General features: G+C 43.3%; 1 protein-coding gene across 3 annotated transcripts; it reads left to right on the top strand.

Annotated features, from left to right (window-relative positions):
* The first annotated feature begins 4,192 nt into the window (after positions 1-4,192).
* Insig2 (insulin induced gene 2) lies at positions 4,193-30,019 on the top strand. Of its 3 annotated transcripts, none has more exons than XM_057770801.1 (6): positions 4,193-4,350; positions 15,050-15,431; positions 22,747-22,871; positions 26,754-26,920; positions 27,097-27,196; positions 28,406-30,019. In XM_057770801.1, exons 2-6 carry the CDS (start codon positions 15,188-15,190, stop codon positions 28,445-28,447), a joined length of 678 nt encoding a protein of 225 aa, XP_057626784.1. In that variant the 5' UTR covers positions 4,193-4,350; positions 15,050-15,187; the 3' UTR covers positions 28,448-30,019. The 3 variants fall into 3 exon arrangements, with proteins under 3 accessions (XP_057626784.1, XP_057626785.1, XP_057626786.1); XM_057770802.1 differs by lacking the exon at positions 4,193-4,350 and adding an exon at positions 7,346-7,482; XM_057770803.1 differs by lacking the exon at positions 4,193-4,350 and adding an exon at positions 7,507-7,607.
* The last annotated feature ends 42,070 nt before the right edge of the window (positions 30,020-72,089 follow it).

Here is a 72,089-nt window from a genome sequence, read left to right on the forward strand (position 1 = left end):
CTATGGTGATATACTTCTCAAAGTGCTGTGGTGGTTTGAATGAGAATGGCCTGATAGGCTTACACAGTTTAACACTTCATCCTTAGGAACTGTTTGGGAAGGATAGAAGGTATAACCTTGATGAAGAAAGCTTTCCACTGCAGGTAGGATTTGAGGTTTCAAAAGACTTATGCCATTCTTTGCTCTGCCATATGGACTCTAACCCTATGAAACCATAAGCCAAATTAAACATTTCCTTTTAAAAACTGTCTTAACCGTGGTGTTTTGTCATAGCAATAGAAAAGTAACTAAGGAGTCATGACCCAGCCTCAGAGGAGGCAAGATGTGACTGCCTTGCAGAGAAAGGTACCAAGCCACATGGTTAACTCAGACAAGAATTATGGGCGAATGTAAGTTGTAAGAATTAGTTAATAAGAAGTCTGAGCTAATGGGCCAATCAGTTTATAATTAATGGAAATCTCTGTGTGGTTCTTTGGAACTTAACAGCTGCAGGACCGGGTGGGACAGAAAACTTCGGTCAACAAATGGTGCCCACATGGACAACTGTATCCACATAAAGCCTGAGAGAGCTTGAGAAGTAATTTTAGACAGAAAAGAATAGAGTTAAGCATGGCTTCTTGATAGCGGCACTTTCTCGGGTAGGCTCTGCTTGCTAGAGGCAAGTGTTCTCATTTAAGAGAGGCTTCCTGACTCTGCTTTAGCTGCAAAACCATGCAGCTCTTTTAAGAGGTTCTGCCATGAAACATTTAAATGGTGTTGATGAAAAGCTGACTGTATGCTTTTTGGTGGTGGCAAGGACCTTGAAATGTCATAGAGTTGTGGCAATAAACATGGCTCCAGCCAGCATCTCTGCCATGAGGCTAGAATCTCAGAAAGCTAAGGAATGGGCTGGATCCAGCTGTCAAAGCCACAGCCTTAATCCTAGCCATATTGCTTAGCAAATTAAAGACTCAGGTGATCAGAAAAAGAGAAATACAGTAAAGATAGTTTCAGACAACAAAAAGCCTATAAAACATTTACAGTGTGTTTAAAAATATATGTAGGCTTGAAAAAAAAAAGAAAAAAAGGTTAAAGTACTTAAAATGAAAAAGAAAGAAAGAGAGTAGTTGGGTGTGGTGGCACACACTTTTAATCCCAGCACTTGGGAGGCAGATCTCTGTGAGTTCAAGGACAGCCTGGTCTACAGAGTGAATTCCAAAACAGCCAAAGATACACAGAGAAACCTAATCTTGAGAAACCAAAAATTAAAAATAAAAATAAAAGAAATAGATTTAAAATAAAGCCACATAAAGATGGAAAATACACAGAAAGTTTGGATACTGTATGTTATTATGTTGTCTTTGAATTGTTTGATGACGGAGGAATGAGCAACAGCTGCTAAAAGACATTTGTTTATAAATGCTGCTGAATTGATCCAAGATACATATTTTGGAAATACCTTGACTTCAAAATTGAAGTCAAAAGATATGTTACTTTGGAGAAGAGGTTTTGTTTTTGTTTCCACAGGAAATGAGAGGCTGTGGATTCATTCATCATTTTCTTAAGAAAAATAAGGTTTGATGGAGGAAGACCACCTGAGAAATCTCTGATAGGAGCGGATGGCTCAGATGTCTGAGTTCTGCATCCAGAACAGATTCAAGATGCTGCCTGAGATGATCAAGCCTCACAGGATCCTCCAGTCAGGACTTGATCATAATTCCAAATTTTCTCTGGGTCCTCATAAGATTCTCAGTGCCCCCAATCAAAAACTACTCCTACATTCCCTAAAATTGGATTATGGATGTTTGCCTTTGTTTAGAATGTTGGTTACAAGATGTTAAGAATAATGAATGTCTGGACAAAAAGCTAAACAAAGAAGATTCTATTCAGAGTTATTGTTTTAAAAAAAGCGGGGGGGGGGGTGGGAGTGCTGTGGGACAATGGTCTTTTATCCTGTCACCTGTATTATTTTTAATAAAATGCTGATTGGCCAGTAGACAGGCAGAAAGTATAGGCGGGGCAACGAGAATTCTGGAAAGAGAGAAGTTTAAGTCTGCAGTTGTGACCCAGCCTCAGAGGAAGCAAGATGTGACTGCCTCACAGAAAAAGGTACCAAGCCATGTGGCTAACTCAGACAAGAATTTGGGCTAATGTAAGTTATAAGAATTAGTTAATAAGAAGCTTAAGCTAATGGGCCAATCAGTTTATAATTTTTAAAAAAAAAAACGTACTGGCTTTGTGGGAGCCTAGGCTGTTTGGATGCTCACCTTACTAGACCTGGAAGGAGGTGGGAGATCCTTGGACTTCCCACAGGGCAGGGAACCCTGACTGCTCTTCAGGCTGCTGAGGGAGGGGGAGTTGATTGGGGGAGGGGGAGGGAAATGGGAGGCGGTGGCGGGGAGAAGGCAGAAATCTTTAATAAATAAATAAATAATAAATTAATAAATAAAAAAACCAAAAAAAAAAATGAAAAAGAAAAGTAACCTTTGTAGCTTTTTGGTGAGCAGGACTATTTTCTCTATGTTCCACAATTTCTCAAGCCAATCTTGAAATGATGTGATTTGAACAGCACAATAACCTTCAAATATTTGCTGCTCTAGATTACATAGAACCAATTGGAACAAGATATTGCCACACAGTTTCTCTTGACATCTATACAGACCTGGTGGCATTTGCCAGTATTTCCAGCGCTCAGAGGCAGGGAGGTTGCATGTTTAAGGCCAGCCTGAGTAACATAACAAGGCCCTCTTCTCAAATGAACAAATGAACCAAAAGAAGGGAAAGAACTACAGCTGTCATATTTTATTTTAAGGGAATTTAAATTGTCACGTGTTTTAAACTAAGATCAAATAATGGTTGGGTGGAGTGTGTAAACAAGGGTCTAATAGAGGGATTGGTGAGAGATCAAGTCACTACAGGGCACTTAAAAGCACCCTTTATTTCCAAAGAATCTAGAAATACCTTTTACTTCAATATTTATGCTGTACAACATCATGAAAATGTCTTGTATGTTACTTTGATTTTAAGTTTCTATGCTCTTTGTTTAAGTGCTCTGAAAGAGTGTCTATGTGTTTATGAGTTTAAGCCTAAGATTTTTCTATCTAAACTTAAATTTATAACATTGTAACTACAGCAGTTTTAAAAAAATACTATAATCCAAATAGTTTAAATCAAATCTATAAAAGCCATTCTTGTGGAAACACTAGAGGACAGTGGCAGGACATTTCCATTATATTTCTCAACACATCGCACAGCATCCTTAAATATTAAGCTAATTTTAAACCGGCTTGTATTTGTATTCTATGGCTATGCATCACCCACTAAATGTGCAGTGTTCCCAGGGTCAGTGTGGGAAGTATTAAAGTCACTACAGATAGATAATAACCTTATTGAAATATTCTAGTATAGCAACTTCAGAAGATTTTTCTTCTCTATTTCTAATATCTTTTTTTTTTTTAAATCATATGTAGCATGCATATGGTGCAAGGTGTGGCTTCAACCACCTACTAGGCCAGTGATTCCACAGCTTGATCTCTCTCTCTCTCTCTCTCTCTCTCTCTCTCTCTCTCTCTCTCTCTCTGTGTGTGTGTGTGTGTGTGTGTGTGTGTGTCTCATGTGTGTGGTGTATGAAGAGGCTAGAAGATATCCTAAAATGTCAATCATTCTCAGGTGCTTTCCACATTGCTGCTTTTGAGGCAGAGAATTTCATTGGTGTGGATCTCTGTAGTTTAGCTAGGCTGCCTGGCCAGTAAGCCCTAGGCATCCACCTGCCTCCACCTACTCAGTGTTGGGACTGTAGGCATGTGCCACCACACCTGGCTTTTTATGTGGGTTCTGGGGATGGAACTCAGGTCCTCATGCTTTAAGTCTAATGCTTTACCAAAGGAACCATCTTAGGGTCTTAATTTCTAAACATATTTGGTCACTTGAGTTACAGATTCACATTTCCAGCACTCTAAGGGCATTTCTAGTTAAACATTCAACACCCTTTGAACTTGTTCAACCCCAAACTCAAACTCTCAACTCTTGATCTAAATCAACAGTGCTGTTCCTCTGAAAGTCTCTGGCTCAGAACTTGGAAGCCGCTTCCACTTAGCTCTCTCTGTCACTCTTCACATCAGTGGCCAGTTAGTACTGCCAATTCTGTGACCTCTGCCATTGCCTCAGTGAATGCTTGCACCATCTCCCAGCTGACATCTGCAATCCTGCCTTCCTCCATGCCTTGCTATTGGTCACCTTCCACACCAATCTAGATTAAAGCAGGCCATGTCTGAGCTCCAGAGGAGTTCTCAGTCAGCCTCTGTCTGTTTATGTGAGCTGAACTGGCTTCCTTTACTGACACCTCGGCTTCCCTAAACGAATTTATTGAAGGTAAGCGCTCTGTCTCGTTTACTTTGGTGCCTCAGTGAGTTTCCAACCGCTTACTGTATGCAGTTGACAGGGCTGTGCAGAGGGGCTAAGAACACAGGAACTGGAACTGAACAGATGCCTGTTGAATTGCTGCCTCCTTTGCTACTTATTCTATTGCCAAATGATGCCAGACAAACTTAGATGGAGCCAGTGCTTCTGAATTTTGGTTGCACTAGCATTTCTTTAGGAATATACTAGGATTATACAAGGTCTTTATTGGAAGGGTCCAGGTCTGTCCTTCAGCCCAATTAAATTGGAATATGTACAGGGTATAGCCCCGGTCCTTGAAAGATGTCATATACAGTACACACATTACTTCAATCAATTACAGCTGGTCCTAATATACAGTCAGGGTTAAGAACTACTCTGGTAGCCAATTTAAAAGGGATTTGAACTAATGACGTAAGAGTGGATTTAAAGGCTGTGGAGATGGTTCGGTAGTACAGTGCTTGCCATGCAAGTGTGAGGATGACTTTTATCTGAAGAGAAGTTAGTTACTGAATAGAAAAATGAACATATTCTTTGTTTTTAAAGTTTGGGTGCTTTTAATTTGGGTAAGGTTCCCAAGGTCAGGTTTTCAGAGTCTGAGACTCTGGCTTGGTGAAGCTTCAGCCAGAAACAATGTTTCACATGAGGTCTAAGGTATCTCCTCCAATGACCTCTGCTGATGTTTGCTTGTATTTAGCTACAAAGTTTTTATTCTTTCTAGCTTGTCTAATTGTCTGTTCAACTGAAAGAACAAAGAATATGCAACATTAGTGGGTCAGGGGAGCTACCGAATTATCAATCACTGATATTTCTGACAGTTAAGAGGAATTTAAAATCTAGGCATGGTGGTGCACACCTTTAATCCCAGCACTTCAGAGACAGAGGCAGGTGGATCTCTGTGAGTTTAAGACCAACTTGGTTTACAAAGCAACTTCCAGGACAGTCAGGGCTCTTACACAGAGAAATCCTGCCTCAAAACCAACTGACCAAACAAACGAACAAACAAACATCAAAACAAAGGAAAAAAGGGACTTTCAAAACCACCGGGATCACTATTTCACTATTGCTATAAAAAGAAAAACCTAGAAAATGAAATTACTGGACATGACTACATACATGCAGTGCCAAGATGCAGCTGAGGTTTGAAAAGAACCACCAGCAACCCAGAGGCACAGAACTAACTTCAGTCTTCCAAAGTAAGTGTGATTCTACCGCCCTCTAAATTCATATCCTGACATCAGTTCATTTTGGATTTAGACTTGGCAAAAGAATTTTCGGGAAGATGCGTCTATCTTGGCTCACACTTTGAGAGGACATAGGCCAGCACCAGAGGAAAGGCCTGGTGGTGAGTGTGAGGACATACTGAATGTAGGGCAAGGAAACAGATGAGTGCGCATGCTCAGAACCTTTCTCCTTTCCATTCAACTCAGGATCCCACTTCTAGGAATGGTGCTGCCTACATGCTGTGTGTTTCTCCCTTCTTTCTTTAAACTTCTCTGGAAACTCCTGCTTCGACGCACACTCAGAGATGTTCCCATGATTATTCTAAATCCTGTCAAGTTGACAAAGATGATTAGCCATCACATGTGCGCGTTTATTTTTCCTTATAACATTCTTCATCTATACAGCATAGCTAGCCTGGACCTTCACTTACTATGCATTTAAAAACCTGTAGGAATTAAATGTAAGAGCTAGGGAAAAACAGAAATACAAGAAAGGTTATATTAATACACGCTGAGACTGCTGGTCCAAGTTTAATATTTCTTCCAATTTTCAGAAACAAATGTGTTGATAAAAGGGTCAGAAACAGGTTTTTTTTAAAGTGCATCTGATTGCTTGCCAGTTCAAAGAAAAACAACAACAAAAACAAAAAACAAAGGCATCTAACCAATAGCAGTTACCCACATTTCCTACAAAGTTCTCCTTAAGACCAATGTAATCAGACTGCATCCATAATATATTTTTGGCTGGGACCCCAAAAGAGGTGATTCATGGAACAGCCCAGTGAGGAGAGGTAATCAAGCCAGATTTTGGTGTTGGCTTTCAAAAACTCTCTAGGGAGGAATGGAATGGGGAGTAGGGAGTATGATCAAAATACATTGCATACGGGCTTGAAAACTTTCTTTTTAAAATGTGATTTTCTTTTTTGAGGACTTCATACAATATATTTTGGTCATATTTACTCCCCACATCTCCCAGATCCACCCTCCACTTTCCCACTCGAACTTCAAGCCCTCGAAATTCTCAAGGAATAAAACAGAACAGAATTTTCCTGTATAATTTTTCATCCAAAACTAGTTTATTTGCAGTCTCCAAAGATTGGCTCCTGTTCTGAAAGAAGGAAGATTTGCTGGGTGCGGTGGGTCACACCTTTAATCCCAGCACTGGGGAAGCAGAGGCAGGAAGCTCTCAGTGAGGCCAGCCTGGTCTACTTAGGTGGTTTTAGACCAGCTAAGGCTACATAGTGCGACTCTGTCTCAAAAGGAAGGAGGATGTTCTTTAATCAAAGGAGATGATGACTTTGACAGTAGAGAGGTGATAAGGCTTCATTTCCTTGTCCTTTGGTGCAAATTTCTATAGAGCCTGGGCGATGAGAACAGCTGCCTTTAACCGGTGTTCAGAAAGGATATTAAGACAGATTCCAGGGCCCGAGGAAGTTGAAGGCGACGGCTGCTGAGCCCTCCACCTTGTTTGCGGGTGAGGCCCACGCAGAGGGCGGAGTCTTGGGCAGAGCGTGAGTGCGTGCGTCCGGGCACGACTTCCTCACTCCGCCCCCAGAACCGAGGCTCCCGTCAGAACCCTTGTCTGCGGAGTCCGCCAACAACAGCCGATTCCGCAGCCTCACAGCCCAGACAAGGGCCCCGCCTCCTTCCAGCCCCGAGTGGCCCGCAGACCGGAAGTCCTTATGCCCCGTCTCCGTGGAGCACTGGGAGTTGGCGGCACAGCAACCGGAAGCTCCTTTGCCCCTAGATTCCCCGCGAGGCTCCCGGGCCGCGCAGGCGCAGTGCGGCTCAGGCGGAGCTGTGGGAGGGGAGTAGGTCCGGGGGCCGGTCCCTGAAGATGGCGGAGGCGGGGGTGACTTGGGGGTCTCCCTGTGGAGCGCAGGTGAGCGTATTTGGAAGGGGACGGCTCGAGAAATGCGGTGGCTTTCGGGAAGAGGAGCTACTTATGCCTTAACGTTGCGGGCCGGGTGTCCTGGTGGCAGGTGTTGGGGGATCCAGGACCCGCAGGTGGGGCCTGCAGGGCGAGAGGACCCGGGTTACCTGGAGAGAGGTCGGCGGGCTCTTGAAGGGGACAGCGGGCCTGGGGGGCAGGCTTAGGGGGTGCCGAGGTCTCCGGACAGTTTGAGACTGTCAGAGGGGAGGAAGGCTGGAGGACGGCGGGAAGGGCGACCCTGGAGGTCTGTTTGGGGACAGAGATGGGCCAGCTGTCTAACGTACACCTGACAGGACTGGGGTGTCTTGTAGCCAGGGAGAAAGACTCAGGCTTGTATAAGAAATGGATCGAAATTAGGTTCATAATCATAGTAAGTTTAGAATCTACCGAAGTAAGAGAACACTAAGTTAAAGAGTAGGGATTTGGGATCGGAAGTGAAAACCGTTTAGGTATATCAGTGGGTGCAGCCAAAGAGAGCTCTTGCCAGGGCCTAGAAGTCGGTTGGTGACAGTAACTGGGATTTGGGGGTCGCACAGTGGGGATGAGCTGTTTGGGAAAGGTTTAACAGTGCTTTGCTGAGGACGAGGCTAGAGACGTGAAATGGTGTTAAACTTAAGTGAAAATAACTCGAGTCCAGTGTTGGGAAAAGTTGTTCATGGGTGATGTTAGCTATGTAGTAGGGGGAAATTTACACCGAAGAGCTTGCTGTTTTATTGGATTGATGAGGAAAGACAGTTGGGCCACGGAAGCTGGCTAGCGTCGGTATCACAGGGAAACTGACCATAGCAATGAAAGCCAGACACCAGTTCTGGGTGCAGATACGTGAAGGCTGCCATGCTGTGTTTTCTGCCCTCACCCCCACCTTTGGGATTTGGCCCTGATGGTGAACCACAGACTGAATAAAGGGGTGTTCCTGCTCATCCTGTCGGGTCCTGTAGGGAAAAACAATGAGCTGGTGTTCTCTTTCTGTTTTCGTCCTCCATGCTTTTTCTGGGTTTGTAACCGTAGTGGTTTTATTTGTTTTCGTGGTACTCAGCTCACATCCGTTATGAAATGAACACTATGTGAATCATTTGTATTTGGGGGAAAGGTTGATGCTTTTTAAACTGACATTTGTGTTTTTAGATGATGACACTGAAAAGGGAAAGATAATGTGCAGTTCAGTAAAAAGTGTTTTCATTGTTGCTGGAAAATTGTCACCGAACAGTAGAGTGACATTTCTTAAGGGCTAAGCCATATGTTTAAAGCGGTAAGCTATGTGACTGTTGCTTGCTTAATCTTTTCTGCGTTTGTGGAGAGAAAAGAGCTTCAATGTATTCAGGGGATATATTTTTTTCTTTCTAGAGTTCTAATGCACCCAGTCTGAGATTCACATCTATGTGCTTTTATTTCAGGAGGGTTAAACCATGTTGTTGTATTGTGTTTTCATAATGCTGCTGCTATTCTGTTTGTGAATGCCGTCCTAATGAGCACAGCATGTGCTGAAAAATGTGGGCGGTAGTAATTGAACTTTATTATTTGGTGATGTATCTGACCCAGCCCCTGAAGAGAGAGACAGTCATCAGAGAAAGCAAAAAACTTATCTGTGTGACCACCAATCACTGAAAAAATGAAGAATCTTGTTTGCCTACAAACCAAATGGTTCTTAAGTTCCTAGATTTTAACCAGGTGTGGTGGTGCATGCTTGGAATCCCAGTTCTTGGGAAGAGGAAATAGGAGAATCCAGTTCAAGATCATTCTTGGCTACCTGTTGCCTGTGAGGTCAGTCTGGGCTGATGAGACCCTGCTTCAAAGACAAAAACAAACAAACAAACAACAAAAAACAAAGCATAGATTCCAACTGGTTATTACTATGCTTTGTCTTTATATTTTTTTTTCAAAAGCTTATTACCTGTAAGATGTTTTGGTGGGAAACATAAACTTTGTATTTACTTGTAGAATGCCTAGCATTACTTATGCCTCTCTTTTGTCTGAAAGAAATGGTATCAATCCATTAACATGAAATCATATGGGAAAGTATTTTTCCAGCTTTGATGATTTGTCACCAATCTTGTCAAACTATATGAACTGTTTTTCCGTGTTCATTTATATAGTTTATGGAAATCGTAGCTCAGGGCTCAAAGCAGAATAGTGCACGTCCTCTAGTAAGGTTTTTCTCTGAAACTGTACAAAGCATTGCTGTGGAGCTAACAGTAGCCTGTGAATGGGACCGTACAAGCAGTCTCCTTTGTGGCACCGAAGCTCTTTGTGTGGCATTTGGGAGAAGAGGCAGAGTGGTCGACTCAAATATGGCTACCTGCTAACAACTTGGCCTTCTTGCAAAGTTCCATAGCCTATTTGAAGCCTGGGTTGGTGACCCAAGTCTCTAATCCCCACGCTCTGGAGGACAAGAAAGGAGAATCAAGAGATTTAAGGCCAGCCTTGGCTACATGGTGAAATCTTGTTTTAAGCAACAAAAGAAAACTACGTATTAGCCTGTCTGATTTTTGTACAGTGGGAATTAAAAACACTTATTTTATTATTTATTTATTAACACTGACTCATTAAGAGCCATTGCAGTATTATGCTTTAAATTTATAATCTAAGTTTTTGGTAAAATTTAAAAATTTGAAGAACCAAATTTCGATTTGCTATAAGTATAATATATAAAATATGACTACTTCTGTTTTAAGAAAATGTGAATAGCTAAAGGGATTTTAAAATAAATTATGCTACATTTGTTCCCAGAGCCTTTAAAATATCCCACCCTCCTAGTATACTGTTGTCATCCGTGTGTATGTGGGGGAGGGGTTGCTTGGGACAGCACGTATGTGGACGTCAGAACAACTTCTGAGGAGCTGATTCTTTGTTTCCACCGTGGGATTCTGGATCTGACTCACATTGTCAGGTTTGCACAGCAAGCTCCTTACCCACTGGGCCGCCTCACCAACCTATTTACGTGGTTTTCTTTGCATAGAAACTTCACTATTGTCTAGGAAATAGTGAATTCTTTTCTGGGTTTTTCTCTGTTTGACCAATCTGGTTATTTATTGTACGTGCTTATCTGTAATTGGAGTAAAAAGATTCAGAAATGACCACCCCTCCCAAATTCAGTATTGCATTGCCTTTTGTTTTGAGTATCCACGTCTAGCTTTGAACTTAGTGTAGCTGAAAACAGCCTTGAATTTCAGCTCCTCCTGCCTCCACCTCTCAAGTGCTGGGATTATATCCCTGCTCCAGTATGCCCACCTCCATTGATTCTTTCCTGATCTTGTTAGTTCACCTGAAGGCTTGGTGACAGTATTAAAGTAAGTGAGAGAACTCTTAGGTTGGTTTGCTTCCCTCCCTCGTTCCCCCAACAGGTCTGGGCCACCTCACCAGCCTGCCTGCCTAGCTTGATAGCCCATTGTTGACTTTGGATACTGGAGATTTTTGAGTATGTGTGTGAACTCTGAAAAAATGCATACATACACATTTTTTTTTTTTTACTTTGCATGACTCTCAAATATATCCTAGAATAGATGGTCTCCTGGCCCCCTTCCAGTCCTTAAATTTTAGAACATTGATGGTGAAGTATTGTAGTCTTTATTTTTGGCCCTGGTAATTATATATCATCATGCTGTGATGTAACCACAGTTAGCCCTTTGGTTCTGCTTCAAATAAACATTAAACAAATGCGGTGTTATTTTTAAAGAATACTTGTGGGGGTGAAGTAGGAAACTGAAGAAGGCTGCCAGGAAAAGTTGGTAAACAGCAGTGGGAGAGAACACAAATGAACGGCTCCAAATGTCTGCAGTAGACGGGGATGAGGAAAGAAGGCTCCTTCTAGCAGCAGCTCCATTGGAGCACAATCTCCCTCGGGGTATTTGGAAATACTGTGGGTACAATTTTGGGTATCACAAATGGGGGAGGCCTGCATTTAGTGCCCAGGAGCCAGGGATGCTAAATAATGTGCCATGCTCAGAAGAGTTTCCACACAGTAAGAGACCATCTGACCTAAACTCACCAAGGCTTCTCTGGCAGTTTCTGGCTAGCTATCTCTGGAAATGGATGGGACTAGCTAATTAGAGTTATTTATCCTTCTAAGAATACTGTTGAACCTAAGGTATATGTTGCTTAATTCAGCTTTGGGAAAAATCACAGGCAGAATAAGTGGTTTCTTGACTCTTGTGTTACTTGTGCTCTGCGGAGGAGTAGGGAGGCTATATGCCTGCCTAGGGTCTAGACAGGAGAGTGCACTGTTGGTCACTTTGTTTGATGCTTGTTGTTATTTTGTACTTCAAAGCATCTCTATTAACCCTGATGTTGTCTATTTACATTTTTATTCCCGAGTACTGTGGAGATGATTCAGTGAGGGAACATGGGTTTGAGTCTCAGCACTGCACAGACCAGATTTGGTAGCACAGCTACCAAATAATCCCAGCTCTAGGAGTAGGGGTACATTCAGAAGGGGATTGGTGGGGGTGGGAGGATCAGAAGTTAAGACCAACCTTTGCTAGTCTGTGCTGTGTGAAACACTGTCTTAAAATAAAATAAAAAACAAAAGTTTCTTATTACATTTATTATATTGTCTGTGTGTACTTACATGTGTGGGTACGCACATGCCACATGTATGTAGAGCTCAGAGGACAATATGCAGGAGTTGGTTCATTCTGTGTGCCATATGAATTCTAGGGGTTAAACACCGACCATCAGCATTGGTTGTAAGCCCCTTTACCTACTGAGTTACCTGTGGGCTCATAATGGCTGTGGACTATATAGAAGCCTCTTTGCCTGCTAAGTTACCTGTGGGGTCATAATGGCTGTGGACTATATAGAAGCCTCTTTGCCTGCTAAGTTACCTGTGGGCTCATAATGGCTGTGGACTATATAGAAGCCTCTTTGCCTGTGGGCTCATTTAGACATTCAGTTTTGTTTCAAAATTTGCATTAAGGTAGGCTGAATATCAGAAAGTTAGATTAGGTTCTAGATTTGCCTTTTCAAAGAACTGCTGAGCTGAGCCCACGAGAGTTTGATCATAGAAGAATGGACCTGACTTAAACTATGTGAAGCAGCTATCCCTGTGGGTCAAGCAGGAAGCTTGCTGCATGCAGAGATACAATGGAGATTGGTGTTGGTGGATAAGACCAACACGAAAAGTTTATAATACATAAAGCAGCTCTGCAGATAATTATGAGGTAGCTATTAGAAGTTCTGCCTGTGTGAGATTGCTCAGCGGGTAAAGCTGAGCCTGTACCAAGTCTGACACCTTGGATGTGATCCCTCAGGACCCACATGGTGGAAAAGAACTGACTTCCAAAAGCTTCCACATGTGCACTGTGCCAAGGCACACATACATAAGAAATGAACTTCATTCAAATAAAATGTTTCAGGATTCACAAGACATACCACTTAGGTCCTGACTTACAGAGATGCCCAGGGTGTAGTATAGTCAATTAGGATGAAGAGAAATGACAAAGCAGAAAGCCTACCTATTGTTTTCATGTTTGAAAACTGGTAGTGTTCATTGAGAACAAGGCACATGGCAATTTGAGCAGCACCGTCATGATGAGAGCAAGGGAGTAGGACAATGGATTTGATTCAAGCTATGCTTCTTACCCAGGCGTGTAGACCTAACCTTGCTTTGCTCCCTCATTTGTAAAATTACACTTAGCTCTCAGGGTTGTTGTTATTATTACTGTTATTATTTTAGTTCTTGAGACAGTGTCACTGTACAGCCCAAGATGGTCACACCATTCTCTTAGGGATACTGTGAGGGTTAAGTGAATTAATTGCCTGTGTCAGGTGCTTGGAAAAGTGCATGTACTTAACACACACGAAGGATCACTGCATTAGCTGATTAGTTTGAAGGCAGACTAACTTTGCAAAGAAAGCAGGCTTATTTTCTTCACCATTCTGGAGATTCAGGGGTGAAACTGGCTAGCATCACTTGTACTCTGGTAAGGATCTCCATGGCAGTGTGGGTGAGAGGGCGAGATCACATTACCAGATAGGGCGCAAAGGGGTTGAGGTCTCACAGCTTCTTTCCTCCCGGAGAAGTGCCCTCAACGAGCCTAAGAACATTCTTTTGGAATGTGTGTCTCCCCCATTTAAAAGATATCTTGTAGCCCAGGTTGGCGTCCAGCTTTTTATTTAGGTGAGGGTGACCTCGAATTCTTGATCATCGTCATAAACATGCCAACCCCAACTACCCCACCATCACCTTTAGGTTAGATCTCATCTCCCAGCATCACAGCGAGGCCTCAGCTACCAGCATGGCAATCTCTTTGGGAGACCCCAGCAGGACCCAGCAGTCACTTTTGTTAGAGGAGTGAACAGCACCTAGGCTGGCCCTCAGAAGGTGGTACGGGGTTGGGCTGCATTCTCTTGGTGCTGGCTTCCTCTGCTTCCTCATCATAGTGACCCCGTGGTTGCAGCACTTGGCTCAGGGCACTACTGCAGGTCGGTGGCACAGCTGTGGTCTGGAAGAGTGGCTGAAGTCTGGCTTTTCTGGCTGGTATATGTGTAGGTGGGTGCTTGTGGGCTGGGTTTCATAGGATGCTTGGTTACAGAAATTCAGCAACGTAAGCATTAAACATGGGAATGGATCCTTCTGTGGACACTGTCCTCATGAGCAAGTCACATTTTATTATCAAAACTACAGTGTCTTCAGTCAGAATGTGTTGGTTTTCTAAAAAGTATACGAGATTCAATTGCAACTGATGGAGTGGAGGTTAGGCGGACGAACTGGAGATGTGGGGTTTCATCTTGTAGCTCCCAGTAGATGTGTTTGAATTACCTGGCTGGCTGTTCTCTGAGGTAGGGGAAAATGTTTTTCTATTATTTTAATGCTGAGGGGGTAGAGGGGTGTGTGTGTGTGTATGTGTGTGAGTGTGATTAGACATTGGGTATCTTCTGTAGTTCTCTACTGTTGTTTTAAGGTAGGGCTAGGCCAGCCGGCCAGTGAGCTGCAGGGATCCTCTTGTCTCCCCTCTCCAGCACTGGCGTGTGTCCCAGAAGCATGTCACCACACCTGGCGTTTTTAGTAGGTGCTGGGGATCATGCTGTGCTTTAGACATTTTACTAGCCGAGCTTTCATTGCCGACCCAACTGCTGGTGCCTCTCCCTTTAAAGATTTCTACTGTGTTATGTTCATGAGTGTTTCACCTGCGTGTGTGTATGTGTACCACATGCATGCCTAGTGTCCACATAGCCCAGAAGATGGCATCCACTCCTCTGGAATTGGAGCTACAGGCATTTGTGAGCCATCCTGTGGGTGCTGGGAACCTGGGTTCTCTGCAAGACCTCTTACTGCTGGGGTCTCCTAAGTCACCTGTTGTATCCTAGTAAACACACATGGAACACTTCACTTTTTTATTTTTTACAGCATGTATATAAAGGCTTTTTAAAAAAAAGGATTTTCTTATTGAGTAAATAATTTAAATAAATTAGTATATAGACTTGTTTCATTCTGTATCTGCCTAACTAGTACTGAGTGTGAAAACTTGTACAGTTGTGTGTCAGCTGCATGCTGATTCTCTCTTCTTATCTCTTGTAGGATTTCTGGTAGGTTCCACCTTCAGGCAAGATGTGGCACCATTGAAACATTGGTCTGCTTCGATTCACAGACAGTTCATCTTTTCCACTGAGAAGCCTTTTTTTGTTTACGGCTTAGGCCTACTGAACTTATGAGACCATGTCGGAAGGAAAGCCCGAGTTACCTGGGCCCATAAAGTGTGGCCCATACATTTCCTCTGTCACCAGCCAGAGTGTGAACGTGGTGATCCGAGGGGTGGTGCTCTTCTTCATTGGAGTGTTCCTCGCCTTAGTGTTGAACTTGCTCCAGATTCAGAGAAACGTAACACTTTTTCCACCTGATGTGGTCACGAGTATCTTTTCATCTGCATGGTGGGTACCACCATGCTGCGGCACAGCCTCAGGTATGTGTGAGGCAATGTGTTCTGTGTTGCTTACAAGTGTATAGGGTGTGGCCTAAGTGACAAGTTTGTGTTGGGGGTTGCACATGTGTGTGGTTGAATGTGAATGTATGTGTGCCTGTATGATGAGGCCAAAGGTCAGAGTTGGGTGTCTTCTGCAATTATTCTCTAAATTGTTTCTTGAGACACTCTCTCTTATCCTGGATACTGCCAATTAGGTAGACTAGCTGGCCATTGAACTCCTGGGTTCTGCCTGTCTTTATCTCTCTAGCACTGGAACTCTAGGTGTGTGTCACTACAATGACGTTTTTATAGGTGCTGAGATTCTGAATTTAGGTCTTCATGTTTTGTGGGAAGCATTTTACCCTCTGAGTGGAGGATATAATTTAAATAGAGTGCAGTGGACTCTGAGGGACTTTGGTATGTTTGGTACACGTATGCCCTCATGTTGTGCTCCCGCCCCCAGCTGTGGAGCATTTCTGTCATTCCCAGTCTTTTATGCTCTCTTGCATTCCTTGGTACCCTGGCCTCAGGCTAAGTGGCCCTGCTTTGCCTCCAGGATTATCTCTGCCTTCAGTGTAGTCCTTGGAGTCAGCCGGTAGGTACTGTTGGGTACCTGATTCCTGCACCTTTAACATTTAACCATGAAACCAAGTCTCGTTTTCCTTGGGTGTAGGGCATTTACCTTTTTCTCATTTCATCTAAATATTATTCTAAGTTATTTTGATAATATTTACTACTGCCTAAAAGTTTTGATGAATGGGCTATAATTTTGAGTTTGAAGCAGACAAAACCGTGGTATATGGAGTAATTTTATTCAAGTTGAAAACTTGATGCTGTATTTTTAAATTTTATATGCTTTTATTCTTGCTGCCTGGTCTTTAAATGTACCAGAAGAAATAGTAAATACTTGAAAAGATAATGAGGTAGACTGTCTTTGCTTAAAATCCTGATAGTCCTGTTAGTGGCTTTGACATTTTCAGTAGAGGACCATTGATGGCTAAGGGGAGCATTTCCAGATGCTCTGTAATGGGCAGCTCTTTGGCTATGTCTAATGACAAGGTCAATGGGTCAACAATACTTTATGTAATAAAGTAATAGAAGGTAGTCATAGCCATGTGGGAGAAGATGGTTAATTCTATGTCTGTACTTAGTGTACACAACTACTGTGCAACACAGTGTGGGTACATCTCCATCCTAGAGCTAGAGGTTACAAGTGCTGAGGTTACAAAGGCTGAGGCCAACTTGTACAGTATCGTCAAGTAATTCCATGAAGCCTACTGGACAGTGACATAGCCCTGCTGCATGGACAGATGAACATTGTTGCAGTCAGATTCCACGTGCCTTAGGTAGCCTTAGAACCGATGGAGCCATCACAGTGCTGTGTCCTGGTTTTCCCGGGGTGATCCTTCTCTAAGACATCGTCCAAATAGATGAGAACTTGTATCTTATCATTCTACTGTATCTGCTGATGTGCCTATATTTTCCTTCATTAAATTCAGAAGAAAAAGTTTCCCAATAACTAGTTCTTTTCTCTCCTTCAAGGTGCAGCTCAGCGTGCAGCCTCACCACTTAGTTTCCTAGACCTAGCAGCAATCCACTTCACGATCTAGTTACCCACTTCCCTTCCTGCCTGTAACCCTCTCTGTATGCCTACCTGCCCTCTCAGATTCATGCCCTCTATTTCTGTAATTGTTGTTTTACATATGCATGTGCATGTGTGTGCACACACACACCTATCCAAATATGTAAATACAACCTGCTCTGTCTACATAATGTTATTTGTATATGTATATATTTTAAATAGATATACTATTTGCGTTAACTCTTAAGACTTTCATGCATATGGAATTTTGCTTTTTGTTTGTTTTGCTTTTTGTTTGTTTGGGTCCCATTGTGCAACTCTGGTCTGGAACTCACAGTGTAGACCAGGCTGGCCTTTACCTCCTGAATGCTGAAATTCAAGGCTGTGCCTCCACACCCATCCTGTCCAGTGTGTTTTCAGCATATTTGCTCCTCCCTTCCTCCCCCATCCCCACAAACAGCCTCACTTTTAGCCTCCTTTCTTAATGTCACAAACTCCAAGGACAGTTTGTGCTCGCCGTGTTCTAATGGATGTGGGGCTAGCCACTCGATAGGAATTGACCTTCTTGGGGACACAGGCTTAAAGAAAACTGATTCTTCCTCTCCCAGCAGCCATCAACTCTCAGTAGCTCCTCAGCTAGGGGTGGAAGCTGGAGAGTGTTCCCTGCTCCATGCTGGAATGTTGACAGGCGTCATCTTGTGCAGGCAGCCGCAGCAGCTGAGTTCATTAGTGCCACAGCCTGTAATGTCCAGATGTTGTCTCAGCAGGCTCCTCACTGACCATTGGTGCTTACAGTCTTTCTACTGTAGATAGTTCTTCTTTGATGGCTCTACAGCCTTGGAGTGAGGGGCTGTGATAGAGATGTCCTGTTTGTGCCTGAGTGCTCCGCAGACACTTACTCTCTGTGCTGTGACCAGTTGTGTGTTCTGTGTTAACTGCCATCTACTACACAAAGGAGCTTCTCCAATGAGATGTGATAGCTGCCCTAATCTATGGCCACAGAGATACAGGTTTCAGAGGGTAGCTGGACAGTATGTCCATTTAGTGAAATAATAGCAGTAGGCTCACTTCTGGGGCTCGTGAGCTCCCCAGCTCTGGGTTTTTGGCCAGATTTATATTCTCAGCATGCGTTTCCTTCTGCAGATCCCCCTAACATTCTTGCCGTTCTTGCACCCATGGACCTATCTTACCATGCCAGTTACTGTGGCCACAGGGGTCACAGCTGAGTGACACTGCTGATGAGTTCCCCCAGGTGCCTGTCGGTACCAGCTTGATTTCTCCGTGCTTTGTGACCAAAGTGTGTGATGTCTTCATCGGAAGGGTCTAAACAAGCTTATCAAGGCTGGTGTTGTCGTGGACTTGTTTATATGTGTGGTGCCCCGGAGCTGGGATTGGGAAACCCGTGTATAAAGGATATCTTCTTGTCTGGCCATGTAGTAGATGTCTTGTTACATTTGAAACAATAAAATAAAAATCTCATGCATCTCAAGGTGACCTCAAACTCTGTAGGTGAGACTGACGTTGAACTCCTGATTGTCCAGCTTTCACTTCTGGGTGCTGGGATTAGAGGCTTACCACTACTAGCGTCAAAGAGTAAATGTGTTAAAAGACAATTGCTATATTGTGGCTAAAAGTAGAGAAGTTGTCTCCAAAACCATAAGTAGCCAAACCTGTGGAAGTCATGTAAAGGATTCTTCTAGTCATTGGTTCCTCAGCCCTTTCCTAGAGAGGTCTCCATCTTTCCCCATTCCACTCCCATGGTGAGCCTGCACAGTTTGCCTTGTTCCCTTTGGGCCTGGCCCCCACCCCTTGGGCTTGAAGATACTAGTCTTTTTTTTTTTTTTTTTTTTTTTTTTTCTGGCTTTGTTTTGACCCGTCCCACTTCCTGTGTTCTGTTGAGCCCTCTGGGCTGTAAGAATGATTGCCTGTCTCTGACACACAGTGTGTTCCCAAATCTTTAATATATATAGTGTTAAAACCTTTTTGTGGCCTACTTTTGCTTTTCTAATACTTTGAGCCTTTCTGTACCCAAGCCTCCCTTCATGCTCAAACCTTACAGTTTCCTGGTAATGGTATTTGTTTCTGGTTGTGCCTTGGTTCCTTCAGGTGCCTTCCTTTGATGAGAGAGTTGTTTCTGTGCTTCTGCGTGCAGAGTCACTTCTTTAGAACTTTCCTCATGTGCAGGACCAAGATGAGAGCCCCTCAGCAACTTGTCAGTACTTAGTCAGCATTCAATAGTGTCTGTGCCACTTTGCTATGAAAATACACCCTCTTGTTTATTAATGTATACATGTCTGTGCCTGTGTGTGTAGGTTCAAGGACAACTTCAGCTGTTATTCCTCAGATGCCACCTACATTTCTGTGTGTGTGTATGTGGTTTTTTTTTTTTTTTTTTTTTTGAGACAGAGTTTCCCACTGGCATGGAACTCATCAAGTAGGGTCGGCTGGCTGGCCAGCAAACCTCAGGGGTCAGCAGGGATCAGCCTGTCTATGTCTCAGTGCAGGGGTTACAAGTGTCACCACTGTGTGTGTGTAGTTGTATGTATGGTGTGTGTGTAGTTGTGTATGGGGGAGATTTGTGTGTGTAGTTGTGTATAGGGGAGATTTGTGTGGTTGTGTATGGGGGAGGTGTGTGTGTGTGTGTGTGTGTGTGTGTGTGTGTGTGTGTGTGTGTGAAGTAGATTCTGGAGCTCAGACTCTGGTCTTTGGGCTTACACAGCAGCACTTTACCATCTCAACCACTTCCCCAGCCCCCTTTTTTCTCTTTTAAAATCCCTGGGAAATACCAAGAACAAGATATATTATAGTGCTTAAGTGTTTGCTGAATGAAACATGATCCGCTTCTGTTGTAGTCTCCATGGAAGAGTGTCTTGCTGAGTGGTCTGGTTGTCTTCAGTCTGGCTCCTTGCTGGATGTCTAATTTAACTGTGTTCCTTCCTGCCTCACTGCACTGAGAGTGATGGCTTACTACGGGTGCTTCACAGACTCCTTTTGTCTATGGGCTGGGCGACTTACTGGGAATCACTTCAAGATATCAGAAGACACGTGACTTTACATCAGAGAACCATCTGATTAAGCAGAATTGTATTTGCATATGATTTTACACAGCATGATTTTTAAGTCTCTTGTTTAAAAAAAATGGTACAGAGAGAAGAAGCAGCCCAGACATACTCCATTGAGCTCTCAGACAGTGGATCCTCACCGCGCTGTGTATATTCCTATCAGACTCTGCCATGCTGTTATTTAAAGGAAAGAAAGAAAGACATTTAATGGGAAGTGACAAGCTTCCTCAAATTCTCTCTCTCAGTGAGCAGCTGAGCACCACACATACTCGACGGATTTGGTTTTTTATTGGCAAATCCCAAAGTTGGCAGCGTGGCTGTTTAAATTCCTTCTTTGTGTTTTCACTTTCTCTTCTCAGTTGTCTCTCACTTGCATAGGAGCGTAGTCTGTTTTACTTATATTTTTGCACATGGATGTCAGCATCTCTATGTGATAATTCTTTACCCATGGCATCCGCTGCTGAGGATGACTTGGAATTGACTTGGGATGCCTTCTCTGGTTGGATTTTTACTCAGCCACAGGCAAACAGAAAGATGCGGGGGATTGAGGAGAAATTAATTGGTATATACATAGGTGATAATGGGTGATAGATAGTGGATGGGTGAATGGTAGATGATAGATAGGTGATATGTAGGTAGATGCATCTATGTATGTGTTCTATAGAGAATGGTAGAATGACAGATGAGCTGTTTTGTGATACCCCTTGAGGAAAAAGTATCATTTAGACATGTTTCAATTATTAGGCATGCTTGTCATTTTAATCATGTAGAAATTTAGAAATGTTGTCACTTAATCTAGTGGGATTTTTCAGTAGTGTGTTTCAAATAGGACCATAACTTGGATTTTCTTTGTGTCTGTGCATGTGCATGTTCATGCATGTGCAGGCACACATGTATTTATGTGGAGGCGCAAGGATAACTTCAGCTGTTACTCCTCAGCCACAGTCCACCTTAGGTTTTCTTGTTTTGGTTTGCACTCAGTTCCTTGGGCTTGCAAGGCAAGCACTTCACAAACTGAACTATCACCCAGGCCCTGAAGCTTACATTTTCTAGCAGCCATTGGAGTTCTCTGTGCATTGCCAAGCTTTGTCACTGGTCTTAGGATGGCTTGTGCGTCATCTGTTCTCTATTGAAGCTAAGGTGGAAAGAGCATAGAGCTCCAGTCTCATCACCAGGTGAGAGTAGCTCGGTTGTCTCCTTCCTGTGCTGCTCTTTGCTCTACTTGCCTGTGCTTTTTGGATACTAATTGGTTTCGAGTTTTTTTTTTATTCTTTTAATTTACATAAATTTTAAAGGGTGTGTGTTTGTGGGGAGAGATGGTGCAACCATTAAGGGTGCTTACTGTTGTTTCAGAGTACCTGAATTTAGTTCCCAGCACCCACATTGGGTAGCTTACAACTTGCTGTAATTGAGGGAACCCTGTGTCTTCTTCTAGCTTCTATGGACACCTAAATGCATGTGGGCATACTAAAAGGCACATATGCATATTTACACACAAATTTAAAAAGTAATCTTTAGCAAATAAATACATTTTTTCTTGTGTGCTTGGGAGATAGCCCAGTCAGTGAAGTGCTTGTCTTGGGAGCATGAGGACCTACCTCTGTTGGACCACTCATCACTCACCTTAAAAAATAAATAAATAAATAAATAAATGCTGGGCGTGGTGGTCCTTACTTGTAATGCAGTGCAGAGGAGATGCATGCAGGTAGGTCTCTGAGGCTTACTGGGTCATTAACCTAGTTCCAGGGCAGGGAGAGACCCTGTCGCAAACAACAAAGTGGGTGGTGGTTGAGGAATGCCAGCTAAGCTTATTCTTTGATCTCCACATGCTCCATGAAGACATTCATGAACGTACACATAAATTTCATGTCTTCTAAGTAAGTAAGATGTTGAGATTTGGTAAGTAGAGGTAGGGATAGGGTGAGAATAGTGGAGGCCTTAGTCATGGATATCTTATACACAGGCACTGTATTCATGATTACTTACCTAGGTAGGAGTCAAAATGTTTCTTCTTACCTTTTAACAGCAAACTTACATATTAACTGTAAATTTGTAGGTTTTTAATTTGTGTTTGGACAGGGGTCTGACTATGTCCTTAACTCAAAGATCTGCCTGCTTTTTCTTAACTGCTGGGACTTAAAGTGTGTGCTGTCATACCTAGCAAGTTTGTAATTTTTCTGTTTCCCATGTCCTTCCTTTTTTCTGTGTGAGCAGAAATATTGTCTGTAGTCTTTGTTGCTGTCAGAGCAGTGCTGTGAGAAGGAGAGTGCTGGCTGCAGACAGGAAGCCAGCCAGCAGGGCAGTGAGGACCCTGGGAGCCTGGCGTGGGAGTTTACAAGTCCACTGCCTACCTTCTCTGTAGCTTCTGCTTGTGATAAATAGCATACTTACATGAGGAGAGGGTAACTGTGGGTAACCATGGGCTGACTTGGTGTCTCTGGCTCCTTGTGAGTCCTGCTCTCAAGTGTGTAGCCCTTAGAGTACGCAGCTTCCTCGGAGCTCTCTGCACTGGGAAACTTGTGTTCTCCTTTGGAAGGTGAGTTTAAAGATGCCGGCAGTGTTCAGTCGTTTGGATACAATTTCTTTTGGAAGGATCTTGAAAGCAGTGACTGTAGTGATTGCTGCCAGTGCAGTGCTGATGGAGACTTACGTTTTTTTCTTCTCTTCACAGCTGTGATCGGGCTATTGTACCCCTGCATTGACAGGCATCTAGGAGAACCACATAAATTCAAGAGAGAGTGGTCCAGTGTTATGCGCTGCGTGGCGGTGTTCGTGGGTATCAATCATGCCAGTGCTGTATCCTTGATGAAACCTGCAGTAATGAGGCAGCCTGCAGCCTCTTAGTTACAATACCGTGCTGACCCAGTTGTTGACCCAGGGTAGCAAGTGTGAGGTTAGAGGCGGGTGGGGCCTTGCCTAAGCTCCTTTTCAGTTCCGTGTAGAAACTCTGCTCATTAGGCTACAAAATTCTTACATGAAATTTTGTTAATTCAAAAATGGAACAGGTACATTTCAAACCCCCACCCCTGCTTTTCTTTCTTCACTTAGGATTTGCAGGTAAGGACCCAGATAGTTTTAGGTACTCTTTTTAAAAATTATATTTTTAAAGAAGTTATGCTGACATTTATTGGTTTTAATCAACACCAAAAAGCACATTCCTTCCCCCAACTTCATTATAAGATTAGAGTCTTACTATGCTAGCTAACCTTAACTGGCTTTGACTTTTGACCCTTCTGCTTTAGCCTCTAGAGTAGGTTTTTTTTCCTAGTTGTTCGTTTTTTGGGGATTTGTTTTAACATATCTGTTTTGTATTTTTCAATTTGATACAATGTGACCAACCTCTTAAACCTGTTTCAATAAAATCTGCATCCTAACCAGTGATGCTCAACTTCTCATCCTGACTTCTGATCTGTATTTCTTTCATTTTAATAATTTTTATTGAGTTTTTTCTAGGACAGTTTCATACATTTTGTGTACAGCACACTCCAATTACTGTGACCCCACCCTCCCTTTTCTCTCTCTTCTGCTCCTATTATCTCTCATCTCTCAAGTCCATATCTTTGGCTTTTCCTTTTTTTGTTGTTTTTTGTTTTTTTTTGTTTTGAGATCCACTGAATTTCACCAGGATTCCCTGCCTGGCAGTGGGTTTCAAAGTATCCTTTGGAGGTTGGTGTATACACATGTGAAGTGTATCCTTAGTGTATACACATGTGAAGAGGATGACTCTCTCCCTTACAGTCCACCAGAAGCCAGTACTTCAGTAGGCAGAGGTGGAGGAAGGACTCCATGAGCCTCTCTCTATTCATGATTGACATCAGTAGGTCTGTTGTAGGCAGCCACACCTGAGAAATCATTTCTGCATTAGCTGTGCCATGTTCAGAAGACAGTATTCACTGCCGCCTCGTCTTCAGGCTCTTTATATCCTTTCCACATCCTCTTCTACCTGACCTTTGAACCTTGCAGGGAGTTGTACAGAAGTCCTTTGTAGAATAAGCAATCATCTCTTATTCTTGGCACTTTGAGCAGCTATCTGTCTCTGTATTTACCCCCTGTCCATTCATTTCATTGCAAAAATAGGCTTCTCTGATTCAGGATGGAGGTAGCATTTATCTATGGGTTTAAATGTAAATAGTTAGAAGACAGCATAGCAGTGTCATCTTTAGGGCTTAAGTCCTCCATAGCCTTGGGCTTTGACTGAGTTTACAGCACAGGTATGAATTCCCTCTTGTGAACAGAGCTTGGAATATAGGAAGAGAGTGGTTGGTGGCCCCATAACAGTGATACCATTGTTGCACCTGTGCACCTGTCTTGCCTAGAAGATTGGTATTGCAGGTCTATGGCTCACCGATCAGTAAGATGCCTTTTCTCCCCACCAACTGGTAGAGCACCTTTAGCTTTAGGAAAGCTGGCCAGCAGAGGGACACTTGCAACTGAGTTGTAGCTTGATTTCTATTCACCTTGTAATTATAATTTACTCCTGTGTTATCTTCAGCAATAGGGTCTTATCACCAACTAGTTCTGGTAGGTAACCAAGAGGAATCGCAAGAGCCTGAATTGTTTGGGAAGCCTCTGGGGCCTCCTTAGCCAGCAACTCATCAGAAGTGTCTCACATCTGACGATATCTCCCTTCTAATTCTCTCTCTCTCTCTCTCTCTCTCTCTCTCTCTCTCTCTCTCTCTCTCTCTCTCTCACACACACACACACACACACACACACACACAAAGTACTAAGCTTCTATATGTCTTTTTCATGCATCTTTCCCTACCTGTACTCCCCTGCCAACTTTTTCATGTGAGTGCTGGGATCCTAACTTGTCCTCTTACATAGAAGTCCCTTTATCTGCTGAGTTGTCTCCCCCCAAAAAAGTGTTTTCTTTGTAGGTGGGAGATTTAAATAGCCCTTTCTACAGCTTTAAAAGCCTTGCATACAATATGCATTTTAGGCTTCATTCACTTTTTTTGTTTCTAAGTGAAATATTTAAACATAGCAATCTTAGCTGTCATGTCTACCCTTTAAAGAAGATAGAGGATGTTTACAAAATTTATAGTAAAGACTTTTCATATTAGGTTATTTAGATTTTGGAAAACCATAAGGTAAAGCTTCTGAAATTGATATATTCGACTGATTTACTCTAAAAGCCTCCATATTGTGCTAAATAACTTAATTAGTTAGCAAGATGAAACCCATTACTATTGTTTCCTGCTGTTATTTATGTGAATGCCATTTGTAATGCAAATTCTAATCCGTTTTAATAATAAAACCCCCTGAATCAGATATTAGGGGGTGAATGCTGAAAGATCAGAAAAGCAGAGCAGCCAGTCACTAGTTCTTACCTCTACTGAATCTTCAGACCGAATGAGCGATCCTTTCTCTACAGGTCCCCAGATGCCCAGCCTGATCACTTCCAGTCTCCACCTCCCAGTGCTGGGATTAAAGGTGTGAGCCAGGGCTGGGCTGCCTGGCCTCTATGCTTAACTAGTGTGGCTAGCTCTGCACTTTGATCTTCAGGCAAGCTAATCAGTGCTGAGAACCTTGAGTTTAGAGTGTACATACAAGAACAGCTAAAAGAAAAAAAGAAATTTGCCCAGATGAACTGTTAGTTTTCTTGATAGACCAGCCACTCACAAGGGGACTGATCTGAAGAGAGTGGTATACAGCTGTCCTCAGAGGCCTGGACTTGGCCAGCAGGGGTTTTATATGCTGCTTTAGCAGGAAAGGTGGGAAAAGGTTGGTAGCACTAGAATCAGGAAATGGTTTCATAGGTGTATTTTGGGAGGCAAAGAAAAGACTTTCGTAGTACTGGCTTTGGTCAGATCTCTAGTCCAACAATGAACCAGTTACAGAGCCAAGGTGAAGCCTATGGAGCATAGAAAATGCCTTTTTAATGGCAGAACTAATTTTTTTAGTGTAATCCTCTAGCCAAAAAAAAAAAAAAAATCAGAAAATTGAATTCGTAAAGCTTCATTCTCCTCAGAGATTCCTGAGTAAAAGGGGCCATATATTTGTGAATAGATGCCTACGTGTGTGCCAGAAATAAAATATCACCAGAGCAGAGTGCCCTGCTAGAGAGTCGCAGGCACCAGAATAGTTTGGCAGGAGGGAAGATAATGTTCACTTCAAGGCTTTATCCTCAACAAATTAAAAGCAGAGCAGTTGACATAATAGAAGGGATGCTATGTCCTTGGTGCTCTTGTTCTAAACTGCATTATTATAAAACGTGTCTGTCAGTAAATCACACAACAATGTGGTACCTGTTAAATAGCTGTCAGCTCTTCTCTTTCCAGGTTCCTCTATGATTTTCAAGTAATTCTGAACCTTTTGAAATATATTATTGGTTTTCTTTCTTTTTTTCCCCCAAAAGTGTGTTCTGTTAGCACTGCTATCCAAAGTGCACAGTTACATTTTAGACACAAAGGCACTTTCTAAAGAGTGCCTGACTTTACAATCAGCCTTTTTTCCCTGGATGGGTTATAAGAAGGTAGGAAATGTTAGTTAGTGCCCTCTGTATCTGGTATGTAGACATAGTTTTACTTGCACCTATCTCCATGTGTTGTGATAGAAGTTTGTGGACGCTCCAGAAGAATCAAGTCCCTTGAAAGTGGCCTCTTATATAGAGAAGTGAACAGTTGATATCACCTGCTTCCTTGTTTTCTGATGGCTCCTTAGCACTGGTCTCAGAAAGTAGACTTTGACAACAACTTCCAATTTTCCCTCACGCTGGCTGCACTGTCGGTAGGACTGTGGTGGACTTTTGACAGATCAAGAAGTGGTTTTGGCCTTGGTGTTGGAATCGCTTTCTTAGCTACTGTTGTCACCCAACTGCTAGTCTACAATGGTGTCTATCAGTAAGTGTTGTCCCTGTTTTCACCTGGTGCTGTGTAAATCAGCAATAACTGCATTCGAAATTGAGAACTCAATGGGGTTATTGAATTTAATGTATAGAATCACTTCTCTTCATTATGCCTGTCTGGAGTGCCCTTGACCTTGCTCTGTGGGTTATTAAATGTTTCTCTTATTCTAGATACACATCCCCAGATTTTCTCTATGTCCGTTCTTGGTTGCCATGTATATTTTTTGCTGGAGGCATAACAATGGGAAACATTGGTCGTCAACTGGCAATGGTAAGCTGAGGCCCACGCAGGGTTGGGTTGCATGATACCATTTCTCAAAATGCCCATCACTCAAGGGAGAGCATTGATGAAGACAGGGTTCTTTGAACTCTCTTTTGTGCTTTCATTGAAATAAATCATTTGGATGAATTTAATCTGAGGAGTATTAATACTTGAGGAACAATTAGAGGGAAAAGAAAAAATAGGTTATGGATAGTGTGGTAGAGTTTGTTGACCATATAGTGATATTTGATTTTTGTTGCTTTGTTTTTATTAGTTTACAGTTTTCCATTCCATCAACAACATTTTTTTTTGTCTTAATACAGTTTCAAGTAGCCCACCTTACCTTGAACTCACTCTGTAGCCTAGGATGACCTTGAATTTCTGGTCTTCCTGCATTCACCTCTTGAGTGCTGGAATTATAGGTCTGTACCACTACACTTGGATCATGTGGTCCTAGAGACTGAACCCTGGGCCTCTTTCATACTCAGCAAGCACTCTCAGCTGAGCCACAGCTTCAGCCCCTGGTAAAAGAACAGTTTTAAAAATGAAGAGGGCATATTATATAGTATTTGTAAATTAAGACTGTCTCAAGCTGACCAAGATACTCATTTTAGTTATGAATGGAAATACACTGTGATACCACCCCCTATCCCCCCGCCCCGGTCATGTGGCAAGAGTTACACAGTGACATTTGGAGGCCACAGCAGTTGTTTTCAGTTGAGTTTGGCTGTCGGGGAGAACTGTGGTTTACTTGCTGTCGTTTGGTGCTCTGAGCACCCAGTTCTAACTCTGTGTGTTTCCTTCCTCTTGAATTCCAGCTATTGATTTTGGTAGTTATACTTTTAGAATATTGTTTTAATTTGGATCCTTTATATTGTAATATATTTTTCTGCTAAATCAGAGAGTGATTTGAAATGATGACTTGAGTTCAGCACTGTCCTTAAGTTCATGGCTTGTCCTGTGAGCACTGTGTGTCATAGGGTTTCCCTACATCACCAGCTGCTGTGGCTTACAGTGTGGGAATAGTCGTCTTTTTGCCGTCCTCCACTGCTGTCTGCAGATTTTCACTTTGAATGCCATTGTGCAACTCTTAGTTCTTTGAGGAATAAAGTGAACATATTAAAACATTTGTTTTTATAGCTTTTTAATTTGTTTGGAAGTTGCAGTTCACAAGTGATTTTAATTCTGTTAACTTTTTTGACCTTTTAATCTTTGCAGTATGAATGTAAAGTTATTCCTGAAAAATCTCATCAAGAATGAAGAAGGCAGAATCTGTCTTTTCTCTAGGAAGCCATGGGAAAGCATCGCATATTTGCTAGGCGCACCAGCGAAACTTTGGACTGTGAAATTGCGAGGATGCAGTTTTCCTGGATTGGTGTGTGTGTGACACACACGTTTCTGCAGTCTGTGATTGCTTCTGTAAATCAGTTACCAACCTTTCGGTATTTGATTTCAATAAATGTAAGATATATGTGCACTACATGAAAGACATGTTCATGAGTACATGAAATTTCTACATTTTTTAGACATACCATGCGTTGTTTCACAATGTTGATGTGCCAAACTATGCTGTTACTGTCACAGAGACTAAGAGTGCTTTGGACAGTTTAGAAATTTAGTGAAACAGAAGAAGAAAGCTGAAAACAAACCAAACAGAAAGCGAATGGGTAGCTGGTCTTCCCCTCTCCCTGACTGTCGTGCCTTCTGTTTCTCATCAGCTGTGTGCATTACGAGCTCCCATGTGTGCTTTGTCTCTGTTGCTGTTGTGTCAGAGAGCTTAAATCCTAAGTATGGTAGCGATGAACTTCCATAGAATGGTGCGAAACCCGCATTGCTGCAGGCGTCCAAAGAATACTTTTCTGTGTTGACAGACTTTACCAGGGGTGTGTGTGATGTCAGGGGAGGTGATCAGCATTAACCTGCTTTGTGTCTAAATTTGGAAAAACATAAATAGCTAAAACTTAGGGGATTTGATTAGATAAGTGTTTGGGGAGTACTGTGTGCTTTTCCCTCTGCCACAGAAACCGAAGTGATATTAGCTCCTTACTGAAGCTCACTGCTTTAGCACGTGATGATTAAGGAACACCAGGCAGATCAACATGAAGGTTCTGAAGGCAGGTAATGCTGGTGGGACTGGGCCGTGTATCTGCCTGGCTCTGGCAGGCCTGAGTCTGTTGCCTTCACAAGTGCAATCTGAGGATGGTGGATGCATAACTCCCTGAGTGCTGATGTCTCCTGCTGAATGGTCCCGTCCTTGGAGAGTAAGTTGAGAGAGTTCGTCACAGAGCACCTGGCACGTCTCATTAACAACTCCTGCCATTTACAGTTTAAGTATATCAGCTGACTTTCCACTTGCTTTCCTTCCTGGAATTGTTAATTTTCTGGATACAACGGTAAATTCTTCAGAATACTGTGGTGTGTGTGCACTTATGTGTCGAGTGTGTGAGAGAAAATGTAGACGTGTCTGTGTGTGCATGTGCCCATGCTTCCCTACAGTGTCAAGTAGATACTTTAAAGCTGTTTTCTTTCAAAGCAGTGCTGAAATCTTGTACACCAGAGTGTAATGTGCTTTGTGTTCTCAGGCTGAGAGTGCGAACATCCCAAGTATACTCCGTATGGAATATGTGTATGCAAGCCTAATGGTGGGAGTGGCCAACACACTGCTATCATTTATTATTCTGTCTTTCAGATGTTATTCATTTAGATCAAATAAGGTATATTTTTAGAATCAAATTTGTAAACTATAAAATCTTTAATAAGTTATAAGGTCTATGATATGTTTACTTTGAAAATTGCTGTTGAAAGCAAGATGTATTAAATATGTAATTATCACCATGTGTGAGTCCTGTTTTCTTCATGATAAATATTAGGATTTGGGGCTGTTGGCTAATCTTATAAAATTAGTACAGGTGGTTGGATATGCTAAGAAATGATGAGAGAAACTCAGCAAATCCTTTGGGATAGAAGAATTATCAAATGAAAATGAATTTTTTTTTTTAGTTTTTTGAGTCAGGGTTTCAAAAATTATAATCTTAAACAGGAAAAACTAATTCTGGCAAAAATAAAGTAGTTTTTAATATTTTGATAACCACATAAACTCCCTGCACTTAGGAATGTAGTAAACATTATCAGTGGTGTGTCTCTGCCCTCACTATGTGAACTCGTAGCAATTTGGGCCTCTGAAAACTGAGTACCTTTTAAGAAAACAGTGAAAAGTCCCTCATTGGAGTCCTGCTGATACTTTACACTTTACAAAGTCGACTTTCTGGGTTCTGAGGATCCACCTCAGGTCTGCTGTGAGGCAAGTGCCTTCCTCGCTGAGCCATCACTCTAGCCCTTATCTGTGTACAGCGAGACCTGTCCCCGTTCCACTAGGCCAGGGGAGCTTTGGGTAATGTGGACATTTCCCACATCTTGTCTTACCCAAGTGAGATGCAGCCTGGTCAGTCTCAGTGCTTGTGCAGGCGTGCTTGGCTCGCCTGCTGAGGTGTATGCTCTGCATGGGGGCTGCTGAACCCTCCATGTCTGCAAAAGCCCTTACCAGACTTTGGGACTCTGGGTCCACCTTTTCCTCCCTTCCCCTTTGGCCCTTTGTGTGTTTGGGAGAGTGACGATGTGTGCCACAGCTCGCAGGAATCAACTCTCCCCTTCCATCCTGTGGGTCCCTGGGATCAGACTTGAGGGTCAGCTTTGCTGGCAAGCTCTTTTGACCCCGAGTCATGTCACTGCCCACCCCACCCCCGCCCCCGAGGATTTTCTGCCCTGTCTTGTGTTGTCTGACACTGCAGAAGATGAGCGTGCTGGTGCAGGCCGGCTTGTCATTTCACTCTGGGTGGTTTAACTTCTTGATTTTACCCTAGAGCTTCGCCCCCCACACACACTCTGGTTTGTTCCTTCCAATTTGGGATTAAGTGTACAATTTCAGTTTGTGGGCCTATGTCTTCAACTCTGGAAATTTTCTTTCTCCCCATTTTTTACTTGAAGTTCCAAGTAGCCCGAGCTGGCCTTGAACTTTCTATTGTAGCAAAAGATGGCTTGAAGTTCTGGTCCTCCTACAAGTGCTGTGTTCAGCATTCACCACCACACCCTCGCTTACAAGGTGCTTGAGGAAAGAGGTGGATGTTATTTCCTTAAACCTAGAGAGGCCTGCAGAGAAGGCTGTCAGGGAGTTGGTTGTGACATGCTGAGATTGAGATTTGCAAGGGATGTCCAGAGAAATGTAGACATTGGCGTTTGGGTGACGGCATGTAACTGAGGTGTTAACCAGTACACGGCAGTAATAAAGGAGGCTGTGGGGATGGATGGGGTTACCTTGGGGGTTGTGGTGGGGCATTCTAGAGTGTGAGCAGAGAAGCTGGAGAAAGAGAAATGTCCCCTGGAGTAGGAGGACACCAGAGTGGGCCTTGATAGAATGGGAAGGCTTGAGGCAGTGCGCAGCAGGCTTGACAATGAGACGTGTTAGTTCATCTTAAAGACGGTGCTAGATGATTTTAGTTTCTAGAAAATAATCTAGTGTGTTACATCTGTCTATGTGCCCACATGCCTGTTGAGGCAAGATGACAACCTTGGGTATAGTTTCTCAGGAGCCACTCCTCCTCCCCCCTTTAAGACAGGGTCTCTCATTCACCTGGAACTTGCCTGGAAAGCTAGACTGCCTGGCCATTGAGCTCAGGGACTGACTTGTCTCTCTCCCCAAAATGGAATTATAAGCACACACTGCCATTCCTGGAGCTTGTTATATGGCTACTGTGGATCGGAGTTAGGATAAGCTCTTTACCAACTGAACCACCTGCCTGGTCCCTACTGGGCTTTATCTTGGTAATGCTTGTCTGTGATTCCAGCGTTCAGGAGGCTGAGACAGGAAGATGACCAGTTTTAGGTCAGCCTAAGCTAAACAGCAAGAACTTGTCCTTAATAAGTAAGCAAATAAACCAAAACAAAAATATTTCACATATGCTAAGACCATTGAGAAAAACCTCATAGTCTGGGCAGGCAACAAGAGGACTTTGGAGTTTGAGGAGACATCTGGGAATGGACAAGAAATGAAGGAACAATTGCCAGTCTGTGTTGAAGCTGTCAAGGAACAAGCTAAAGAGAGGTTCATTGGCACTAGAGCCAGTGGGTATGGTTGTGCTGTGTGTGGATGGGCTTAACAGCTGAGGAATCAAAACAAACACAATGATTTGTTATGGTTGACATTCGTGGGTCAACTTGGCCCCAGCCTATGTGAAAGATAAATGGAGGGTCCTAAGGACAAATCAAGACAGTGGTGAGAGGATCCAGGCAAATTGGGGAAGAAAGCCAAACCTCTAGTGCTGGTCTGAGCACATGAGGGGATAGGAGGAAGTCAAGATTGTAGATCTGAAGGAGATTTATAGCCTTGTGTGGTCGTTCATCTTCATTGTCCAGTTGATTTGATTTGGAATCACCTAGGAGGCAGAATCGGGGATGTCAGTGAGGCTATTTCCAGAGAGTAATATGGGTGGAACTGTCCCACGACTAGGATCTAGGACTGAATAAAAAGAGAAAAATAGAGCTAAGCACCACTCTTTCTTTCTCTCTGCTTCCAGACTGTGGATGCCAAGTGACCAGTTACCCCAAGCTCCTGCAACTCTAACTGCCTTCTCGCCATGATGGTCTACGCCCTGAAGTCAAGCCAAAAAAATAAGCCCAACCATAAGTTGCTTCTCGTCAGGCATTTGGCTACAGTGAAAAACAACCAATACACCTTGTTTTATAAGACAGCCTGTGGGTTTGCAGGCAGACAAGAATGCTTGGAACATTTCCAATCATGATGAGGTTCAGGAGATAACGGACGGAGCTGTTAACTCCATTCATTGGAGAGGGTGGGGCATCAGTGGACATACTCAAGGGTGAGACACTCAAACTGATAGACATGCTGCCTGGAACGGGCTCTGACCAGATGCAAAGAAAGGTACTCATGTCTTCCTTTATCAGTGAATGAAGCTATTATCCCGTTTGCATGGGATTTTAACCAAGGCTTTTTACATCGTCGTCTATTATTTATTCTGTAAGGTGTTCATTGTCCTGGTTTCTTTTCTGTTGTGTTGAAACAGTGATCTGAAGCTTGGGGGAAGAAAATTGTGACTTGGTTTAAGCTTCCAGGAGGCAGTCCATCTCTGCGAGATTCTTGGCAGGAATCGGGCAGGAACTTGGAGGCAGAAACCATGGAGTTGAAAGACACTTGCTCCCAAGCTCATTCTTGACGAACTTTCTTATACAACCCAGATCCATCTGCCTACATATGGTACTGCCCACAGTGGACTGGACCCTCCCACATCAATTAATAAGAATACCCTCAGACATGCCCAGAGGTCAACCTGTTCTATGCAGTTCCTCAATCCTGGCTTCCCTCTCAGTGGACTTTAGGTCATGTCAGATACCATGAAAAAATCTACTTGAGTAATCTTTTAATCCTGTTGAGAGACTTTTTCCCCCTTGGTTTTGCTGCTAACATTCTTATTATCTCAGTTTCTTTTCCTTATAAAAGGCCAGTGAGAAGCCGGGCGGTGGTGGCGCACGCCTTTAATCCCAGCACTTGGGAGGCAGAGGCAGGCGGATCTCTGGGAGTTCAAGGCCAGCCTGGTCTACAAGAGCTAGTTCCAGGACAGGCCCCAAAAGCTACAGAGAAACCCTGTCTCGAAAAACCAAAAGAAAAAAAAAAAAAAGGCCAGTGAGAGGGCTTGGGATGTGGTTCAGCTGCCTACCACACACCACAGAAGCTAGGTACAGTAACACATGCCTATCATCCCAGCACTCAGGAGGTGGAGGAGGATCAGAAGTTTGAGGTCATCTTCAACTCTGTATCAACTTTGAGGTCAACCTGGGCTGCATGAGAGCCTGCCTCAAATCGAAATAACCCCAACTTCCTTTCTGGTTTTGGAACGTCTCTCAGCTGTTTCCTGTCATGCTTCACTTTAGAATTGCTTGACTTGATCCTCCAGCTCCCAGAGCCCTTGTCTTTATTTGTATCCATTTGGTGTTTTTTATTTCAGTGATGAGTTTTAATTTCCAGGGTCCCTCTCACTCGCTCGCTAAATTCTCACTGTGTAATCCCAGAACTCTCTTTGTAAAGCAGGCTGGTCACAAACCCACAGAGGTCTGTGTGTCTGCCCTCTGAGTCTGGGATTAATTGTGTACTGCCAGCAAACAGCACAAGAGTCTCAATTTTTAAAGAAGGTATGGTATAGGATGTCAATTCTGAAATCTTAGGGGACAGGAAGGGCAGTGGTTGGTGTTTGTTGTTTTGAGACAAGACACTCTATCCCAGGATTGTCTGTAATCTCTGTGTGCTTCAGACTGGCTTTGAACTGAAGTCAATCCTCCTGCCTCAGCCCCCTGAGTGTTAATATTATATAAGTGAACTACCGTGTACCCTCTGATGTGGAGGCATGCCCTTGACCACCTGGTATACTGCAGAGATGAATGCCAGCACTCACCACCCATGTAAGGCCAATTCTGGCTTGGTTTTGCCCACCTGGGGTTGGGAAGGCGGGGGACAATTGGCTAGCCTAGCTTTTTCCTCATGACCAAGAAGGTCATTTACCCTCTTCCCTTTTGGACACCAGTGACCTCTCCTCTGGACTTAGAAGGTCCCTGGTTCTTTTAGCAGTTTTCTTTGTGGGTATCTTGAGATATCGTTTCCCCGTGACTGTTTCCGTCCTCTCAAGAAATCCTTAACAGTTTCTGGGCCAAGGTGCTTTTTTTTTTCAGTATAGTTGCAATTTCTTTAAAAAGCTTTTGTTGTTCTTGTTTCTATGGTTTTGCAGTAGGTGGGGAGAAGCTGTACCTTGCCTGCTTCACTGACCTGATTGAACTTTCCCTATGTGTGTGTGTGTGTGTGTGTACATGCAGCTCTGCGTGTGTGTGTGTATGTGTGTGTGTGTGTGCGCGCGCGCGTGCATATACATGCAGCTGTGTTGTGTGATGCTAGGAATTTAACCCCGGACTTAATTTCCTAAGAGGCAAGGGCTTTACTGCTGAATTACACCCCTAACTGCTCTCATCACTTATACTACAATGTATTGCTGTCTCTTATCATTTCCCTGTACATTAAAAAAAAACTCCATTTAAAATTACTACTGTCGCTCCGTCGTATGTGTGTTGTGTGGACATGTGTGTCAGGGTGGGCAGGCAAAGATGAGAGGGCAACCTGGGGGGTTGCTTCTCTCCTTGTACATTTATGTGGGTGTTGGGACCAGACTCACATCATGAAGTAGTGGGTGCTGACTGCCTACGTCCGGTCAGCTACGTCAGAGGCCCTCCATTTTTGTTTTGTTAAAAAGCTGGGATATATAGGTTAAATCAGTGATTTCTTACTGGGTCTCAAGAGAAGTAGAAACAGATATATTTCCTTATTCAAAATACAAGTAGTACCCGGAGTCCTTGCCCGCAAGCGCCCCAGTGTCTGATCCTGTGTGCCTCGCTTCCTTTTATCACTGATGAGATCTGGAGAAGCTGTCCTCTTTCTGTGATTTACAAGACAGACTTTCTCCTGGCATGTCAACAGCTCTGAAGACAACCTTGTTAGGTATCAGCTTTGGCAGATAGGATAGATAACGACGTGCCCCGGAAAGGCTGGGCTATTGATGAGCCTGGTGTCAAAACTGATTGCCACATACAGGCGATTTTTTTCCCCCTTCACCATTTCACTGCTTTTGTTTCTGTGGAGATTGTCACAAACAAGGGCAGCTCTGGCTCCAAATCAAAACCACCATGACAACTGTATTCCTTTCTGCTTTCTCATGGCAGGGTATATAGCCGCCCATTGTTCTGAAGGTGGACTTTAAAAGTGATCAGCACTTGGCAAACACTGTCATCAAAAACTAGTGTGTGTTCACCCACATGTTGGTGTGCTTATAGGTGTCCGTGCAGTGCACATGGACGCCAGAGGATGGCCTCAGGTGTGGCTACTCAGGTGCTGTCCACCTTGATTGTCTTTTTTTTTTCTTGTTTGTTTTTGTTGACAGGGTCTCTCACTGGCCTGGAACTTGCTATGCAGGCTCAGCTGACGGACCAGCTAGCCCAGGATCCACCTCACTTCACTGCCACAGAGCTGGGATTGCAAGAATGCAACACCTCACCTGACTTTCTATATGCGTTTTGGGATCAGCTAGAAAGCAAGCCCTTTGCCAACCAAGCTATCTCCAGTCTTTTTGGGGAAGGAAGGAGGGTGGTATGTTTGGGGGGGGGGTTATGTCTGGCAGTAGTGAGAGGGTAGAGTTGGGGGGATATGATCAAGATACACATATTGTAAACATGTATAAATTGTCAAACAGTAAAGATGTTAAAATGTTTTGGGGTACTGCTCTGAAAACAGCCCATTTGTGGTGCTGCCGAGCGTCTTTGGAACTGTGTAATTCGTAAGCTCACGTCTCTTAGAAACACTTCCTGAGGAATGCTAAACAGACTGTGGCCATTGACAAGTTCCTTGTGATTACCAGTGAAGGAGACAAAGGAAAGAAAGAGGCTGAGCGCTGAATCTGTTTGTCTAGAAGTTTTGCGGTACATTCCCTGGGAGCATCTGCCATGGAACACAGCTCATTCTACACCCCCAACCCCATCATCACATGTCACTCACAGATCTGCCGGAACATCTGTCTGCTCAGCCAGAGTGTGACAGTGGTGGCTCTGCTTGGAATCCCTCTGCTTGTACAGAAGCTTGCTGTTTTACAGCAGGACATGGCATAGAACACAGGGTTATCCTGTCACCTTCAGTCAGCTGGGTGCATCTGCTGTGCACAGTCCCTACCTGCCTGGCCTGGGAGTCTGTGAGCAGGTGCAGTTAAAATGAGGATCAAAGTGGCTGATAATAGGTCAAGGACATGGCAAAGCTGGTAAAATGCTTGTCTGGTCAGACTGAGAACCTGAACTTGATAATGTGAATTTATGCACAAAAATCTAGGTGTGTTGGAGGGGGTTGGAGAGATGGATCAGCCATGAAGAGTGCTTGCTGCTCTCCATGAAGAGTGCTTGCTGCTCTACTGGAGGGTGATGTGGGACTCCCTCTATATGCTGTGAATATGTTTTATCACCGTTGGTTAATAAAGAACTGATTTGGCCTATGGCAGGACAGAATATAGCTAGGCAAGAAAATTTAATTGAATGCAGGAAGAAGGAAGGTGGAGTCAGGCAGATCTCATGGAGCTTCTAAAGGAGAAAGATACTGGAACCTTACCAGTAAGCCACAGCCTTGTGGTGATACATAGACTAATAGAAATGGGTTAATTTATGATATAAGACACGGTCTTTTGCCCTCCATAGTTACCTGCACACACACACACATATTTATACAACTACCTATGGCATGTGCTCATTCACACACACACATAAATTTGGGGGAAAAAAGCTACCCAGCAAGCCCCAGGATCTGCCTTTTTTGTCTTCTCTGTGGTACTACCATCCCCAGCTTTTCTCTCCTCCTAAATCAATGTGTTCTAGGTAAATGAGAATCCCTGTTTAAAAAGCCAAGTTGGACAGCACCAGAGAAAGAAAGGTCATCTTTTGGCCTCTACACACACATACATATGCATACACGGATGCATACATGCACACACTCACACGCATGCACACATGAATGCTCATATGCATGCACACATGCACCCCCCACATACAAATACTGTCAATAAGGTCAGACCCTGGTGAATGTTTTTTGTGGCCCTAGACCTCATGTGTGTCAAGATCATGCATGTCTAAGAAAAAGCAGTCCCATGCATATTGGAGCAAATATTTCCAGAATATATGTCAAACCCATCCCAAAGTTGAGTCAAATTGAGTTCCCTCCCCCCCCAAAAAATAGTGAAAAATATCTGATATATTTATTTGCCTTTTCAAAAGACAATTTGCTTTCAAGATGTAACTTGGTTGGAATGTTACAATAGTGTCTGATACGTAAAGAAAGAGTGCTTCAGGGGCTGGGGAGATGACTCAGTTGGTAAAGTGCTTGCCTATAAGCACAAGGACCTGAGCTCAGTACCCCAAATCCACATGAGAAGCTGGACGTGGTGATGGGGGTTTGGAATCCCAGTGCTGGGGGAAGGGAAAACAGATGGGTTCCTCAGGCTCACTGGCCACTCAGCCTAGTCTATTGGAGAGTTCAAGGCCATGGAGAGACCCTTTCTCAAAAACTCTGACTCACCATATGTGGCTACCCCATGGTGCACATTGCCAAGGTATGGACCAATGGAAATTGACCTTTTGATCATTTTCTGCTGAGCCCAGAAGCAACATGTTGCCTTTCTGCTTCACATATTGGTTCGTCCTGTAGCCTTGACCAGCAGCAAATAGAGGAGTGACCTTTCCTTCAGGGGGAGAAAAGCCAGATACCAGTGACCACTCTGAATGCTCCAAGCCATGGGTGCAAAGAAGTAGCATTGTATTTTCACTAGAATGATCTCTCTTTTGTGATACATACTAAGCATAACTATAAATAAATATTTAATGGTAAAAATATAACAATAATATCATAATATTTCAGATATATGAAATAAGAACCCTAAGTCCTAGGATGGTAAGAAGGAAGAATGCCATTTGCTTTTGTTCTTGCTGTCCTCTCAAAGCAGAAGTAAGAAGAAGGGATATGTCAGGAGCCTCTTTGTTTCTGTAAGATCTTCAGTATGCCCCTGTGTGGATTGATCTCCACCTTTGTGTGTGTGTGTGTGTGTGTGTGTTCACATTTACCTGTGCATGCACACATGGACACCAGAGGTCAATGCTGAGTATCTATCTGCCTTTATCATTTCATTCTCTGTCTCTGTGCATGTGTGTGTGTTCACATTTACCTGTGCATGCACACATGGACACCAGAGGTCAATGCTGAGTATCTATCTGCCTTTATCATTTCATTCTCTGCCTCTGTGCATGTGTGTGTGTTCACATTTACCTGTGCATGCACACATGGACACCAGAGGTCAATGTCGCATATCTTCTTTTATTGTTCTCTACCTTAGTCTTTGAAACAGTGTCTCTTGATAAGCTAAGCTCACCAATTTGGTTAAAGTGTCGAGGCAGTGATCTCCAGGAACTCACTCATATGCACCTTCCTAGAACTCATACCAAATCCATATTACTACACCCAGCTTCTTAGCTGGGTGCTGGGAATCTGAACTCAGGTCCTCATTCTTTCTGGATAAGCACTTTCCAGCCAATTCACTTCTCCAGCCTGATTGATACCCTGCTGTGGCTGTCTGGGTCCATGTTTTTCAGTGGTAGAACAGGAGTCCAGACTCTCATCTGACTTCAAGGATCTTCTTGGCACTGGGCTGAGAGTCTCTCAGCAGCTCGGAATGAACTGTGTACCTGGTTTCGTATTTCATTGCTGATAATGAATGGCTTGGCACAGCTATCATTGACATGAAAGCAACTTAAGATTTTCTGTAGAAAAGTGAGGATGGGTGGGCAAGAAGGCTCAGATCAAAGCATCTGACAACCCAACTTTGATTCCTGGCTCCCATGGTGAAGGGAGACAATCAAATCCTGCAAGATGCCTATGACTTCCATGTGCACATTAGCATGTGTACATGTGTGCACATCAAACACACACAAATAATAATAATAATAATAATAATAATAATAAATAATACAACTAAAGGGCTTTGTAGGCATTTTAGTGAACTGTTGCTTGAACATGAAGTGTCTCCCAGACTCGTATTTGAATGCTTTTTTTCCAGGTGGTGGTGCTGTTTGGAAAGATCATAGAAACTTTAGAAATTAGAATCTAGCTGGAGAAAGCGGGTCACTCGGAATGGGCCTTAAGATTTCATGGAGCAACCCCACTCCCTATATGCTCTCTGCTTCCTGACTGTGGTTGCAATGTGACCTTACGCTCCTGCTGTCATGCTATTTCCTCAAACCGTGAGCCAAAATAAACTCCTTACAAGCTGCGGAAAAAGTAACTAACACAGACATATGCTTCCATTGTGTAACCTGGTTTCTTTGAGACATTAGGAAAAGTGTTCCCAGACAGCCCGTGGCTTCCCCTTCTGAGCACCTCGGCTTGGATTTCAGGCCTCTTTCCAAGGTAGAGGTTCTACTGCAGTTTCCACAGACCTGGTTGGTCCCAAACAGGAAGGAATCTTGGAGAAGAGTAAAGAGAATTTTAACAAATTTTATTTCTGACTTTTTCAAAATGTCTGGGCACAGAGAAACTTGTATGAATTATTGTATCGGGTGGCAGAGTTTGTATATGACCTGTAGGAGCCTTAAGGGAGCCACAAGGCTGTGTAGTGTATATAAACAGTGAAAGACAGGGTGTTCCTAAGTCTTAGTGAGCCTATGTGTAGGAGAGGGAATGTTTTAAATCAGAGGAAATAGTTGCACAGCACAAAAATCAGATCACTTTGTGAAGATACCATTAGCCCATCATAGACTATGGTTCAACACTCTGAACATCATTAGGAGATGACTTTGGGGACTGAACTCCTTTGTGAGTTTGTAGGCACAGATTGGATAACAGATCCTGGGAGAGGGGATAGATAGGCATAGTGAACACAGAAGACAGAGAAAGTGTGTGAGATTGACGTTAAGACAGAGGGACTGACTACTCTTGGCATTTTAAATGGCTCTTGTGGAGCTGGAGAGATGGCTCAACAGTTAAGAGCCCTTGCTACTAGGACAGAGGATCTGAGTCCAGTCCCCAGAACTTACATCATGTAGCTCCACCTGCCTGTAACTCCAGATCCAGGAGAGCTGTCGTCATCTTCCAGCCACCAAGGACACCAGCGCTGATATGCACATATGCACACACATATCTATAATTAAAGGCAAGTATTTTTAAAAATGCTATGGCAAAATCTATAAGCATCACACAAGTCTGCATTGGTATGGTGCACAATTGCCCATGGGTGAAACATAAAGGGCCTGTTTATTGGGGTTTCTGTCCTGCCCAGTCCCCCAGCCATTTAGTCCCAGAGAAAATCACACAGAGAGTCTACATTAGGTTATAAACTGATTGGCCTGTTAGCTGAGGCTTTGTATTAGCTCTTATAACTTATATAGCCCATTATTCTTATTTATGTTAGCCACATGGCTCAGTACCTTTTTTCAGCGGGGCAGGTCACATCCTGCTTCTTCCACGACTGGACAGGACTTGGGAGGAATGGGCTTTCTCCTTCTCAGAATTCTCCTGTTATTATTGCCCCGCCTCTACTTCCTGTTTGGTTGTCCAGCTTATACTTCCTGGTTGGCTACTGACCGTTCAGTGTTTATTTAAAACATAATTGACAGATATAGAATTGTTCTCCCACACCACATGGGGGTGACTTTCTGGAGGCATGCAAAGTGAGGAGACTGCCTCGGTTACAGCAGTTCATGGCTCTAACGTTAGCATTGCCAGGATTTCATTGGAAAACTGCATTTTGAGGCTGACCAAGTATAATCCTGGGGTGTAGTGGAGAAAGCCAGGGAAGGAAGTCAGGAGAAGTCACTTGATGGAGGTGGGTCTTGTATTAATATGTTGTTTTCATTGGTTAATTAATAAAGAAACTGCCTAGGCCCATTTGATAGGCCAACCCTTAGGTGGGTGGAGTAAACAGAAGAGAATGCTGGGAGAAAGAAGCCGAGTCAGGAGTCGCCATGATTCTCCCACTCCAGACAGACGCAGGTTAAGATCTTTTCTGGTAAGCCAGCTCGTGGTGTTACATAGAATATTAAAAATGGGTTAGATCAATATGTAAGAGCTAGCCAATAAGAGGCTGGAACTAATGGGCCAGGCAGTGATTAAAAGAATACAGTTTCCGTGTAATTATTTCGGGGCATAAGCTAGCCATGTGGGCGGCCGGGTGCCGGGGACGCAGCCCCGCCGCTCTTATTACAACAGTCACTTGAATTCTGGATAAGTTCCTTACAGTTTGGGCAAGTGCTTCTAGTGATCTATATGATAGATATCAATATTACTTTGTATGTGTGTGTGTCCTTGCCATAGTATGCTTATAAGTATGCTATGCTATGCATAGGAGTGCAAAGGACAACTTATGGGAGTTAGATCTCCCTATAGTGCAGGTCTCAGGGATTGAACTCAGGTCCTCAGTCTGGATGGCAAGCTCCTTTCCCTCCTGAACCGTCTTATCCACACTCTTAAATTTTGTCTAGTGTAGTGATGTGCTCACAGCATCTGCTGACTACACTTGCATTGGGTTCCTTGACAAGGAACAGATTCCTGAGGAGGGAGCTCAGGAACCTGGCCACTTGTCAGCATCCTGAGTCACTGATAGCTTGACAGTGCTGTGGGCTTGCTTGACTCAGACTGGGGCCACTGTCTGCAGAGGGATGCCCACGTTGCAGTGCCACCAGAGGAGGGGAGGGATCAGAGATATGGGATGGGTTCTCTTCACTTCTTTTCCCCTTGGGATGCCGGCAGTTTCCCTTTTGTGTCTCCTGTCCAGGAGTGTGCTTCCCAGGAGGAGGAGTTACGTTTTAATTAGCCACCAGGCACCTGGCTTCTGACACTTCAGCTCCTTTCCAGGGACCTCATTGTCTCAAATTATTCCTACCCATGTCCTCCACTTGCTTGTGCCTTTCATGTGGATCAGAAGGCAGCCACGGAGCCTCCTGGAAATCCTATTACCCAGACCTCAGGATATTAATTGTCGAGTTCTCCCCAACGGTTACACAAGTACTGAAGAAGTATTTCTCCTTCAATAGTGTCTTGTCAAAACGCCAGGCGCAGTTTGTTTTTGACATTCTCTGTTACCTTAAATAATAGTCTTGCTTCTGTCAGTGAATGTTGACTTGAAGCTGCTTGGAAGACATTTCTCAACTCCAGCTGTAACACCGAGACCCGGGGCTTGACAGATCTTTCTCTCGCTTGCCCAAAGCAACTGAGCATAAGGGTCATGGTATCCATTTTTCTAAGTCTGAGAACTTGTCAGATGGGTAGGAGCCATGTAAAACCTTAGCTCTAGTTGTGTGTGCAACAGGACAGAAGCACAGACATTCGCACACCCACCCACACACCCGTCAGGATCCTGGAAGCTCTGCTATCCTAGAACTGACCTATAAATCAGCGAAACACTATCCAATTTGCGAAAGCCTCCGAACTGGCTGTTCTGCCTTGGTAAAGCTCTATCGGTTAGAATGACCTACTTAATTACAGCTCTCTTTTAAATCTATAAGCATCTTTATTGTTTCTGTATCTGCAGCAGAGCACAGCCCTGTGCACCACCCATCTAGCTGCGTGCTCCTGCCTGCCATCTGTCAGGGAACGCCTGGCTCTTTATACCCTGTGCTTTCCTGAGCAACTCAATCTGGAAGGTAGCTTTTTTTTTCTTCCCTTTCCCGCTTTTGTGTGAAGGCATTTTCTGAATTTTTCCTTTAACAGCTTTCAGATGGATAGGGAGAGCCTTCATTTTCAAAGGGCTACTGCCCCTGAAAGGTTCAGCATTTATGAGGTCAGAGGAAGGATTGGCAAGACAAAAAAAAAAAAAAAAAAAAAAAAAAAAAAAAAAAAAAAAAAAAAAAAAGCAGATAAATAAGGATGGTAGAAGAATTCTATGGAATTCCATGGGAGCTGGTGTCATTTGTGTGTGAAAGGACCAAGACATGCACAGTTGGTGTCAAAATAAATACTGAGGGGTGGTTAATTTTATAAGCCAGCTTTGGATTTACAGAAGCATAGCAGTATGTCAGGGTTTCCAGTAACCAGGGCAACTTGTCTTTGAGCTCTGGGTTATAATTCTAAGGAATGTGTATGACCTGAAACACATTTTCCTAGAGCCATGCCTCACAATTCAATTGCAAGGCTGGGGAGATGGCTCAGTCAGTAAAGCCCTTGCCAGGTGAGCACGGGGACCCGAGTTCAGTCCAGACAGAGCCCACAGAAGACAATGGTGTGGCTGGATGCTCTTGCAACGCAGCACTGCAGAAGCAGAGGAAGGAGGGTTCCTAGGCCAGCTCAGACTGTTGAAAGACCCTGTCTCAAAGAACAAGGTAGATAGTACCCAACGGATGATATCCAAGGTTGACTGCTGGTCTACACACACACAAACACACAAACACACACACACACACGGGGAACATACTGGCACATGTGTGTTCATAGACCCCCTACCACAGATATATATATATATATATATATATATATATATATATATATATACAAAATAATGACAATAATGATTTCAAATTCATTTTTAAATTTTGGAGAAGTGATTTTTGGGTGCTTTCCCAAATGTGAGCAAGTGTCTTCTCTGTCACCACTTCTCTACTTTGCCCTTCCTTCCTTTTATACTTGTACTATTTCCTTGAGAGATTTATTTTGTTTATTGTGTATGTGCACTCAGGTGTGTATACTGTGCCTGTGTGTGCCCACAGAAAACAGAAAGGATGTTGAGTGTCCTGATCCATCAGTCTCCACCCTAATTGGTTTATTCAGGGTTTCTCACTGAACCTAAAGCTAGACTGGCATCCGGCATGCCACCATGATCCTCCTGTCTCTGCCTTCCATAGCATTGGGCTTACAGGCACAAATGGTCATTCCTCATGCTTGTGCAGCAAGTGCTGGGTGTCAGCTGACCACACCACACTGGGCAGTGTTTGTCAGGGACCAGCCAAGACAAAATTACCTCTCGCTAGGGTAAAGGGATGGGGATTAGAAATACAGTAAAGAATATGAATACATGGATGAAAATAATAAATGGAGAAACATATAGGATGGTATCACAGGAGGGAATTCCAGGGTGTACTGAAATTTGCCTGTGTTTAATTTCCAACTGCTTAAAATGCCCTGACCCCAAAGGACTGCATTAACATGACACAAGGAAATGAACAGACCAATTGAAAGTCACGGGCTACATTTAGTTAAACATTCTGTTGCTAGAACCAAACAAGTCACCAAGTCACGCTCACACCCCAGACCAAAACATTCTGTGGCAAACCACTCCCTGGGTGTAATCAAGAGTTATCTCCATAAAGGGAACTGAACTTAGTTGGCTCCTTAGACCTTTGTTTGAGGTAGGAACGGATCTACTTCTCAGTTCCTGGAGCACAAAGTCTGGCAATTAGCCACAGCTGTGACAATGGCCTCGAGAGAGTAGAGCTCTCTCAGCACAGTCAGGTAGGACCTTTGTTCGAGGTAGAAGCACAATAACCTTGAAGGCTCTAAAGGAAAGCTCCAAACTTCCTGAGCTTTGGTCAACGTAGAAACTGGCTCACATTTTTGGGCCTCCACAGCTGGGCAGAGGGAGGAGGCATACATCACCCTAGCCCTGGTTTTAGGTAGCAGCAGTTTTTCTTCTGAGATGAGCAGAGTTCTTTAAAATGAGGATGCATTATCCGGTAATACTTGCCTGACACAAAGAGTGGAGTGGTGGAGCTGAGAGTATGCCTGCCATCCGCCTAGGACAGTCCCTGCTTTACAGCAGAAAAGAGAGCATGTGCGTGTAGCGCTTGCCCCAAGTCACAACAAAATCCAGTATTTAAGCTGCTTGAATAGGTCACTGACATTTCCATTCACACTGGGGAGCTGGTTCAGTGAGTAGAGCCAAGCATTCAGGAAGGATCTAGGATCCATTCCCAGCACTGAATAAACTTAGGTGTGTTGCTGTGCGTCTGCAATCCCAGTACTCCAGAGAAGCCAGCAGAGGGATCAAGATTTCAAGGTCAGCCCCAGCTGCAGAGCAATTTGCTTGGGGTAGGTGGAACTCTGTGTTGCCAGGTCTGATGGCTTAAGTTCTATCCCTGGGATCCACATGGTAGAAGGAGAGAACCGATTCTGACAAGTTGTCCTTTGACCTCTTGCATTTGCACTGAGGTATATATAGGCACTCTCTCGCACAACAAATTAATCAGTTAACTAGCTGTAGTCTAAAAATACAGCAAACAACAACAAAACACCCCAAAACAAGACAAATAAACAAAAGTAACTAAAAACTTTAACTGTAATGGTCTGCTCTGTCCCTTTAAGAGACAAGCCATGCCCATTCCATCACCCCCATCCACTGAAGCAGGCTGATCTCCAGCTTCAAGTCTGAGTCCTTTCCTTCCTTCCTCTCTCTCTCTCTCTCTCTCTCTCTCTCTCTCTCTCTCTCTCTCTCTCATGCAGCTTCTGTCTCTCCCTTCTCCCCACTTTTCCCCTTCCCCCTTCTTTGTTTTTTCTCTCTCTGCCTCTCTTTCTGCTCTTCTCCCCTTCTCCCCTTTACCCTCCATAACCCACTAAATAAATATCCAACCTCACTCTGCATGATGTACCTATCCACATCTCTGTTTCTCGCCAGCAGCTTGGCTCCCTGCCTGGTACCAGCCACTTTTGGAGTGGTCTTATGGCATGCCCATCTGTCTGTCTCTCCTGGTAGGACTGGCTGCCCCATCGAGGTCTCTCACCCACCACACGGCTCCCTGCCTGGAACTCGTGGCCCACTGTAGTTACTTGGAGAACTGCACCATCCCTGCCTGGGACTGACTGCTCTCGGGACCCACTGCCCACTGCCTGCCACCTCTTTGGGGGACCTGCAGTGTGGTCTTAGGACCTGCTGCTTACTACAGCCATTCAGGGACTAGCAGCATTTTTCTTTTACCATAACACCAACAATTCATTTCATTGAAGATGGAGCTTGATTTTCAAGCTGTGCAAGACTTAGGGTAAAGTGTTGTGTGTGAACAATGGTGGTGAACAGGATTCAGTTGGCACTCATAACCACTTCTATTGGAAAGGACAGTATGCTCTCTTTAGTAGTAGTTGAAAAATAATGCCACTGTCTGTTTCATACATACTGATTTCTTTTATGTCAATAAGACATGGTATAAAGATTGTTGTTTATAGATATAGAGGCATCATCTTACATGTGAAAATAGAGTTATAGAGGTTACGCACTAAGACACCACAATGAAGATGCTCATATGGGCCCTCATTCTTCCCAGGATGCTTTTGTACTGACTCTGGGTACCCACACAGGAATCTGATATATTCTAGTTTATGATTGAACAACATTTGATGTGGCATTTGACCATATACACAGAAGTCATGAGCTTACCTTTTCTACACAAATTTAAATTCTCACTAGGGTAGCGAGCAACTTCAGCAGTGTAATTTTTGGTTCTGTGTCTGAAGGTTCCTGTTTTGTTTCGCAGTGAGTTAAATGCCTTAAGAGATGTGGGACAAGATGATTTGTATAGTGATTTATTGAATTGTTTTATTCATTTATCTAGTGTTTGTAATGCTAAGCATACATATTACAGTTCACTTTGGAGGTCGTAAGACAACATGTGCTCAGAAAGCAATTTGTGTTAAGTTAGATTTTTCTTTCCGCCATGTGGGTCCTGGGAATGGAACTCAGGTCATTAGGTTTGGCAACAAGTTTCACCAGCTGAGCCATCTTACAGACACACATTGTGTTCGTAAATTAAAGTGGAGATATTTCTAAATCAATGGTTGAATTAGATGAGGCTGGAGAAATGGTCCAGGTGTTAAAGTGTTTGCCTTGCAAGCATGAGGACCTGAGTTCAATCCTCTAAAGCCCATGTAAAGTGGTTAGACATGGTGATCCATGCCAGTCATCCCAGAGCTTGACTTCAAAGCCACTTAACTGCTTTGTGTGTGTGTGTGTGTGATGTGTGTGTGTACACACACACATGTGCATGTAAGGCACTTGTGAACCCTAGGTGTCATTCCTCAAAAGCTGTCCACCAAAGGCTGTTTTTTGAGACAGGATCTCTCACTGGCTTGGAGCATCCCAGTTGGGCTAGTCTGACTAACCACTGAACTCCAGGATCCACCTGTCTCTGCCTCCCTGCTGCTGGGATTACAAGCAGATGCCAACAGGCTTGTTTTATATATGAGTGCTGGGCATCAAATTCAGGTCCCTGTGCTTACTGCAAGTGATTCACTGTTTGAACCATCTCCCTGCCCTCCAGAACTGTTTTCACTTTTCAGATTAAAGTTGTATATTAAAAGGATCTAAAATATTTGCATGTTCCCAAGAGCACACCAATGAGACCGACATGTCATTTTTTACTTTACTAAAGTTCTATCAGATTTGAATATTTAAAAACCACAAGTAGGAGCTATGAAGTGATTTCTGCACATTTTGATACTTTACATTTTAACATCTGTGACCTTATTGAAGATGGAACAAAAAATGATTATAGTCATTTTCAGATCAAGAGCTGTAATTAATGAGTAGAAGTAGAGAGGTTAACTATGTGTGCCAGCACTTGCCCTGGAAGGAGCCCTACAAACCTTCTTAACCTCTACTCTCCCCCGAGGACACACCTTCCTAATTAGGTCACACAGGAACCAGAGCTGAAGATTCTGTGGAGACCAATGTTTGGTTCAATGGTAATTTGATGCTGACAGCTATCAACAAGTTTAGATACCGCTTTGGCTGGAGTCCATTGTCCCCTCACCTGGGCTGATGGCTGACTGGACACAGGAGGAAATCTTGACCCCTCTGCCTTCATTTTGTGACTGTTGTCTCCATCTCTGTGGCAAAAGGCCAATGTCCGACTTTCATGTCTGTGTCTATGATAAAATACCCAGGCAAAGGCAACTGTAAATGTGAAGGGTTTATTCAGTGCACAGTTAGTTCCAGGTTACAGCCCATCATTGTGGGGAAATCAAGGCAGGAACTCAAGTCACATCACCTTCACAGTCAAAAGCAGAGAAGAATAAATGAATACCTGACACTGCTCAACTTCTTTCTCCTTATTATACACTCCAGGGTCCAGCCGATGAAATGGCTCCACGCACATTCAGGGTGGGTGTTCTTACCTCAGTTAACCCAATGAAGGAAATCCCCCACAGACCAGACCAAAAGCCAACCTGATCGAGACAATTCCAGATTAAGACTCTTCTCAGATCATTCTAGGCTGCATCAAGTTGACATTTAAAGCTAACAAACTAGCTAAATTGGTGTCCTTCACCTTCCCTATGAATCATTTTGGGTCTTGGAACTAATGCCCCTGACTCCCTAACTCTCAGACTGTAAGGCTGTATACCCTGGAACAGAAATAAAAACCTGTCTTTCATGTTTTTTTTTTAAATCTGGTGTGTGAGTGTGTGTGTGTCTTTGCTGCACACACGTACTTGTAAGAGTGATGTTGGTGCCGGATTACTTCTTCAGTCACTTGCCACCTTGTTGTTTGAGTCAGGGTCTCTGAACCTAGAGCACACTGAGCTGTGAACGCAAGGGATGCATGTGTCTCCACTTCCCAGTGATAGGATTACGAGCAATGCCACCATGCCTGGCTAGACATAATTATCTCCTGAGAACACAATTATTCCCTGGAGCTGTAAGAATTTCTTCAGATCATCCTGAATAATAGAACAGAGACAACCCTCGGGCAGATCACACCTTGACCCGTTGGCTAAGACTACTTAACTGTTTATATCCTTTTGCTATTCCTCTATTTAAATCAAATTCTCATGTCAGTACTTCAGAAACTGGTCTGATGGGGACAGCACACGATTCAGTGGGTAAAGGTGCTGGCTGCTGCCTGTAAAGGGACCCACGTGGCAGAGGAGAGAACTGCTTCGTACAAGTCGCTCTCTGATCTCCACATACATGCAATTGGATGCACGTTTGCACCCGTAAATAAATACAGTTTTTGAAAAGAAGGGAGATCTGATGACAAGCTTAATGGTAAATGTGAAACAAACAAAACATTTAAAACTAGTTCCAGGGGTCATGGAGGTAACTCAGTAATAAAGTGTTTGGCATACAAACACAAGGACTGGAGTTTACATGCCCAAAACCCACGAAAAAGCTGTGTAGGAATGGCAGCTGACTGTAATCCTAACACTGGGGAAACAGAGATGGGGATTCTCTTGGGCAAGATGACTAACCAGAGAAGCCAGAATTAGAGGTGTCCAGGTTCAGTAGATAAAACGGAGAGCAATCACATGGGCTGCCTTACCCTCTCTAGGGAACAGATGGGGTCTGGGATGAGAGGAAGGTGGGGGAAGCAAGAGGTAGGGCGGGGGGAATGGGATTTAGTATGTAAAAGAAAACCCTCAAGTCCAAGTAAAAAAAATAGAGAATAATCAGGGAAGATACTGGAAGTTAGCCCCAGATCTTCACATGCGTATATACACACATGCACATGTACCTTCACACCCAACACACACATAAACATGAGACACACCCATATGTATTCAACCATGCATGTACCACACACACAGAGATGTTCCACATCTTTTGAGATAACCAGGCTAGTTAAAGAATTCAACAATTATATTTGTGTTTATTATAAGGGGAAATTCACGAAACAGGAAATGAGAAATCCAAACACAGCAGTCTCCTGCGGGAATGGCACACAGAGAGAGAGCACCTGGGCAGTGTACAGGTTTTTCCTCGAGTCCCAGAAAACCACGCCTTGAAGATAATCAGCCAACAAGGTTTTCCCCACCGTCTCCCCCTTTTCTGTAAGCAAGAGTGATCCAAACCCAATACAAAACTATATACAGTAGGAACAGATATCAAGTATAAAATTACAACATAAGCAATATTAAGCAAGAAATACATGACAAATGTTTTAATAAACATTCTATTCTAAGGAGTCTAAATCTTACATCGGAAATAAGCTTAGCTAAATCGTAAGAGGAAGGTAACTACGACTATCTAATCTTCAACCCCATTGAAGGCCTGTGAAGGGAGATAATATTTCTTGAGTAGACAATCAAGCAGCATCCAAAGCAAGCAGAATATGATGGAGACAATTGGCTACCAGAGCAATCACTCAAAGTCTCATTTGCAACGTTGGAACAATCAACTTTGGCTAAGGCCTAGCGTAACTGACAGACCATTTTCAGAGGCAAGAAACTTTTTAAAACTATCTTACCCTGTCTTGGCAAGATTCGACAGTCTTTTTTCCTTGTGTCTGGCTTATCCAGTCTGGATACCATGTACTTTGTCAGTGGTTGAGGCATGGGCAGTTCCTTGCCCAAAGGCCAATTGTGCCAAGAAGAAAACAAACTCCAAGTGGAGTGTCTTTAGTGCTCAACATTCTCTTGGGAATAGATTGGTGCTGTCAGGAGCAATCATGTCTCATGTCACCAGAACCCTAATTTATTTAAATGCCATGTTTTACAGATCCTTGAGGTGGCTGGAGATTACCTATCTAGACAGAATACAATCTTAATGTATCTAAAGAACCTAATTAATCTGACTGTATATATAACAAACATGAACAACTATTGACCTAATATTTAATACCTTTATAACCTAAAGACTCAGACTTCATGTCAGAATATTAAATAATCTGTAAACAAATGTGAAGCAAATGAGGACAATGACCCCAAAGTGTAAACAATGTATAAGTATCTTGATCAGAGGTAAGAATAATATATAATGCAATATGAAAATATACCCTAAAGGTTGTATCAATATACAAAATGTTCTAAACAGAGGTAGAAACATGCATATATACAATCTGACAGAATAACATTGCATAGGTGTACAAATACTGTAAACAGAAATAGCAAACATAATTTGAACTTGTATCAATATACAAAACTATACCAATGTAAATTATCCATAAATAATAGCTCACAAGTATTCACTCTGTTACCCATTATTATTATCCTTTTTTTTTAAACAAACATAGTTTCACCCCAACCCTCTACCTGATACAAGTAATAATCAACAACCCCTAAACAGTGTTCCCAACTCTGAGGACAAACTTTTTTGGGAGAGGCGGTGTGGTACTCTCGAATTTCTTCACGCTGTCATGGGAGCAATGTTTTTTTTTATGGGATCATGCAAAAGTAAAGTGATGGTTAAGTTTCAAAATTACTGTCTAGTATAGTTTATGGGATCCTGCAAAAGTAAAGTGATAGTTAAGTTTCAAAATTGCTGTCTAGCTTAGTCAAAATGATAGTGTTGCTGGACTTGGGGTGACAGCTTGTACCCCAATAAACTAGGTTCAGCCAAGGCCAGAGTTGTGCATATCTAAGCAATGCCCAGTCAAGATGTGGTCCAGCCCACTACTGTCCACCGTTGTCTCCTCTGTAAGGTGGTCTGAAAAGCTTCCCCCTGTCTGGCCCAGGCTATTTTTAGTTTCTCTCTTTCCCCAACATGGTATTCCCAAGGAATTCTGATGTCTTGTGTTCACAGTTTCAGTTATCTGATAGTCGAAGTGAGTAACACAAGGGTTTCTTAAGAATAAATTTATCACAGGCAGGCCAGTTACAATAGAAACACATTTTGTTCAGTGTTAGCTTCAGGGTCTCAGGTAGGCAGGTTATTGACCCTCTCCACAGACATCTGTTTTATAGTGCCGCAACTTGTGAGGAAGACCCCTGCATCTCTTTCCCTACCTCACAGAGATTCCATAGAACGGCAGCTCTGGGTCTCCTCGCCCGGTTCTTGATACTGACTCCACATAAATAGGTACAAATAGGTCGTCAATAGCCTTGTCAGAGGAGTGCCTTGTTGAAATACTTCTGTGTGAAGCTGTCTGCGAACCATCTCCAGCCATCTGGCCCCAGGCCCTGCCCCAGTCAGCTCAGCAATTCTGATCTTTGGCAAGTCATGCATTTCCGACGAAATCATCTTACATTGCTAAAACTTTTTATGCCCTTTCTTAGTAAAGTTGAAAGGCTGGGTCTGTCTTTCTCTCAAAATAATGCAAACCCCTTTCTCTTTGTGTAATTACTGGAAGGGATGTGGAATGCAGAAAAACAACCCCAGTATTGCCAGCCAAACTATGCAGCTACTCCTTCACTTCTGGTGACAGAGGAATGGCTGTAAGAACAAGACTTGGAAGTTGTGCAAGAAGATCACTCTTTTATGTTGTGTATGTGTGTGCATGGATGTACATGTATGTGGAGTTATGTACGGGCGCAAATCCATGGTGCATATATGTGTGCACATGTGTGTAGAGGCTAAAATTAACCTTGGATATCATTCTTCAGGTGCCATCTTTATTGCCCCCACTCTGTATGTGTGTGTATGTGTGTGTGCGTGCACACGCAATCCTATTGGCTGTGTGTTCACATGTGTCTGTATAGGGGCCAGAATTCAATTTTGACTGCCTTTTTAAGATATGTTCCACATTATTTTTTGTGGCAGGATTCTCACTGAACCTGGAGCTCACTGATTGAGCTATACTGTATGGCCGCAAACCCAGGGATCCTCCTGCCTCCATCACCCCAGTTCTGGGATGATAGGTATGTGTTGTTGCATCTTTCTTTTCTCTGTGGGTCCTGGGGAATCAAACTCAGACCCTCATTCTTGAGTGGCTAGCTCTTTACTGACTGGAGCATCTCTCCAGCTCGTTACAAACACCGGGTATGTAATAGATGCTCAATAAATGGGAGCTGAGCCGGCTGCTGTTATTGGCAACAATGATAGGATGCTAGTGGTTCATTTGTCAGTCTCAGTGCATTGCAGATACTGATCAACAGAACCTCCTGCACCACCCCTTTGTATCTATGTGTGTGGACAGTAGTAATGAGCAGCTGAAGCTATCGAGGAAGTAATTAAACAGTATTAAACGAATGGTGGAGGAGAAGGTGAAGCCTAAAATGAGAGAAAATAGACTGAGAACAAGGACTTGATTATCACAAGGGGAAGATGCTTTTTTTTTCTTCTGCATTCCCAAGGTCATAAATTCCTATATATACATATATATTGATTTTTATTGAGCTCTACATTTTTCTCTGCTCCCCTCCTTGCATCTACCCTCACCTTCAAAGTCCCAAGGTCCCCATGCTCCCAATTTACTCAGGAGATCTTTTCTGTTTCTACTTCCCATGTAGATTAGATCTATGAATGTCTCTCTTAGTGCCCACATTGTTGTCTAGGTTCTCTGGGATTGTAGTTTGTAGGCTCGTTTTCTTTGTTTTATATCTAAAAACCACTTATGAGTGAGTACATATGATAATTGTCTTTTTGGGTCTCAGTTACCTCACTCAAAATGATGTTTTTTAGCTCCATCCATTTGCCAGCAAATTTCAAGATGTCAGTATTATTTTCTGCTGTGTAGCACTCCATTGTGTAAATGTGCCACATTTTTCTTATCTATTCTTTGATCAAGGGGCACTTAGGTTATTAGCAGGTTCTGGCTATGGCAAACAGTGTTGTTATGAACATAGTTGAGCACATGTCCTTGTGGTACAATTGAGCATCCTTTGGTATAATACCCAAAAATGGTATTGCTGGGTCTTGAGAAGGTTGTTTCCTAATTTTCTGAGAAATCTCCACACTGATACCAAAAGGGCTGTACCAGCTTGCACTCCTACCAGCAATGCAGGAGTGTTCCCTTTACCCCACAACCTCTTCAGCATAAGTTGTCATCAGTGTTTTTGATCTTGGCTATTCTTACAGGTGTAAGATGGAATCTCAGAGTTGTTTTGATTTGCATTTTTCTGATGACTAAGGATGCTGAGCATTTCCTTAAGTGTCTTTCAGCCATTTTAGATTCCTCTGTTGAGAATTCTCTGTTCAGGTCTGTACTCCATTTTTTTTTATTGGATGATTTGTTGTTCTTTTGATGACCATTTTCTTGAGTTCTTTGTATATTTTGGAGATCAGACCTCTGTCTGATGTGGGGTTGGTGAAGATAGGAAAGATACTTCTTTTTCTTTTCTTTTTATTGTATTGTGTATGTGCTGAATGTGTATGCATAAACATTTGTTTGTTTTTTTTTCTGTTCAGACTTGGAGCCTGGTTTATTGCAATTATAACATTATTATTTCAAAATTTCTCTAACTAAGAAATGTTATCTTGTTGTCAGTGACTGTCTAAGACACTGTTCTGTTGCTGTAAAGATACACCATGACCAAGGCAACCCTTTTTTTTTTTATGTTTTGGTTAGAATTTTATTTACATAGTGCAAAATATGGTCACTAAGTAACAAGAAACTTCAGTTGGAGAAAAAAAAAACTTTATCAAATTGGTCTACTGGCAAGAATGAAAATTAATTTTCACATTATTCACTTAAGTGAGAAAGTTCAGGAAGCTGTGGAAAGTGCCACCCCTAAGAAGGTTCATGAGCTCAAAATAAAGCAGGCTACATAACCACAGAGAACAAGCTAGTAAGCTATGTTTCTTCATGTCTCCTCATTTCAGGTCTTTTCTTGGGTCCATGTCCTGATTTTTCCACATGATGGACTGTAAGTTATTTTTTTTTTCTTTTAAACACTGCCTGGCCTATTAGTTTTAGCCTCTTATTGGTTAGCTCTTACATATTGATCTAACCCATTTCTAATATTCTGTGTAGCACCACGAGCTGGCTTACCAGGAAAGATCTTAACCTGCATCTGTCTGGAGTGGGAGAATCATGGCGACTGCCTGATTCGGCTTCTTTCTCCCAGCATTCTGTTCTGTTTACTCCACCCATCTAAGGGTTGGCCTATCAAATGGGCCTAGGCAGTTTCTTTATTAATTAACCAATGAAAGCAACAGATTAGAAAGAAATCACTCCCACATTAATGCTATGTATTGGCTTTTCCTCCATGGTTTACTCAGCCTGCTTTCTTACAGAATCCAGGATCACTAGACTAAGGGTAGCCCCACATATCATTGCCTGAGGCTTTTCACATAAATCACTAATTAAGAACATGCCCTACAGGCTTGACTGTGTCCTGATATCATGGAGGCATTGTCACATTGACATAAAACAAGCCAGCACACATGCATAAACATTTGTATATGCATGTATGTGTAGGTGTGCAAGTGTGTGTACATGTATGTGTGCATGTGCTTAAGTGCGCATATATGTGTAGGCATGCAAGTGTGTGCATGTATTGTATGTGTGGAAGCATGTGTGTGTATAGGTGTGCTAGTGTGTGCATGTGTGGAACCCAGAGGATGCTGTCAGGTGTATTCCTCAATCATTCTCCCCCTTTTCATCTTAGACAGTCTCTCACTAAACCTGGAGTTCACTGATTCAGCTACACTGGCTGGCCAGCAAGCTTCAGGGATCCTCTTGCCTCTCAATAACACTGGTTATTAGAAGTGTGCACCACTGTGCCCAGCCTTCTTATGTGGATTTTGAGGCTTGAACTTAGATCCTCATGTTTGTGCTGCAAACGTTTTACTGGCAGAGTAAAAAGAATCATTTCCAAAGTCTCAAGTCCTGCTTCTTTAGTGATCTAAGCCTGGATATGAGGGTTCGGGTATGTTGTCAGAAACGAAATCTCGGTTTCTAAACTACACTTCAGGTTTCTGTGGGTCCTTGAAGATGTACTTGCGTGCCCTACTCCTTCCTTTCTGTTGAGTCTTCCAGGTTTTTGTTTTTACCGACCTCCTGTGAGGGTTCGGGTGTTGGTTACTTTTCTCATTGTGGGGACAAAATATCTAATAGAAGCAACTTAAAGGAGGAAAGGGAGGGGTTATTTCAGCTCCCTGCCATCCCCTATGACCACGCTTCCCCAATCTCCTCCATTTATTCTCTCAGGAAAACTAGCACACTTATTCTTTAATAAGATTGGCATTGCACTTAGGACATTGTACTATGTCACAGTTGTCTCTGGATGTCCGTCTCCATGTAAGGGGTAGTGGCAAAGAGGAACCATCTAGGGCCAGCACAGCTAGGCTCATGTGTGAATACTTCTGCCCATCATCTGTGGGACCTTGCAGGGTGTAAGTCACCACCTCCATGAGCTTCTGCTTCCTCCTTTGAAAATGAGGGTGGCCATGATAACCTACTTCTTACACTGCACTGGGGTTCACTGAGCTAACGTGCTGGGAATGGGGCTTGTTTGTAGCAGCACCCCCATAAATGCTATTAGCCTGTGCTCACCTCAAGGGCAAGGTGATCTGCATTATTGTCTGAGCCCCTGACCTGAATCATCGGCTGGGAAAATAGCACTGATGATGATGGTGGTTGTGATGATAATGATGAAAGAACCATGCAGCGAGCACCTGTAGAGGCATGACCTTAGAGGCTGCGCAGCATTTGCCAATGTTTGCCCATCTAGTCCTCTAGTCGTCTCATAGGCGCCTATCATTATTTCCCATGGCACTGGTGAAAAGCTGAGGCTCAGAAAATACTGGCTTAGTCCAGTTTGTCAGAACAGCGAACAAAGCTCGGATTCAGTCCAGCCGCTCTGCTTCAGCAGTCAGACTTCCGGAACCTGTTGATTTTAGGAGCTGGAACCAGATCCTGTCTTCCCTTTGTCTGGAAGTGTCTGCTCTACATTCGATCTGGCAAGTTCCCTCTTTTCCTATGTTTTGTTCTTGTGCTGGTGTCTCTCTGTGTGTGTGCATGCACACAGGCATGTGACATACAGAAGATGACCGCCATTCTTCTGGCACTGTCTACCTTGGTTTTAGAGACATGATCTCTAAGTAGTATGGAGCTCACCAAGTAGCATAGGCTGGCTGTGCAGCAACCCACAGGACTTTCCCGTCTCTGCCTCCCAAGTCCTGGGATTAGAAGTGTGAGCTACCAAGCTCTGCTTTTTTAAACACAGTAAAGATTGAATTCAGCGCCTGGAACTTACAAGGCAGGCACTTTCAAGGATGGAACCTTCTCCTCACCCGTTCTTTTCTTCTCCCAGCTTCAAAGTTGCTGTTCCTCGGCAGCCTGGAATATTTAGTCTATTGCCACTCCCCACTATTCCCACTGCTAGATGAACTCCTCTAAGCAACGGCCATCATGTCTCCTTGTGTGTGTCCCAGATCTTGATGGCGCCACCAAGAGAAGGTGCCAGAACCAAATAGAACTGAGAGTTAGTCCCTTTAACGAGTGATGTCTGTGCAAGGTGGCATACAGTAGGGTGACTCTCAGGAGGGGATCTCAGAGGAGGAGTGGCCTGGGCGTCTTTCCCACTTGGTCTCAGGTATGAAGTCCCTGACCAGTGTTTTTATACCCTTTCTCCAGGGAGGCACAGCAGGACTTTCACTGGACATTCAGGCACAGCCCAAGCCTCCCACCTTCCAAATACCTTCCTGACCTTCATCTTGACAGGGAGACACTTGAAGTTAGGCACAACTCTATAGCAGGGGCAAGAGTGGCTGGCAGAACTGATGGGCACTCATCTCGTCTGCAGTTAACAAAAAGAAAGAACAGAGGGAAGACTTATTTTGCCCCCTTGGGAGTCTTTGTGGAAGGAGTACATTTGAGATTATGCAACATGTGATGAGAGACAAGAAAGAGTATATACCCGACTCCCCCCGGGTAATATTTGAAGGTATTTATCACAAGACTGCCCTGGGCCATATGCAAATATCCTGACACTACATCTTGTGTTAAGAGGAAGGCTATATCCCTAGACTATCTGATCAACAATGGCCTAACTAGTATTAACAAGGCCTAACAAGGGAGTTGACTCAGTGCAAATGGAAAAAAGAAATATAAAAGAAAGGAAAGGGCATGGCTGCTCCTAGGTATGGTGAAGGAGAACGTTTATTGTAGATGTGTGGGAGAGAATGGCTAGAGGCAGGGACATCTGGGAGAGTCCAGAACAGGCATGACCAGACTGAGCTGGGCCATGTGGGGAGTTGGGGAGAGGAAAGAAGATGGGAGAGAGGGAAACCAGGTGCAGCAGCCAAGAGGCCAAATGTACAAGGGGGCAGGTAACCAAAATATCTGGTTTATATAGGGAAGAGTCTCTGGGGGAAGGGCAGCCCAGCCCCTGGGCTGTAGTGTTGGGGGTTGAGGGGGAGAAGGCCAGCCATATCCTATAACCCTGTTGTAATGGTTTGAGTAAAATGCTGCAGATACCCAAGTGGCTACAATAGGTAGCCGGTCCTGAGACCATGGCAGACCATAAAGGTAGCCAGGTTCCAGGCAGGAAGCCGTGTGGCAGGTGAGAGATGGAAACAGATAGGCACACTATGCAGAGTGAATTTGGATATTTATTTAGTGGGTTATGGAGGGGAAAGGGGAAAAGTAGAGAGAGAGAGAAAGAGAGAGAGAGAGAGAGAGAGAGAGAGAGAGAGAGAGAGAGAGAGAGAGAGAAACAGAGTAGGGGAAGGGGAGAAGTAGGGAGAAGGGAGAGACAGAAGCTGACTCTTTGAGAGAGAGAGACTGAAAAGAAGGGACTTAGGCTGGAAGCTAAAGATCAACTTGCCTCTGTGGACAGGGGAGGAAGTATGCATGGCTGTAGCTTGTCTTTTTTTGTTGTTGTTGTTTTGTTTTGTTTTGTTTTTCGAGACAGGGTTTCTCTGTAGCTTTGGAGCCTGTCCTGGTACTAGCTCTTGTAGATCAGGTTGGCCTTGAACTCACAGAGTTTGGCTTGCCTCTGCCTCCCAAGTGCTGGGATTAAAGGCATGTACCACCACTGCCTGGCATGGCTTGTCTCTTAAAGGGACAGAGCAGACCATTATACCTGTAACAGGTAGAGACTGAGGGATGCTGGGAGAGAACCTGGCAGCCAGTTCCTTTGATATATTAAATAAACACCTCAGCCATTTGTCCTGGCTTTGGAACTTAGCAGTGGCCAGAGTATTTATTTGGGAAGCCAAGAGTTGAAATTTTGGTCCTGGAATCATAGCAGCCCTGAACAACATCCCTTCAGGCAAATACAATGTGTGTGCATTTGTGTGTGTGTGTATGTATATTTTACTTTTTTATTTTTTTAAGGGGATTTCAGTAGTCATTTTGGGAAGAAGTTTACTAACTGGGCAGAAATCCTAAACTCTGAACCTGTTTTGGCTGGTTCTTACTTCAGTTATTTTTCCCAACTTTGTTGTAACATCTTTTTGTTTAATCTTGAACAGTTTGAACACAAGCCTCCCACAGCTTCCCAGCTCCACTTTGAGACAGCTCAGCTTTTCTTACTTTATTCATTATTGTTATTATTGTGTGGGGGTGAGGATGTGTCACAGCATGTGTGTGGAGGCCAAAACACAGTTTGGAGAGCAGGTTTTCCCCTTCTAGCTTTTACATATATATTAGGGACCCAATTCAGGTCGCTGGGCTAGTGTGGCAAGTGCCTTTACCTGGCAAATTGTCTCCCAGGCCCCTCATTTCTTTATGTTTTAAGCATTGCATTAGTTATGTGTCACATGTTTGATATTGACTGAGGTTTTCTATCCTGCCTGTTCCTGCAACTGTTAAGTCCCAAAGAACTCACACAGAGGTCTACATTAATCATAAGCTGATTGGCCCAGTAGCTCAGGCTTCTTACTAACTAATTTTTATAACTTATATCAGCCCCTAATTCTTGTCTGAGTTAGCCATATGGCCTGGTACGTTTTTCAGCAAGGAAGTCATATCTTGCTTCCTCTGAGGCTGGGTCATGACTCCAGACTGAACTTCCCTCTTCCCAGCATTCTCATTGTCCCACCTCTATTTCCTGCCTGGTTGCCCCACTTTTACTTCCTGCCTGGCTACTGGCCAATTAGCGTTTTATTAAAAATAATACAAGGATAAAAGACCATTGTCCCACAGTAGTTTGACAAATGCTTGCCAAAAACAACTTAAAGGAGAAAGGGTTTATTTGGGCTCAGCTGAAGGGTACAATTCCTTGAGGTGAAGACGTGGCAGGGGGAATGCAAGACAGCTGGTCACATTGTGTCTGAAGGGAAAATTCAGAGCCTGGTGAGCACTGGGCCTCCATTCACTTTCTTCCTTTTAGGCAGCCAGGTCCCCAGCCCCATGGAATAGTGCTGTTCACATTCAGGATGGATCGTCCCTCCTCAATGGACCCAGCCTAAGAACTCCCTCACAGGTATGCCCAAAGACTTGTCTCTGGTGACTCCAGATCCTATCAAATTGTCAGTCAGCATCCACCAGAACTCACACTGTGGATGGATCATCACGGTCTTGTATTAAAAGTCGTGACTTCTTACCTGACAGTCCCACTTACAGTCAAATGTGTAACCATTACAGACTGAGAGTGCAAGTGCCTGTAGCCTGTAATCACAGAACAATGCCTAACGAGGGTGCAGACCATTAAGACGACACTCGTCTCTTCAGAAATGGTTAGACAGCCTCAGTGACTGATATTGGAACACCAAATTCAACAGAAAGGACTATGCAGTGTGGAAAGGCTGTGATTGTGAGATGATTCATTCATAAACCTCCTTGAAACATGTTGTCCACTCTTAACGAGCTGGGCATCATGTACAGTGATTGCAAAGCTTAAGTGAGATGGTTGGGAGGCGGCTCAGCTGGCAGAGTGCTTGCCCAGCATGCACTTGGGCTCCATGCTCAGCACTATGGAAACGGGGCATAGAGGTGTACACTTGAAATCTTAGTACTCAGGAGGTGGAGGCAGGAGGATCAGGAGTTCAAGGTCATTCTTGGCTACAGATTGAGTGTGAGGCCAGCCTAGAATACGTGAATATTTGTTTCAGGGGGGAAAAAATCAAATGAGATAAAACAGTCCCTTAGCAGAACCAATTTCTAGCCAAGCCAGTATTTGGAAGATTAGAAATAATTGTGCCTAGGGCAGGTGACACTGCTGGACTCCATTCCCTGTGAAATGATGGAAGGGAAATGCATGTAAGTGACTATCTCTTTCTCTCTGTCTCTATCTCTCATATATGTGCAGTGCATGTGCACCTGTATGTGGAGGTGCACATTCACTGCACATGGAAGAGCACCTGTGTGTGTTTAAGTGTGTATGTGTGTGTGTGCACATGCACGCACAGGTGCATGCGTGGAGGCCAGAGGACAGCCCGGGTGTTGTTCGTTAGGTGCTGTCTATTTTGTTTGTCAGGGTAGGGTGAATTCTAGCTGGCCTGGAGTTCACTGAGTAGGCAAGGCTGACTGGCCAGTGACCCCCAGGAAGGACCCTGTCTCCACCTCAGTAGCTTAGGGACCACAATAAAAAAAAAAAAAAAGCAGTATCATGGCTGGATGTTTGCTTGCTTGCTTTTTATGTGGGAGCTAGGGGTTGAATTGAGGTCCTCACACTTAAAAGTCAAACACTTTACTACTGAGCTAACTCCCTCTTTATACATATTTGAAAATGCCTCCTTTCCATAAGAGCCCGTAGGGACGTGACCTCTCCGTCCTACCCTCTTTACATGTATCGGAAGGGATCCGATACCACCAGTGTCAAAGGTGAACGTTAACTAGAAAAGTAGGAGATTAAGTTCCCTACCAACATGTACACATCGCCCATAGGATTTTGCAGGCCAGAGCAAGTATTGTGATTTGCTTGACTAATACCAGCAAATGAAACTTCAGACTTAACTAGCCCTTGCACTCTAGGTTTCTGGACACCTTGTTGTAGGTGGGGTCTTCCCCAGGCTCAGCTTTGTGAGACTTGCTCTTTGTTCCCATCTTGCTCTGGAAATGGCCTTCAGAGACCTTAAACATCATCAGCCATCTTCACAACGATGCCTTCGTTCTACTCCACGCTGGGTATCAGTTCTTGTGCCTTCACGAGCTGGGCCATGCCTTGGTCTGGCTGGTTGCCGAGTGACCATAATCAAGTTACTCTAACTCTCAGAACCTCTGAGACTTCTGATGGGGATGTAAAGGTGTTTAGTCCCTGTAGCTGTGGAAGCTGTGGAGAGTGTTAGCTGTGATCGCAGCTGCAGCCCTGAGCACAGTGCCCCATCAGTCCCTGAAGACAGTGATCCCTTCCTGCTTTCCTTCTCTCCTTCCTCCCTCCTCTCTTCCATCCCTTTAGCCATTAATCATGCATCATCACACTCTTGTCCTGAGTTTCCTCTTGTGTGCGGGGTGGGAACACCTGTATGTGGAGGTTCACACACACTGCACACAAATGAGCACTTGTGTGGAGGTCAGAGAACAACTAGGTTGTCATTTTGCAGGCACCATCCACCTTGTTTTATTGAGAAAGAGTCTCTGACTGGCCTGGAGCGAATGGACTAGGCTAGGTTGGCTGGCCAGCAAGCTGCAGGGACCTGCCTCTCTCCAGCTTCCCAGTGATGGGAAGTACCTCCACGCCTAACCTTTGAAATTTAGGTTCTGGGAGTTGGAGTAAGGTTCCCATTCTCCGACATCAAGTAGTTTGCAGACTGAGGTATTTCCTTCCCAGCAGCCTTTGCTGGGATATTCCTTATCACTGACGTCACTTGGGATTTGCCCTTATCTTTTTATGAGTACTTACTGAGCACCCATTTTATGACTGAGAATCCATGTACTGTAGCTAATGGCAGCTAATCAGTCCAGTCTCCCCAGGTTTTTCAACTCAGTTGTTCAATCCATGAGCAGATATGCTAATTGATTTTCCATGAATCTTCTTTAATTAGAATTCCATGTTAGCACACCCACACGCACACACACGTAATATGTGTGTGAACAACCTCAGATGTTGCCCCTTGTCTTCAACCTTGTTCGAGATAGTATCTCTTATCCATACCTGCTTATGGCAGGGTAGCTGGCTTGTGAACTTCCAGAGAGTCTCCTGTCCCATCCTTCTGTGGGAGGGTTGGGGTTACAGCTGCTCACACTATGCAACTGGCTTTTGTGTGAATTCTGGAGATTCACACTCAGGTCTGCAGGCCTGAAGGACAAACGTTTTACCCAGCAGCCCCAGAACTCTAAGTTCATATTAATAGAAAACTGAGTCCAGCCGGCTCCATCAATAAAGGCTGCTCAGTTGCACGGTGGCACGTAGGCGGAAGGCACTGGGGCACAGAACTGTGACTACACGGCTTATTAGGGTGAGATTGTTCCCACTTCAGTTATCTCTCTGCCCCCTCCAGGATCCCTGCCACAGTTTAATAGTTTAAGATCACCAGTGCTGTTATTAAAATGTTCCTTAAGTGATTCGCTATTTTCCTTAAATAAACCCAGTTTCAAAGGAGACCTTAACTCATTACTATAATGGAAAATCAATGTCCCTAGTCATCAGGCAGTTATGCCAAAAATAGATACAATAAAAATGATCAAATTCAGAGTGATGTTGCTGACCCAGGCCCCTCGGTCTGAGGCCAGTTTGCTCTTATTGCAAAGGAAATTGGACATTGTTGAATGGTGCTTTAACCACCGAACTAAATCGTTCTTTTTAGCATAAGAATTGAGAGAGCAAGAGGTGCAGGTCAGTTGGTAGAGTGCTTATCTAGCACTTGCAAAACCCTGGCTTCCATCCCTAACTTGAGCATGGTGGCCCACTCCTGTAATCCCAATACTCAGGAAGCAAAGGCAGGAGGACCAGGAGGTTAAGGCCATCCTTGGCTACACAGGAATTTGAGGCAAGCCTGGGATATAGAAGATTCTGCCTAAAAGAAAGGGGAGAGATACCAGGCAAGATGACTCAGTAGGTAAAGGTACTTGATGTTCAGCCCTGAGCATCTCAGTTTGATTCTTTGGACTCACACGGAGAACTGACTGACTCCTTCACGTTGTCCTCTGACTCCACATGTATGCTATGGCGTGTATGTGCCTGAGCACTCGCACAGTAAATGTAACTGTTTTCTAACTGAGTGTGGCGGCACACACCTTTAGTTCAAGCACCTTTATAAAGGAGGTGAAGACAGGTGGAGCCCTGAGTTCCAGGCCAGCCGGGTCTACAGAAAGTCACAGGACAGTCACGCCACATGGAAAAAACTGTTTTGAAAATCTAAGCAACCAACCAATCAACCAAACAAAAAAACAAACAAACAAAGAACCCACCAAACTATTATTATAGAAATATCATCAAAATCAATGTTGCTTTGTAGAATACCCACAGGTCTACCTAAAATTTACCATGGATCAATCATTATCCGACCGTGATGACTGACATGAATGTTCAACTTGACAAGATCTAGAGCATTATCAAAGAGACAGACCCCTGCAGAGGCATGTCTGTAAGAATTTCCAGACTAGGTTAACTGAAGTGGGTATCCTAACTGTGGGCAGCATTCTTCCGTGAGCCACAGTCTTAGACAGAGCTGTGGTGGGGAGACACACACACACACACACACACACACACACACACACACACACACAGAGAGAGAGAGAGAGAGAGAGAGAGAGAGAGAGAGAGCATGCATCTCCCTCTTTGTTCTAACTGCAAGCACCGCGTGACCAGCTGCCTCAGTCTGCCTCCATACCCCCCCCCCCACACACACTGTGATGGACTGTACCCACGAACTGAGAGCCAAAATAAATCCTTCCTCCCTTAAGTTGCTTTTCTCAGGCATTTTGTCACAGTCAGGGGCAAAGTAACTAATTCTCCAAACTTACTAGAGACTGTAGGAGAAGGCCTTGGAGAAGCATGTGTGATGGCCAGAGCACCGGTAGGTACACTTTCAGAACTCATACTAAGGGCTGCAGTGATAAGATGCCCATGGTGAGGCAAGGCTAGTCAGTGAGTGCAGATGAGAAGCAGGCAGTCTTGATGGGTGTGAGGGAAGCTGGAGAGGGGAGACAGCCCGGTATCCATCATACATACACGTCTTAGAGACTGTTGAGTCGAACACTGCAGAATCGGGTCCTAGGGGGCAGAAGGAACTCAGTGCATCTCCAAAGAAAGGTTGTAGAAGGCACGGTTGAGGAGCCATAGGCTCTATCCAGTGCAGAGGACGTGGTAAGTCACTTAGCTCATGGAAGAAAGGGACACATGTAAGAGTCACGGCCAGACAACCCCAAGAATCCACCTGCCTCTGCCTTTCCAGCACTGTAACCACAATTACTCATCACCAGAGAAATTCAGGTTTCTGACTTTATTTCATCCATCTCTGCAACCTCTCCGTCACACTTTTTACAATTGTTTTCATCATCCATCTTAAGACAATTGTGTTGAAATTCAGAAGAGTATAATTGCTTTCAAGACCCGGGGTCCACTTGGCTCCCAGGAAGTGAGCTCCCCACTTTCTCAAATCCCCAGATCCTGCTCTGTTTCTGGCTTTCCCATTTCTTCTTCCCCTCACCCCCAAGAACCTTCACGTAAACTGTTGAGAAATTGCATGGGTAAGACCAGCCTCAACCCTTCATGCCTGAAATATCTTTTTCTGACCCAACAGCTGGATATAAAATTCTTTGTCGGTAATTTACCTTCATGCTTGCAGCCTGAGCGCTAGTGTCTTCTGACAGCTGTCATTGCTCACGGGAAGCCTGGTCTAACCGGATTCCTATTTCCTTCCACTCCCCCTTTAAATCTAGAATAAGGACTGTCACCCTGGGTGAAGAGATGCTTTGCCATAGTGTGCCAATGTGCTGGGCTTCCTTGCACTAATTCTAATCAGCATTTGGGCTTCTTTTCATTTCTGGAATTGCTTGAATCATCTATGTGACACCTTTCTCCCATGATTCCTTTACTTTTTGTCTTGATTAGGTGCCAAGCCGCCTGGATTTTCTCTCCATATCTTTTCTTTCCTTTTCATGAATGCAATATGCAATATTTTAAACTTTTCTTTGACAGCTCATACACATACACAATATATCTTGATCACATCCACCTTCAACTGCTCCTCTACACCTTTCCTTTGTCCTTTACCCCCCTCAGCTCGCCAAGGAATGTCTTGATTTATATCCACTAATCTTTTTATTAACAGTTTTAGTTGATGTATTTTTTTTTAATGCTTGACCATTTGACTTCCAGGAAACAATTTTTGCTATCTTACAGTCTGGTTTCTAGAGCTGGAGGGATGACTCAGTGATTAAGAGTGTATCTGCTCTTGTGGAAAGCTGGACTGCAGTTCCCCATGCCCACACCAAGTGGCTCACAATCGCTTGTAACTGTGGCTACTGGATATTTGATTCCTTTCTTCTGGCTTCCACGTGTAGTGGCATTTCAATTGTATTTTAATAAATAAAGACTGCCTGAAGATCTGAGAGGAAAACAGTCCCACTGGTTAGCCTTACGACCAGGTTATGGTAGCACACATCTTTAATCTTAGTAGCTATAATAACACACACCTTTAATCCCAGTAGCCATAAAAAAATAGGCAGGATTGCTTGTTTTGCTTTTTGGATCTTCAGGTTGAACCCCAGTTTCTGACCTTGAGCTTTTATTAATCATGTTTCATCCATGGACACCTTCACTCGTGAGAACTTTCCAATTGTGATTGAGCAAGACATTGATCTATGGGTATAACAGAGTTATTGTTAGGAGTCGTTCTATTGCTACATCCCTTAGCAGAACAATAGTATTTGGTATTCCCCTAGGTCCATGGCCCATCCAGTCTCAGTTCCTTGGTCCCTCAAGCAGTGACCTTATATCTGAGCAGAGAGTGGTTGGTTACTCTCACAGCACCAAGCCACTATTGCAACAGTGTATCTTGCAGGCAGACCTTTGTAGATCTGAGGGTTTGTAGCTAGGTTAGTGTTTACCTTTCTCATCTGCTTTCATACAGAATACCTTCCAATACCACAAACACTAGTCAGTAAGAGTAAAGGCTCTAGCTAGGCACAAATTCTTTGTGTTCAGTGAGATATACAGGTGCTGTTTTCAGCAACAGGGCCTTACCGTCAGTTTGTAGAGAACAGCCAATAGCCTTGACCATCACTTGGATTTCTTGGGAGTTTCCTTTGGTCAACAATTCAATTAGATGTAACCCATTTCTGGCAGTGGACATTTTAATTGGTGGCAAGAGATGTCTTGTTGGGGCTTTATCTCCCCACTATTTGGTAGTTCCATTCGATTTCTTCCACATGTGTGTATACTTTAGGAAGCTTCTACTGTAGCAGATTTCCACGTGGCCCTTCAAATGGATCTTAGTGTTAGCTGCCCTTCCCTGTGTGCTCTCTCCACTTCTTTCTCCCACTTCAATCTTCCTCTTCTGTCTCCCCCCCCCACGTCCCCCCAGAACTATATATTCTATCTTCTCTTCCTTGGGAGATACATACTTCCCACCCAGTCCCTTATTCTGTAAGTAAACCACTCATAAGGAAAAATTAGATTTCTCCAGCAGAGTCCTACTCTGTATACAAACCACACTTAAAGGTAGGTCTCATGCCCAGCGATGGATGACAAACAGAAAATGAACTCAGTGTTTTGAGAGATTTTTTTTTGTCTCATAAAACTTTGGGCTTTTTTTTAAAAATGTTGCTTTGTTTATACATTATGACTTTTAATTTTGTGTCTTTATGGTGTGTGTCTGTCTATATATACACCTATATAGTACATATACATGTATATATGCTTCTTGTGCTTTTTCTTTTGTTTTATTCCAGTTTGTCAGTTCTTTAGCTTGCAAGTTTATTTTCTAAAGGGAGAGAGAAAGATGATATAGAGATGAATGGGTGGGGAGGTGGGAGGATCTGGGTTGAGGGAGGGGAAATTGGTTCAAATACATTGTATAAAAGTAAAAAAAATAGAGTTCTGTTTTTTTGTGGTTTCACCTTTGGATACGATGTCATGGAAGTCTCACTTTATCTGAATCAATTTCTTATGGAGCATTTTTCTGTTTTCCTTAGTTATCTGCTCATCATCCCTCAGCTTCCCATCCAGTGTGAGGATGAAGAAAGAGAAATGTTGCCTTGAGACTCTTTATCTTTCCCACTCTTGTTTGTTCTTAGTTAGCTGCCAACTTAATTGTTTTATCAGTGTGAATGTGAGTGTGGCATGAGGGTGTGTATTCATGGTTGTGTATGTGTGGGTGCACATATGTGATCTGTGCCCTTGTGTGCTCATGTATTGAGATCAGAGGCTGACAAAGGGTGTTGATGTCTTGTCTTTCTCTAGAAGTTCTACATTTTATTTACTGAGGTAAAGTGTTTTGCTGAATCAAAAACTCATTGGTTGAGCTAGTCAAACTAGCCAGCTTGCCCTGGAATTCCTGTCTCTGCCACCTGAGCTCTGAGGTTGTGGCAAGACTCCATGCCCACTTTTGTATGTGTTCTGAAAATCTGGAGTCAGGTTCTTACATCCACATAACAAGGACTTTGGCCACTGACCCACCTTTTTAATTCTACCAAGTAAATTTTAAGAAAGAGGAATAGAAATGACATCAGGTTCTGGGCATGGGAACAAATCTTACTGATTGGCAGACTTCCCTGTTGGGTGTGCCTAGACAAGCAAGCCTCCATCTGAAATATCAACACCCACATCAGTTGTCTTCCCAAACAGAATGGAGCCATATATCATAGCTGGCTGATATCATCAGGAGATGAGGTAAGCATGAGATATGGGGCTACTGTCAGTATAACATAGTCCATTGTTTTACTATAGATGTTTATTCACATTTAAAATTTTTATTTCATTTTAAGTATGTGTGTATATATGATATGTATACATAATTGTTTTCAAATTTTAAGTACTTATTTATTTTATTTTATATGCATGAGTGTTTTACCTGCCTGTATGTCTATGTGCTATACCTTGCTTGTTGCCAAAGAGGCCAGAAAAGAGTGTTGGATCCCCTGAAATGGAATTACACGTAGTTGTGTACAATCATGCTGGTGCTGGGAATTGAACCTGGGTCCTCTGCAAGAGCAACAAGTGCTTTAAACCTTGGAGTCATCTGTCCAGCCTTAACAGTAGTTTTTTTTTTTTTTCAATGAGAAAGAAGAATGTGGGACCAGAGAGATGGCCCAGCAGTTAAGAAATTTCTGCTGTTCTGTAGCATTCAAGTGTGGTTCCTGGCAGCCACACTGGAGCCTTCTAACTGCCTGTGACTTGGGCTTCAGGGTAAATGATGCCCTCTTCTGGCGTCCACAGGCCTACACATATACATAAATAAAAATAAAATAAATCTTTAGAATAAGAGGAATGAAATTTGCCAGGAAATGGATACAGCTGGAGATGATTAGAAAAACAAATAAATCATGTTTTTTTTTTTTTCTCATTCATGGGCCTTAGACTTCATAGATTTGCAAAATCATATATGTGCAATATGGCATAAAAACAAAGCTCACTAGGGGAAGGAGGACTAGTGGGAGGGGGAGAGATATGTGGGTTGTGGGGTCAGAGGAAATATGCTTGAAGTTCAATATACATATGGATAAAAATATCTTAGGCACCTTAAATTTAAGGTACATAATAGATGCAGGACCCTGTAGGAAGTTTTTCTCTGTCCTGTCAGTCAACTCTATCCCACCAGCCAGCTCCCAAATAACCACACTGAGATTTATTAATTATAAATGGTTTACCAATAGCTCAGGCTTCTTACTAACTAGCTCTTACAACTTACATTAACCTGTATCTCTTATCAATGCTCTACCAGGTGGTGGTACCTGTTTTCAGCATGACATGTTCATCTCCCGCTTTTTCTGTGTCTGGCTGGCAACTTCTCCTTCTTCTTCCCTACACTCTCTGTTTGTCCCAAGTCCCACCAAACCTCTCCTGCCTAGCTACTGGCCATTTAGCCTTTTATTAAACCAATCAGGAGGAACCTTAACCAAGACACATCTTCACAGTGTCTAAAATGATTGTGCCATAACAGAACCCAGTGCCATAGATCTCCTCACGATCCAGGGCACTGTACACAGCTGTGTGGACTGAACTGTATAGTAGCTTTACCTACTCCCATCTCATCACAGGTACAGGAGCAACGCTTTGTGCTACGACATCACCATGACTATGAAGTCACTGGGAAATATGAATTCTTCTGGATTAATTTGTGTCTACAGTTTCCATCTCTAGTTTTGTTAATCTGGGTATTTTTTCTCTGTCTTTTAGCTAATTTCGCTAAGGGCTTGTCAATCCCATTGACTTTCTCAAGGAACCAACTATTTGTTTCATTTGATTCTTTGTATTTGTTTGTTTGTTTATATGTTATTGATTTCAGCCCTGAATTTGATTATTTCTTTCTATCTATTCCTTTTGGGTTTGAATTATTCTTCTTTTTGTTTTAGAGCCTTTGGGTGTGTTGTTAAGTTACTATCATGAGATCACTTCAATTTTTTAAAACATAGGCAGTTAGTGCTATGAATTTGCATTTTAGAATCTATTTCATTGTGTTTCTTAAGTTTGGGTATGTGGTATATTAACGTTCATTCAATTCCAGTAAATTTTTAATTTCTTTATTGACTCAGTTTTCATTGAGTATAGAGTTGGTCAGTTTCTATGAGTTTTTAAGCTTTCTGAGATTTCTATTGTTGTTGACATCCAGTTTTAATTTGTGCTGGTCAATAGAATACAGGGAGTTATTTCAATTTTCTTGTATCTGTTGAGACTTGCATTGTGTCCCAAGTAAGTGTTCAGTTTTGGAGACAGTTCCATGAGATTCTGAGAAGAAGGTATATTCTTTTGCTTTTGGGTGAAATGTTCTCTAAATATCTGTTATGTCCATCTGGTTCATGATGTTGGTTAGCGCCAGCATTTCTGGTTTTGGTTTTATCTAGATGACTTGTCTGCTGGTGAGAGCGGGGTGTGAAGTCTTCCACTCTCAGCATGTGATTTAAGCTACAGCAATGCTTCTTTTGGGAATTTACGTGTCCTATGTTTGGTACCTTGATGTTAAGAATTGCAATGTCCTCTTGGTGAGTTTTTCCTTTGATGAGTATATAGTGTCCTTCCCCATCTCTTCTGATTCATTTTATTTTAAATATATATTGTCAAATGCTAAAATGGCTACATCAGCTTGCTTCTCAGGTCCATTTATTTGGAAAGTCTATTCCCATCCTTTTACTCCAAGGTGATGTCTATCCTTGATGTTCAGGTGTATATTTTGGATGCAGCAGCAGGACAGATCTATTGTTTTCATATCTGTTGTTAGTCTGTGCCTTTTTATTTGGGACTGAGACCATCAATGTTGAAAGAAACCAATGATCAGTGCTTTTGTTATTTTGTTGTTGATTCTTGTTGTTTTGTTGTGTGGTGGTGGTGTGTGCACGCATATACATGTGTGCGTGAGTGTGTGTGTGTTTCCCCTCTTGAGAATTGCTAGTAAGGGATTATTTATTCTTTTTTTTAATGTTCAAGTACCACTTCTTTATTAATAATCAGTTAGCATTAATAATGGCCCCACTTCCCATTTAGAGAGCTGATTTAGTGGAAACAATACCCAAATCTGCTACCTCTTGGTTTTAATATATCACCTTCTGGACCAATGGTATAATCATTTGCTTCTTTTTGTTTGTTTGCTTTTTAATTTATTTTTTTTAAAAACTGTCTCTTCACGTTTTACATGCCAAATCCCTTTCCCACTCCCTCCCCTCTTCCCGCTCCCTGGGATTATTTATTCTTTGTGTTCTCTTGGGTGTGGTT

This window comes from Chionomys nivalis, chromosome 5 (genome assembly GCF_950005125.1).
Source record: "Chionomys nivalis chromosome 5, mChiNiv1.1, whole genome shotgun sequence".
Lineage (NCBI taxonomy): Eukaryota > Metazoa > Chordata > Mammalia > Rodentia > Cricetidae > Chionomys > Chionomys nivalis.

What these genes read in the sequence shown, in the direction of transcription:
- Insig2 (XM_057770801.1), top strand. Translation starts at nt 15,188, where the DNA reads ATGTCGGAAGGAAAGCCCGAGTTACCTGGGCCCATAAAGTGTGGCCCA. An exon ending in GTCTACAATGGTGTCTATCA is followed by an intron (nt 26,921 to 27,096) that starts GTAAGTGTTGTC and finishes CTCTTATTCTAG; the next exon opens with ATACACATCCCCAGATTTTC. An exon ending in TTGGTCGTCAACTGGCAATG is followed by an intron (nt 27,197 to 28,405) that starts GTAAGCTGAGGC and finishes TAATCTTTGCAG; the next exon opens with TATGAATGTAAAGTTATTCC.